Here is a 55,423-nt window from a genome sequence, read left to right on the forward strand (position 1 = left end):
CAGTAAGTCTAGCTTTCTTGACAGTACTTGGTTTTGGTGGATTTATCTCGTCTAGTGTGATAGGGCTTTCGAAGACAGGAGTTGGCCTTTGACTCGGCTTCTTGTAAGGTGTGATGCTACATAGACTACCACCAGGTAGGGACTTTCTGTCAAATGTTCTGCTGGTTGACTTTTCTAGTCGTGGACTTGGTATGCTTTCAACATTGGTACTAGATATAAGAATGCTGGTCATAGCATGTGTTGTTCTTTTCCCATCCACCGTTCTTTCGTTATGGTCCCAGTTATCTGCCACTGCAACAACAAGTTTCCCTCTTCTCTGTTTAGAAATAATGTTGTCTGGCACAATTCCTCCAGATTGACTGACCTTTTGTGAGTCGATGGCTCTCTGGGCTGCTGATGTTAGAAACATTCGGAGATCTGGATATGTTATTGTGTAACAAAGTGCAGACATATCCTCAATTATATGGCGACTGTTAAATTCTTGGTAAAGATGGACACCTAATCCAAGATGCTTTGGCGATGGCGTGGATGTAACTAGAGTCATTATGTCACTGGAAATTGCTAAACATTTTCTGTTTGTCGTTTCTGATGCAGCATTGAAACATTTTTTGTCTGACAGCCAACATACAGCTTTGTAAAGCAAGGGCTCGCAAAAATCCACTTGGGCAGACAAGTTCATCTCATCGGGTGAACAGTATTCAGCACTGTAGTTATCAAGTCTTGAATGATGGTCGATTATTCTTTTTCGTAATATTCCAATCGCTTTATGCACGACTGTTTCGTCTGAGTCTGGCTCTGTTTCAGTGATGTTATATGAGCATTCTGCATTTTCTTCAATAGCTTGTTCCAACTGTTTCGCTTCTCTAATGGCATCATTTATTGATTTAGTACACGAACACACTAGATCAGATTTTCCAGGATTGGGAATAAAGGCTATCTCAGGCCATATATCACTAAGAAGCTTCTTTAAATAAGAACTCTTATAACTATGTGGAGTTTCACATCCCTCCTCAGTGGCTAATTGAATGAAACGTTCTTTTAACGTAGACAAGTAATAGACCTTATTTTGGACTACAATAGACTGTTTATACTCTTGTTTCAGTTTCTCTGCTGCCCGTTTGTACACCTTACTATATTTGTCAGATGCACTAGGTACATTTTTGGGTGGAGTACGACCATCAGTTCGTGCATAACTCAGGTACGTTGCAAGACAGCCTTTTCTCCTATGATAACGTGCTCCAACTGCAACTAGATCACCATTTGCAACACTACTTAAACGATTAATAATTGTTGTATCTTATATCTCAAGAGCTGTTTTTAATACTTTGTGATATATGGTGTTATGTTCTGTAGAAATAGAACTTTCTAAGTAAGACCAATTTGGCGTATAGCCTTTTGATGTAGATTTACAGTTAGGGTCACATGTACAAGAACAAATAAAACATTGTTTTGTCCAGTCAAAATTATCACTACTGGATCTTGTTTTCAATGGTGTTTCAATGTTTTCCTTGTTTGCCATATTCAAAATCCAGCATAAATCGAGCCAGCGGGTCTGAAATGAAATATTATTGATCTGAGTTTTATGTACATTGTACTTGTGTGGACAAGCCAGAAGTTGGTGACTAATATAAAAAATCTTCATTTTGAAATATCAGAAAACACTAATAAAATCTGTAAACAGATCCTTTGAAAGCAAAGAATGCAACCAAGAAGAATAATAGCAGACTCGGTTTGATTGATTCTGTTCATGAGAACATGTTTACATGAGAACATGTTTACATTATGTTTCAGGAATTATAATAAGGCTTAATTTAAAAATATTTTTGTTTCCGGGTAGGAAGTTAGTTAGGTAGGTAGGTAAATTTTTGTCATGTAAACTGTAGTTATTTACACAGAGAAACAAAGTTAATATCAACATTTCACATTTGTTTGTATAGGCCAACATAAAGTTATCTTTTTGTTTCCCCTCTCGCAACCAGTAGTGTCATTATAAAGGATTGGTAGTTAGGGGAAATACTTTTATTTACTTATCAATACATTTATTAAGGTAACATTTTAATAAAAAAAACATTTGCAACATAATGTTTGTACAAAGTCAGTCTTTGGTCCATACCATTAGGCAAAAATTTGACCAGACATTGCCTAAGGAATTGAAATATGCTGATGCAAAATTAAGTGACATAAACTGTTCATTTATGTTTGATAAAATTTAAGATTTCACACCAAATTATAATTGTTATTACATGTTTGTAGCTATCCGTTCCTGCTCTGCTCTGGGCAAGTGGATTGAACTGCTATTAAGGTCATGACAATCGTGACATAAGCTCCAGTCTGTTGAAAAAAAAAACATATTTGTGTCAATTATGTATCAAATGAAAGATGCTTTTTACAATATTCTCTGGCCAGTCTTTGAGTCTAATTAGTGAACTACAGGACATATCTGGCAGGCATTACACAAATACAACAGATAAAAAAAAAGTAAAAATAAGTATTTAAAGTACTACTTTGAGAGAATATACCTTTATGAACAGGCATGTAAGTTTCTTCATCTTTGTCTCCTGTCTTGATTGGTAGGTCTAGTAATGTACATCAACAGTTCTGCAAGAATAATGGTTTGTGCTATTTTTACATAATATCTTCATGCATTTATTTTATTTTCCTATATACTCGGTTACTAGTTAACATCCGATTACTACTCAACTTTTCTTGGAAAACGATCGTGGGGGGTATGGAAAATAAGCAAAAAAAAAAAAAAAGAGTTCAGCTATATAAATTTCACCGCAGGCCTGACTATTTACTTAAATTTAATATTGGCAAGTTTTTTTTATAAATTAAACAACCCTAGTTGTAATAAATTCATGTTGTTGTTGTTGTTGTTCTAGTTCGCTATCGTGTAGCTGTTAACTCTAGTGCGAATGTGTTGCCACACCATTGTCATCCTTGGTACTTTTTAAACTCATGTGCTTAAACTCATTTGCTTATTTAATTATATGTCAATATTGGGAAGAAGTTTATTCCGATTCGCTGCTGAAGCGACCAGAATTTTGAATATATTTGAATATAAATTGCAGAAAGTGTATTTTTGTTTACATACCAGTGGCTAAATTATTAGCAAAGTAATCTTCTGGAGACACTAAATAAGTGACAAAACATTAAGAAAAACATTTTGTTAATTCATTAAAATATACCTACCATAACAATTACTTTTCCTCAGTAGTGGTAACAGTTTAACGGGTATAAACATCAGTAACCTTCAAGACTTGCAGACAACTTTTCATGGCTGAATTACATCGAAGGGGAGTAACTGTGCAAATGATAAACCTACACATTTGATTACCAGTAGTGGATTAGTCTATTACCAAACACTTAAATTCTTAAACTTTACATGATAATAATGTAAGGAGTTACAATTTGAAAAAGCAACACAGTATTATAAATGAAAGTCACTTTTTGTAAAATATTACATCAATTTATTTAATGATCATTCTATGCTGGATGTAACCTTTTATAAAAACAAACTTACCTTCAGTCATCTTTTAATATTAGTCACAAAATTGGATACTCCTTGTACAAACTTTACCTTGCTGTCATAAAACGTGTATATTTATATATCTATTGTAAGAGTCACCAAGAAAAAATGGACACCGGTATAATTGAAAATAAGGCATTTAATTTCCCCCACCCACTTTGTATGCACATAATGCATCATGAAAATCCATTAAATGTCAGTAACTATGCATGTACATAAATGTCCATACATTGAACATTATTTTCAAATGAAAATAACATATGTTTGCCTGTTCTCTTTAAATACAAACATGAAAATGCTAACCCAAATCCCTATTTTCAAGCTTAATTTAGCATATTTTATGTGAAAAAAAAATAATAATAAAAAAAAAAAGAAAAAAAAAAAGAAAGTACACTTGTATCGCATGAGTAATATCAATTCTTACTTATAAGGTGATGTATATATTTTATAACTAAAAATAGGCAAGGGAAATTAGCTTATATGAATATTCTCTAAATGATTTGTTTTGGCGGCCATTTTGGTGGCCATCTTGGATTTCTCAACCTTTGCATCCAGGTCAAACCAAAGGAATAGCAGTTCCAGAAACTACAGACTCTGACAAACATTTTGGTATATAAAACTTTCTGTTGCAACACGTAGACCAGTTCGGTGCTCCAAACCTCTATAGATTTGCAGCACTAGACGTCACGCATCAACACCTGTTTATCTGGTGGTGGGTAAAACAAAATACTTTTACATCGTTTGTGTATGGGATCGAAATCTTCTATTTTTAATAACTTCTTCGTTCATTTATGGATTTTAAAAATTCAAAAAGTTTTGAAATGCTTATGATTTTCATATTTTCTTACACAAATATCTTTTGAAAATGAATAACCGTTTTAAATGACATATGATTTTAATAGCGGCATAGCGATGCTCCAAACTTTTAGAAAAAACACTTTAAGTTAAGCGTTCATAATTAATTCATTTATTTCGAAATAATGATTAAAAGTTATCACTAAATTGCTTGTTTTCTATCCTTTCCATTGATCAAAAATTATTGATATTACTTTTTATTTTAAGAAAGTTTAAGCCGTTAGAAAAACATCACTGTTAACAAAAAAACATGGACGCTCGGCGTCTGCCCACCCGATCTTTGTCTTATCAGTTCTAAAAATAGAATATACAACGGATTTGTATCAAGCTTCCAAGCTGTTTATATAAAATCTTCGAAGAATTAGATAAAAACATACCGACTGATACTTACCAAAATCATAAATATGATTCCTTAAAAATATATATGTACAGAATAAATTGTGTAGAAACGTTTGTCTTCACTATTTGTTCCAGCGACAAGGATACCGACACAGCGAGAGACACAGGTTGCTGTGACAGTGAGACAGACACAGCTAACTGTAACAGTGAGACCGAGACAGCCGACAGACAGATAATATTGACTTACAGTGAGACAGACACAGTGACTGACGGTGAGACAGACACATGCTTCGATAACATTTGGTAGATATATATCTATATTTTATAATAAAATAAATAATTCATTCGAAAAAACATTAAAAAAAATAATTTAAAAAATAAAAAAGAAAACGAAAAGAAAAAAAACGTAAGAAAACAACATTTTTTTCCAAAACAAGCAAATCTTTCCAACTAAATTTTTTTTTTGGTACAATAAAAAATAAATAAATAGATATAACTCCAGTTTCGAACTAGCATCGCCTGCTTGACAAGCAGCCAACACATCCACTGGGCTATACCAAACTTGTAATGTCTCTTTTTATAAGGGCATATTTCTATCTATTTTAAGTAAACATACCAGGGCATGTGCAGGAGTTCGAATTCATTTCTAACCATTTTTTTTCCATATAATTCCGTGTGTTTGTATCTATTTTACATTACTAAGTATTTTATGAAATATTTCATTTTGTGTCGTTAACAACAGTTCTTTGAATTGTCCGTTGAATGAATGAATACTTGTCCGGTCCATTATGTACGTAGAAGAATGTTAATCAATAATAGAGTATTTCATTGATAAATCATGATAAGTGTGACAATGTTTTCGTCTGTTAATTTTACAGATAAAATAAAAAAACAAAAACAAATTGGTCAGATAGAGGACTCGGACACACAACCCTGAGGTTAGTGGCAAAACGCTTTGTCCGCACGACTATATCTGCACATGGAACATGATTGTATATAACTGGCTTTTCAATTATAGTTATATCGTTATTTAGGTTCGGACACCGAAGATTAATTTACGGAAACATACGGAATATTCATGAGTGCCCGGTCAATACTTACGGACAATGCCGTGTTGATGTACTTATAAAACAGACTTGCCCGGTTTATAGGTCGGTTAGGGCTGCGGATATGTATTGTATTGTGCTATTTTTTTAACCTGTCAAATGTGCATACATTACACGCTCTGTGCATTCGATATTATAATATTCGGCCCAACTTCGGTGTTATCCGTATATTTTACGGAAAGAAATTTTGGTTAGGTGTCCACATTTCATTATTAGTATTGTAAATGAAACACATACTCGTCGTTCGTATCTGTAGCTCAGTGGGTACATCACATGACTCTGATGCTGGAGATAGCTGGTTCGAGCTCAATAGGGGGAAACATTTTTATTTTTCATTTTTAATTGTTTATATGATTTATAAGACTCCGATGCCAGCAGTACCGACACCGCGAGCGAAACTGAATGATGAATTTTGTTAGTTGTAATTTATATGTATGAAATTTGTAATGTAGTAAAATGAACGGTGAATAAAAAAACATTAACATATATAAAAATAAAAGAGAAATTTAAAAAAAAACGAGATAAATATATTAAAAAATACTTGTGAAAATACAATGAAGTAAATATTGCATTAAAATGTACATGTACAGTGTTTCTTGAAATTTGTGGGGAAAAAAAGATCTGAACGGTTTCGATCTTAAGATCTCCAGGTTTCAAGCTATTGACGATGACCGCTGAGCTATCGTGACTTGCGTACATCCGTATGCACGTTTTCAATATAAACCATTTTAATTTCTGGTTACTTTCCGTATACTATACGGAATGTACCGAATATGAACCGAAGATTGAAATATTCTGTGCACCGCCCATGTAATCAATATGCATTTGACAGTTCAATAAAATAGTACAATAGTCCTAATATGGTTTTGTTTTATTTATATATTCAATAAAATGTGCAATATTTCTTGTTTTTGAAATTGACTGAAATTGAATTTCGCTTTGGAAAAAAATCCGATCTTTCATTAATATTTTCCCAGCGGATGCTCACACATTTTAAGTGAAAAGGCTTTCATGTCCAAGAAAGGTGTGCAAAGCGAAAAACTATGTTTACACATTGCGTTTATTCGTATACATGTATAATTATGTACACGACCATGCGGTAAATCAAATACCGAGCCTCAGTATCGCATGCAAAGCGTAAACAAGTAAAGCCGCTACGTGGCTAGGTGTTCACGCATTTCACGGGCTCAGGTTTGTATAAAGACGCACACCTCACTTCGGTCGGTATTTTTATAAGAGAATCACCGCCATATTAGAAAAAAAGGTTAAGATATTTTATCTTTAATTTCCCGCAAGATGAGTGTTAAAGAAACACGTCTGTTTTGTTTTAAATTGGTAATCTTAGTGATGGCAGTCTTGGCAATTATGAGATCAGGACGGATTAATCTGCTTAAGGAAACTTCGCATTGGGAAAATATAAATTATATAGACATAATGCCAAAACTGAATAGAGACAAGGTGGACTTTAACGATAGAACGTTGGTATCTATCGTGCAGAAATATTATGCACAACCTCCGTCAGTGCTGCCGTACAACCTTTCTAATCCTGAAATACGGAATCCGTCACCCGGGCAAACAAAGTTTATAGACGAGTATTTGAATCAAAAGGTAAGTTTTTACCGCTGATCTTTCAATAATATAGAAAAACAGAAAAATAAACTTACGAATAGACAATCCAATTAAAATAATTTAATTCTTACATGAGCCGCACCATGAGAACACCAACATAGTGGCTTTGCGACCAGCATTGATCAAGACCAGGATCCATGCTATCCGCTAACGGTTTCATTGCAATAGGCTTTGAAAGCGAACAACATGGATCCTGACCAGACTGCGCGAATGCGCAGGCTGGTCTGGATCCATGTTGGTCGCAAAGCAACTATATTGGTTTTCTCATGGCGCGGCTCATATAAAAAGAATATGTTAAGGCCACCAGGTGGGTGGGGTTTATGTCATTATTTCTGAGGAATTTCGAAGTCGCCGTAAAACAATCTTTATCAGTTGTTTATTCCAATGTGACAATACCACACTGGCCATAGCTTTCGCAGAAGCGTTGGTTCCAACGCAGCGGCGGTGCCGGTGGAGAATTCGTCGCGGAAGTGGTGGAGAAATATGGCCGACTGACTATAATCAGATAATACGGTAAGTTTTTTAATGAGTTTTCCCATATTCATTCACGTTTGACTGAAAACAACCAGCGAGACAGGAGACCGCATGTATACTCTTCCAGCCACAAACACTTGCTCAGTGCAATTCTTTGTTGTTAATGTAAACACTTCTGTACAGTTTGACGAGGGATTGCCGTTTTCGTAGAATTTCCATTAAAAAGGGTAAAATATTGCACAAAGCGACCCCTGAGCATCAAATCGTAAGTAGAACACTGACAAGCAAAAACTATTTTTGTGTAATCGGTGAATCTTTATTGCAGGCATTTAAGATAATCAACCAAACTGTGATTCCAACGCAGTGGCGGTGGTACAATTGCAACGCATTGCGATGGATCTTCTTTCCTTAATGTTCGTGATGGACTTCTAACTTAACTTAACAACACTTTTCCCGGGATTTTGAATGGGGTATATCCATGAAATCTCGTTGACATAAGACAGCAATAGAAACTGAATATTTAGAAATAGTATTCTATTGATTTGCACTTCCGTTTGGAATGAATACATACACGTAAAGTAAGTTTAATGTTTTGAACCATAATCTTCTGCAAAGAAATAATACCATGTTCTATCGTACCAAATGCACTTCAATTATGATTGTTTATATGAACGCATAAAATATTTCGTTAGCTTCATTTTCCCTAAATATAAACAAAATATCAACTGACAATATCGACTGTTTGATTAATTTGCTGACCACATGCGACTTTTACACTTGACTAATGTAAATAGAATAACTAATACGTAGCAAACCATTACAAAATGCCATTGAGCAGCTGCGTTATACAAGTTAAGAGTTTTTACAAGTAGGCTGAGTCATCTCTACCTCCATAATGTCATTTTCTTTTCTCAGATTTACCACAGGATTTTAAAAATTTAAGAGAAATGTTTTGTTTGTTTCAACAGTTAAAGATAAACAAACGACAAACAGAAAGCAATGATATAACAAATAATAGACAATAACTTTCAAGATTCAGCGAAAAAAAATGTCACATCGCCAATCAAACATAAGAGACACTTTACTCCTTGTCCTAGTGCCAAGAAGACTACAAAGAAACAACTGATTCATATGCCATCAGAATATAAAGAAAAATTGATAATTCAAGAGAATAAGAAATGGTTGACGATGTTTTATTTTATGAATAAAGAAGTTCCTAGAAAATCTTCTGAGGCGAGGATTCTTTATTTTTCACTTTGTTTTTAAACCTTATAAAAAACAAAAGACCTCTTAATAACATTGCTCTACTTTTCATCTCGTGTGAGGTAGAACAATTGTACCATTTTACCGTCTTCAACAAAAGAAGCAAAGCGATGTTAAGTTATGGCTTTTTGTATTTTTACATAGTTGTCTGTACTCTGTTTCTCCGTTTATTTTTCAGTGTTGAAACTAAAAAAGATCTAAACTTTTTTCTTGACATTTTGAAATCCTGTGAAAAGAAAAGAAAAGGATATTGTAAAAGTAGAGATACATCGGCCTACTTCAAAAAAGTAAAACGCCTACAACACAGCTGCTCAGTGACATGGTATGGTTGTTGTATTGTACATTTGTCAAGTTGGTATGTTATATAATGTAAAAGTCGCATGTGGTCAGCATTTAATTAAACAATCGACATTGTCAGTTGATATTTGCATATATTCAGGGAAAATGACTTTAAAGAAATTTCTGATGTGTTTATATCAACAATTATAATTGAAGTGTAATTGTTATGATAGAACATGGTGTTATTTCTTGGCAGAAGATCATAATTCAAATTATTATGTCTGCCCCCCTATGGGGGAGACATATTGTTTTTGCCCTGTCCGTCCGTCCGTCCTTCCGTCCGTCCGTCCGTACGTACGTCACATTTCATTTCCGAGCAATAACTGGAGAACCATTTGACCTAGAATCTTCAAACTTCATAGGATTGTAGGGCTGCTGGAGTAGATAACCCCTATTGGTTTTGGGGTCACCCCGTCAAAGGTCAAGGTCACAGGGGCCTGAAAATTGAAAACCATTTGCGATCAATAACTAGAGAACCACTTGACCCAGAATGTTGAAACTTCATAGGATGATTGGTCATGAAGAGTAGGTACCCCCTATTGAGTTTAGGATTACTCTGTCAAAGGTCAAGGTCGCAGGGGCCTGAACATTGAAAACAATTTCCGATCAATAACTAGAAAACCACTTGACCCAGAATGTTGAAACTTCATAGAATGATTGGTCACAAAAAGTAAGTGACCTCTATTGATTTTGGGGTTACTCCGTCAAAGGTCAAGGTCACAGGGGCCTGAACATTGAAAACCATTTCTGATCAATAACTAGAGAATCACTTGACTCAGAATGTTGAGACTTCATAGGATGATTGATCATGAAGAGTAGATGACCCTTATTGATTTTGGGGTTACTCCGTCAAAGGTCTAGGTCACAGGGGCCTGAATATTGAAAACCATTTCCGATCAATAACTAGAGAACCACTTGACCCAGAATGTTGAAACTTCATAGGATGATTGTACATTCAAACTAGATGACCCCTATTGATTTTGGGATCACTCCGTTAAAGGTCAAGGTCACAGGGGCCTGAACATTGAAAACCACTTCCGGTCAGTAACTTGAGAACCACTTGACCCAGAAAGTTGAAACTTAATAGGATGATTGGTCATGCAGAGTATATGACCCCTAACGATTTTGGGATCACTCTGTTAAAGGTCAAGGTCACAGGGGCCCAAACATTGAAAACAATTTCCGGTCAGTAACTTGAGAACCACTTGACCCAGAATGATGAAACTTCATAGGATGATTGGTCATGCAAAGTAGATGACCCCTAACGATTTTTGGGTCACTCTGTTAAAGGTCAAGGTCACAGGGGCCTGAACATGGAAAACCATTTCCAATAACTTGAGAACATCTCGACCCATAATGTTGAAACTTCATAGGAGGATTGTTCATGCAGAGTAAATGACCCCTATTGTTTTTGGGGTCACTCCGTTAAAGGTCAAGGTCACAGGGGCCTGAACAGTGATAACCAGTTCCGATCAATAACTTGAGAACCACTTGTCCCAGAATGTTGAAACTTCATAGGATGATTAAACATGCAGAGTAGATGACCCCTATTGATTTTGAGGTCACTTGATCAAAGGTCAAGGTCACAGGAGCCTGAAAAGTGACTTGAGAACCACTAGGCCAAGAGGTCAGTCTATTAAAGGTCAAGGCCACAGTGGCCTGTTCATGTAAAATCAATTTTTGGAAATAACTTGAGAACCACTTGACCTAGAATGTTGAAACTTAATAGGATGATTGGACATGCAGAGTAGATGACCCCTGTTTATTTTGAGGTCACTGGATCAAAGGTCAAGGTCACTGGAGCCTGAAAAGTGACTTGAGAACCACTAGGCCAAGAGTGTTGAAATTTAGCGGGATAACTGGACATGCCAAGTAGATGTTCCCTATTGCAGCCAACCATCAGTGTCTCTTTGACTTTCGCTCCTGACCCCTATTGACATCTTGCCTATAGGACTTTGCATTGGGGGAGACATGCGCTTTTTTACAAAAGCATTTTCTAGTTAAGCTTAATTTTCGCTTATGTATTCAAAAGAATGGAAGTGCAAATCAATAGAATACTATTTCTAAACATTCAGTTTCTATCGCTGTCTAATGTCAAAGTGATTTCATGTATCTACCCCAATCAAAATCTCGGGGAAAATGTTATTTAGTTAAATTTAAAGTCCATAACGAACATTAAAGAAACAAGATCCACCGCGATGCGTTGCAACTGTACCCACAGCCGCTGCGTTAGAATCACTTTTTGGTTGATTATCTTATATGCCTGCAATAAAGATTCATCGATTACTCAAAAATAGCTTTTGCTTGACAGTGTCATACTTACGATTTGATGCAAATGTGCTCATGGGTCGCTTTTTACAACATTTTACCCTTTTAAATGGAAATTCTACAAAGACGGCAGTTCCTCGTCAAACTGTACAGAAATGTTTACATTAACGATAATGATCTGGAAAATATGGGAAAACTCATTAGAAAACTTACCGTAATGTAGTCAGTCGGCCATATTTCTCCACCGCTTCTGCGACGAATTCTCCATCGCCGCTGCGTTGGAACCACCGCTTCTGCGAAAGCTATATGGCCAGTGCGAATACGTTAAATCCGTGAAGTACTGAACTCTCACTTTAATTAAAAGGCTAAAGTGAGAAAAGTTTTTAGTATTCTGGTGTCGAAGTTTTCGGTTCAAGTATTCGGTTACAGTATCATCAACATATAAAGTGCGGAAAACTTTAACACATATAAAAGCCCAACTATCTGTGTAAAATGAGCTGAGTCCTATTTTTCCATTTTCATTTGATATTCCTCTTAACTACACAGTGTTGGCAAAATTTGTCATTTTTGTGCACATGCTTTTACACATTAATGAAGTCCGAACTATAGGTATGGTGTGCGGGAAATCTGTAAACGCATAGTAATACGCAGAGCGCATTTACGCTGAACTTACTGCTCAGATAAATATAGTGTGCGTATTTGGTCAATAATGAATGTACCACTGGCACCAGAACAGAAAGAAAATGCCTCTGTACATGTTATACCCTACCCCTAGGTATTCTATAAGAACCATGGTCGTGAACGGGAAAATATACTAACCCATTTCAATCGCGTATTTCATACCTAAAACACACAGTTCGGTAAATGTGTACTATGGATATCAAACAAGTGGTAATTTATCTTCCATTGTGTACCGGTCATATTTGTTCGATACATCTTATCTTATAAAAACAACGCGTAGTTTAAAGTTATTCCAAAGTTACACAAAAATCTTGCTTGAACTTCCCTGGTGAAGTTCCGTTCTAGGTTACAAAACTATTCTGATTGGCTGTTGGGAAATTGTATGTCAATCGTCATTTTACTACACGTGTTCGCTAAAATGTGAAAATGCAGCAAAAATGTGCAAAATGAATAAAATAAACAGAACAGATGCAGACCAATGTACGATTTCAAATTAAAGACCATATACAAGATGAATTTCATTCATTATTTCTAGTTTTAGTGTAAAATTGTGATTTTTTAAATTCTGTTTTTGTTTGTTTACATTTCGCCAAACATGTGCACACTGCCGTGACCTCTAGACCGGATGTTCATTAGGGAAGGTCACGCAAGTTTTTTTCTGTAACGTTGACGAAAGCATGAAACATGTTGATAATCTCAGCATTATGAAATACTGAGACAATGTGACTGGTGCTCGTTGGAAGATAAATTATCGCTTGTTCAATATACTAGCTAGTATATTGAACAAGCGATACCCATTCACCGAACTGCGCGTTTAAATTGAGAAATGTACGATTGAAACGGGTTAGTATATTTTCCCCTTCATAACCATGGTTCTTATAGAATACCTAGGGATAGGGTATAACATGTACAGAGGCATTTTCTTTCTGGTCTGGCGCCAGTGGAATGTACAAACAACATTTTAAATTAAATTTAAATGCACGCTATGTACCCGGATAATATCAACTCTGTTCAGCGACCCTAACTCAGTGCCAACATGGCTGACAGAAAGACGATGTATGTAGTCTTTTTTCATGTTTTTATATTAGTATGCAATGTTTGTGTAAAACTTTTGATAGTCATAATATCCTGTATTGATAACATGTTTTGTGTACTAAATATTTCAATCGAAAAGGCTGGAATTCATTAAAATGTACTCAAAAAGTCTTCAAAATGAACATGTTTTATGTTTCTATCTGTTTTAATGTACCAGAAATTACAGTAAGACCTTACTTATCAAATGCATTGGTTCCATAAACATCTCTTTGACAATGTTTAACAGTATCAAAGTTTGAAATTGATTTTAATAGCTTAAAAATTGTATTGATTATGAGGTGGGTTTAAATTTGCGGATAATTCCTAACTGGTATAGGAAACAGTGCTGGATAAATACGAACTTAGAATGGATAAACACCTAACCAAACGAAAACGGCTGTTCGTCTGTGCTTTATTTATGGACTGTTGATGCTCAAAGTTCTTTGACCTACCCACCCCTGCAGGGAATGTGGGATTCCTATGTCCAACTTATCCGACTCATGATTTTTTGCCGGCGGACAAGTGCATTTTTCATTCTGTTTGTCCGCGAACAAGCATACTTTTTCAGGTATAAAATGAGAAAACATAAAATATCATTTAGATTGTGTGTTGATTCAAGTGTATGGCGGTGATAAAGATAATGGGTTTTTTGACTAAGTCTCGCGCACACTGTAACTCGGTGACTATGATAAAATATCAGGGAAGATTTAGATACAAGAAGATTTATTTAACGTCGGATAAGTATAAGAATAAAAAATAAAAATAAGAAGAGTCACATTTTACGACATGCATTTTTTAAAAAAAAAACATAAAAAAAGAAATCATATACATGCTAAAGGGAGCATAAGAACTATTTAAAGCAGCTGAAGAAAAACATTTGCATCATCAAAATGCTTATAGCATTCTGTAACTAAAACTAAAAAAGGAAAACAAGGGTTACACACACAGAACTAAAAGGACATTTAAAGACATCAGAAACGTAAACAACTTAAAAAAAGTATTATGACAAGTTTGTAAGTAGAATTCCAACAGCTGAGACAATAAGTCACTGTCACAGGAAATATTGGAGCCAGTATAGTCAGCCAAATTAAAATCAAAAGCACACAGAGATCGCAAGTATGACTAAAACAAGTCGGAACGTTTTAAGAGTCTTTCTCTGAATTCATCTGGCTTTGCACCATTGCGTGGGCAGTGTTTCGGGCATGACCTCAAAAGATCCCGAACCCTGCTTACGCGATTTCAGACTTTTATAAACGTTAAAAGGCAAATATTTCAACAGCTTATTTTTTTACCACAGCTACTGTGATATGCTTTTCTTTTCATTGTCCTAAATAAAGAACTCGATCTCCAGTCTATTTGCGCTTTCATGAAGGTTTAATATTACAAATCAGAGCAAGTGAAATTTGACTATGGACAAGTGGATTTTTAAGTGTCCGTGGACAAGTGAAAAATATAAGGATACCCACACCCCTGCCCCGTCAGTCCATGCATTACTCTCTCCCCCACCTCCCCCCCCCTCCCCCACTCCACCACACCACACACACACACACTTTTCTTCCCTATTTACCATCTGAAAATATCATATTTAATAATTAATCATAAATCTAATCCCATTTAAACAATATCAAAAATATTCCATTAGCACCTCTATAAAAATCTCTTACACTATACGATATACAAGATTTGAAACAAACACAATTCTTCTGAAACAGTGTGTGTGTGTGTGTGTGTGTGTGTGTGTGTGTGTGTGTGTGCGTGCGCGCGTGTGCGCGTATGTGCGCGCGTGTGTGTGTGTGTGTGTGTGTGTGTGTGTATGTGTGTGTGTGTGTGATGGAGGGAGAGAGGGTTGGGGGTTACAGAACTTTGAACATCGTTGGTATTAAATAATTTCTTATATAATAATATAATAATTTTGACTTTTATACTGAGTTATTTTTGAGGGTTTATCCACATTTTTGCAAACATTGCTATTTGCATAATATTAAAATTATGAAAACATATTTGACTGGAGTGGGCATACATATAACATCTTGTAAAATTAATGACAAAGTTTGAAGACAATACCGCTTATAAAGTAATGTTTACAATAATCAGACCATGTACATGTCAACTCATTCATTTCTATAGAATACTAGTCAGTTAGGTGTTTATCCGTCACGCAATTTCGTGTAAGTTAGGTTTTTATCCATTCCTCATGTAAACTGAGTTCGGTTTTTATCCCTTTTCTCGCTGTCAGTACATTTGAACATGCATTGTGTCAGCATGTAGTGGGTTAACAACATAGTGTAAACGGGCCTATAAAGCAGTATATCTTTGCTTTCAAACAACAAAATAGTCGAGGCATCAAAAGCATAGAAGTATTCTTAAAGATTTTTTGAAAAAGTTGCCTTGTTCGTCGTTTTTCCACCTGAAAGCACAAGGGTTGATATATTTAACATGATACAGTTTTAAATAAATATACACTTGATCAATGGAGATAGATATAACAACAGAAACATTCCTTTATACATCGTAATTACACAGAAAACAAAGTTGTACCGGCTTTACATCCGCCATGTTGGCACTGAGTTAGGGTCGCTGAACAGAGTTAAGATTATCCGGGTACATAGCGTGAACATATTTGTCCAGGTACTCCGGGAGTTGAAAATGTTACAAACCATGTACCTTTCAAAAATGCAAATATTGTAAAATGAAAGTGAAAGTAGAGCTGTCAAAATGACCCCCCCCCCCAAAAAAACTGCAGTATTAAATATATATATATATATATATATATATATATATATATATATATATATATATATATATATATATATATATATATATATATATAAGTAAAATAATTTTCATTTTCCCGGAGTACCTCTAGAGATAAATATGTAAGGTACACAATAAAAACACATTAAAAGAAAAAATATGTTTGAAAAAGAAGTTTGATATTTTCTACCAAATAGAATGTTGACAGTCGAATTATGTGTTTTGTAAGACAAAATACATATTACCAAACAAGGTAACCATTATAGAAAGTATTTTCTATTTCTTCTGAACAACTCCGTATATACATGTTTTGAATATTTACGGGTCCGTTAGGTATAGTATCATAAATGAAAATTATACAGGGTTTTTCTCAAACGAAAAACACACACACACACACACACACACACACACACACACACACACACACACAAAACGAGAACAATACAATATATTTTTTTTATTTTTGGGGGGATAGAGTAACACGGAAGCGACACATTTAACGAATTAACAGCATATGGCAAATGTCTCAGGTTTTAATTGGTAGGGAAAGATGCTCCTCCAGGTATTATTTTAGGTTTAGGCGAGAACATAGTTAGAACCGCCGACCTTAGATAAGCCACTAGATTCTCACGCTGATTTACAAATCTGCTAGTAATCAGTCTTAATGTACGAGTCCATCCCATGAAACCGCTTGTAGGTATACAAGATTGCAAAAATCTCATTGGCGAACAGATTCTCTAAAATTATGTTCTAGCAAATTTTAAAAGGTGAATGTTAAAGAAGTACTGGCTCAATGACATGAACTTATGTAAATTGATCAATTTTCTCTCCGTTTTAGCTCGACTTTTCGAAAAAAAAAATAGAGCTATTGTACTCGCCCCGGCTTCGGCATCGGCGTCGGCGTCGCCGTTGGTTAAAGTTTTTGATAAAGTCAAATATCTCTGTTACTATCAAAGCTATTGACTTGAAACTTAAAATAGTTTTTTACTATCAAATTCTACACCAGGAAAAATAATCCCTATAACTCTGATTTGAATTTTGACAGAACTATGCCCCTTTTAATTCAGATTTTTTTGTTAAAATTTTTGATAAAGTCAAATGTCTCTGTTACTATTAAAGCTTTTGACTTGAAACTCAAAATATTTATTTACTATCAAAATCTACACCAGGAGACACAACTCCAATAACTCTGATTTGAATTTTGACAGAATTGTGCCCCTTTTTAACTTAGAATTTTGGTTAGAGTTTTTGATAAAGTCAAACATCTCTGTTATTATCAAAGCTTTTGACTTGAAACTTAAAATACTTGTTTACCGTCAAAGTCTACACCAAGAGAAACAGTCACCATAAATCTGATTCGAATTTTGACAAAATTATGTCCCTTTTTAACTTAGTTTTTTTTTGGTTAAAATTTTTGATAAGGTCAAATATCTCTGTTACTATTAAAGCTTTTGACTTGAAACTCTAAATAGTTATTAACTATCAAAGTCTTCACCAGGAGACACAGTTTCCACACACTGGTTTGAATTTGGACAGAGTTATGCCTTTTTTTAGCTTTGATGTTTTTTACTGGCAAAGCTCTAATTCAGAGTCAAGCACAGAGAAAAGTCGAGCGCGCTGTCTTACGGACAGCTCTTGTTTCTTTTACAAGTACAAAATGTACATGTAATTATGTCTCCCACCACACAGTGGTAGGGGAGACATATTGATTTACTCTAGTCTGTGTGTGTGTCACAAAGCTTGTCCGCACTCTAAGTCAAACATTTCTCATCCGATTTTCACCAAACTTGAACAAAATGTGTTTGACCATAAGACCTCGGCCAAGTTCGATAACTAGCCAAATCGGTCCAGGCGTCTTGGAGTTATGGCCATTGAATTACCAAAAATCGGTCTTTTTACCCTTGTCCGCACTCTAGTTCGAATATTTCTCATCCAATCTTCACCAAACTTAAACAAAATGTGTTTGACCGTGAGACCTCGGCCAAGTTCGATAACTAGCCAAATCGGTCCAGGCATTTTGGAGTTACGGCCCTTGAAATATCGAAAAATTGGCCTTTTTACTCATGTCCGCACTCTTAATCAAACATTTCTCATCCGATCTTCACCAAACTTGAACAAAATATGTTTGACCAGGAGACCTCGGCCAAGTTCGATAACTAGCCAAATCGGTCCAGGCATTTAAGAGTTACGGCCCTTGAATTACCGAAAAAATCAATCCGTCTGTTTACTCTTGTCCGCTCTCTAAGTGGAACATTTCTCATCCGATCTTCACCAAACTTGAACAAAATGTGTTTGGCCATAAGACCTTACCTAAGTTCGATAACTAGCCAAATCCGCCCAGGCACTTTTGATTTATGGCCCTAGAATTACTGATTGGATCCACTCATCCAGACCATCTAATTGGATCCACTCGTCTAAAACATCTAGAGAAACTAACATTTTTCATAGGGGCAGTTGTGGGAGACATGCGCTTTTCTCAAAAGCATCTCTAGTTAACTTTAATATTCAATTCAATATTTGCAATTTGTTATCGTTAACATAAATAATATCTGCCATTAACAAGCTTAAACGATATTTACCGTCAGAAATTATAAATGGTTTATCCAATACACCATACTTTACATAACGAAAGTTTACACATCACGAGGTTCGGAATGCACGAAATTTGTGTTCTTGTATATATTTTTAGCAACATATAAATAAACAATCAGTACTTGGCAATCTCTTTAAAAATGTAAGATCAGCAGTTGGCTTGGTGGCGCAGTAGGTTGAGTGAACAGACAGGTGATCACTTTGTAGTTATAATTTTGATGGTTCAAACCTTGCATCCGTCATTTTTATTTTATTTTGCATTTAATTTATATAGTTTGTGTAATTTTGTTTTTCTCTGGTTTCTAATTTATTCACGAAAGCCTCAAAAACATTAGATCATATTAAAGATGAAGCGTATTTAAACATAATTACGTATTAACGGTGACATATATAAGTTAGTGAACAAGTTAGTACTATAGATTAACAAACTTGCATTGTTTTTGTTGAATCGTATTGAAAAAAAAAAAACAACAACAAAAAAAAACAACAACAGAGGAAAATAATTACAGTATTCAAAAATACTTTTTAAGGGTCCGGGAATCGAACTCCTAACGAAAAAGTGTAAGACGGATACTAATACTGCTATCATAAGAACATATTAGTATCATTTCTTTATACACATATATTTAGCATTTCAAGAAGCATAAATAATTGTCATAACTGTTTATGAATTTCAAGCAAATATTTATATTATCAAGTACCCCACCCATCTACAGTAACATGGTGCAAGAGCTATAAAAATAAATATATCGGCAACTTGAAAGGCATATAAAGCAAATCTCGTCCAAAAAAGGCGAAAGCTGAACGAGCACGCGCCATTTTGTATGCACGGTCAATTATTCATCGATAAAGTAATTATCACCGTATGACCACGCTCCTTTTGATGTATTTTGTGTCTTAAGACTATTTCACATTAAACTAATGTTGATTTAGAAGCTAATATGCATTTAGATGTAGTTTTAAAGGTACGAATTGTAACTCCATGCTCGCCGATGTTTGTTGTGACTAAGATAACGCCGATTCACGCTCTGACACCAGATCACGCGAGAGAGATTACAGCCAGTTGCCATTCTGTGTCCCCTATGAATGTTTTTTTTCTCTCTCTTGTTTCTGACTGTGAGATACACATGTCTTTAACTCAAATGCTGACGAATCTGTTTTAGAAATATGTATGTATAAATTGTGTTAGAAATTCTGTTCCGAATTTTGACACCCCAGCGCTTTATGAAAAAGATGGTAAAATACCTTTATTCGGCCAGTAAGTACTAGAAATCTTAAAATATCTTTATTTTACTGATATTCAAAGAACACATTTATGCTTTAGTCAACCAATAGAAGAACAATACAGCATATGGTTCACAGTAACGGTCTCAGAGTAAGAAGTAGATATAGACGTTACTTCGTAATACCAGAAGCAATATCTCAAAAATGTGCATTGATATTTTTGAGGACCTTTTTTCTATGTTTCATTTCCTTACATACTACCTACTTGGAATCAGTTCAACCCCAAAAGTTAAAATGGCCAGTCTATAAGCAGTTTTTTATTCATTGTATTAATTTTTAATGTTCTTAAAAGCTTTGGCACTAATTTCGAAAACAAGTCGAGTTTGTAAGACAAGTATACATGTTGTTGGGCTGGAAAAGATAGATCCAAAATTTATACTAAAAGCCAAATTGCATAAATTCTTTGTTATTTCTTTGCATACAGTTAGGTTGTGTAAAGTTCAAAGTAATATGAAATTAAAGAAAATAAAACATATCTTAGTAAATGACCAGATCTTTTATTATTTTTTTGTCGGCGCATGTTTATAAGTTTAAGGTTCTTGTAAAGCCTTTTGAAACCTTCCCTCGGGTGAAATTTTGTTTTAGATTTTTACTTCCCATAGGCCTTGGTTTGTCATAACGAATATATACCAAACTGTTCGAAATAAGTAGTAGAAACTTTCAAGACAGGTTATTCTCTATTTAACAATACATTTTATCCTATATCTCATGTACTTTGACTTTTTTGTTTTGTAAAAGATTTCAAGCTTCTTTTCCAAAAGTATTTTGTCAATACTTTTATGACTACTGTGTATCTAACATATTTCTCCAGGTACTCAGGGAGTTAGAAGTGTGACAAACCATAACCATATACATTTAAAGGTGTTTTTCACAATTATTTCTAGCGGACAGAATTTTTTGTAACTTTGCATATTTATAGATTGATGTATGACAAGTTAAAATAAAAAATGAAACTAATAGGTACCCGTGCTTCTTTTTTCAATATTCAAAGTTTATTAAGAACACCAAATCGGTATTTTTGTCTGAAGAAACAGTACATACATGTTATAATAAAACTACTGCAAACAATTATTTATTCGAAGTTTCATTCTGATGTTACTTTTTATGCATCCGAATTAATAACACCACTATAACTATGCATAAAATGTCAACATATAGATATATTAACTCAGAAAAATTACTCTTGACAGATGTCGAAAGTATCTGAAACTGAGAAAAACACGATGTATTTCTTAATGATATGAAAAATCTAGCGGACAGATTTTTTCAAAATTTTATATTATGTAAGCTAGAACTAAGACAAAAAAATCTAAACCAAAAAAATAATATCAACCCGTGCTTGTTTTCAAGAAAAATTAAAAAATATTCACTCCACCCACAAAAGTATTTTTTCATTACCCCACCCACCTAAAAATTATGAACATTTTTTGTTCTTACAAAACAAATTGCACAATGTTATTACCAGTTCCTTAACCAATATTCTTACTCACATGCGGAATAATGCTCCTTTAAGGTTGCAAGCCTCTAGATCAAATACTTTTTGAGATACGTGCTACACAAGCTTTCACATCCCATTTACGTATATATTTGACCACGTCAAGGGACATAAATCTGTTTTTATTGAGTGAAACCTCAAATAAAAACACTGGTGCACAATTTCGCATTCTGAATTTAATTCTTGTGTGGTTTCATGACTCTTGGCGCATATAATTTTGAGGTACATGCGACACAAATGTTTAGACCCTTTATGTACAATTTGACTATCAGGGGCCATAACTCTGGTCTTACTACGTGAAATTCGGGATGGGGCACAAAAAGTATAACAACATTTTTAGGAAGTCACATTTGAACTTGAAGGAGATATATCTACTTTAAGATTTTCTGGAATTTTATTTGACTTGGAGTCGGCTGCATCATTACTGGACGAAATAGTTTACTTTCAAATTGGCTGTCCACAATGTATTCGATTCGAGCACTTCCTACAACTACTCCTCCAATAAAACACCATCACTTTTAAAGGTAAAATATGGATGCATGACCTATATTGTCAGTACATACGATATATTTTGCGCGAGTGCCCTCATATCCGACAATTATGCACTTTCGGCGGCGAATTCTGAACTTTACAGTGGATATCGCTTGCTGCGCGATTGAGCTGCGCACAAAATATTGTGATGAACTCCTTTAAAAGCAATGCACAGTTTGAAAAATGAAAGTGAAAGTAGAATTGTCAAAACAACAAAAATCTGAGGTGTTACAAAAAATGCTAAAAATAATTAATTTTCATTTCCCGAAGTAACCATATAAGTATGTTAGACAAACATTAGAGAAAAATCTGTTTGGAAAAGTTTGATATCTTCTGCCAATAAGAACGTGGACAGATGAAGTAAATGTGTTAAAAGACCAAATACATATTACCAAATAAGGTAACTTTTATAGAAAGTATTTTCTACTTCTTCTGAACAATTCCAAATATATATATTATCATTATTACAGGCCTGTCAGTATAATTTCCAAAATGAAAATATACCCGAGGGGTGGTGTCAAAAGTTCTACATGATCCTTAATGTTAGAACGCCGTGATGTCAACAAATCCATGTAAAGGGATAATTTTGATGACGAGGTTTTATTATGCGCCGCTTTTTCCGTCCGTCCGTCCGTCCGTCCGTCCCGCATGTCTTCCCCGGGGTATTTCCCAGTGACTACAGGTTGGAATTTAGGAACTTTTACTATCGAGAGGGGATGCGCATATTGTTTTCGTGTTCCGATCGGATGATTTTTCACAAAGTAATTTCTCTTTGATTATTCAACAGTAGTGTACTGTATAGTACAATTCTTGTCCGTAGTATTTCTCAGGAACCACTGGTTGGAATTTAGCCATACTTCATAGGAAGCTTCACTATATAGAGGAGATGCGCATATTTTCTTCGTTATCCGTTGGAATGAGTGCAAATTTCGGTTTTACCGATATTTCTTTTTCACTAATTGTATACTATAGTCTAATTCTTGTCCGGAGTATTTCTCTGAAACCACTGGTTGGAATTTAGCGAATCTTCATAAGAAGCTTCACTCATAAGAGGATATGTGCGAATTATCTTCTTATTCCAGTTATTGCTATTTGATTAATTAACAGTAGTGTACTCTTGTACAATTCTTGTTCGAATTATTTCTCAGCAACCACTGGATGGAATTTAGTGATTCTTCATAAGAAGTTTTACTGTCAAGAGGATATGCGCATATTGTATTTCTATTCTGGTTAGATGATTTTTCATCCAGTTCTTGCCCTTGATTATTCAACAATAGTATACTATAATAGTAAAATTCTTGTCCGGAGTATTTCGCAGCAACCACTGATTGGAATTTAGCACAGGAGTCTGAAATTCTGTCAATAAGACCATAGAAGTCTATATTTATAAAAAAAAACCTGTTTATTTTTATATAGGGGGAGGGGGTACTTTTTTTATAAAGATAGACTTCTATGGTCTTAATGAGAGAATTTCAGACTCCTGTGAATTTAGCCATACTTCATAGAAAGCCATATCATCAAGGAGATGTGCATGTTAACTTTGTGTATCAGTTGATTGAGTTTTCATTTATTATCGCCCTTTTATCATTCAGCAATAATTAACAATAGCACCATCATTAGAGTATTTCTCAGCAACCACTGCCTGGAATTCATTAAAAATTCAAAGGATGTTTCAGTCTTAAGAGGAGGTGTTCATATTTCTTCATTGTCCATTGGATTGTTTTTTCAGTGATATATTGCCCTTTGACCATTCAACATCAGAAAACTAGATGTGCCCAGTAAGTAAATTCCATTTTTGTTCTTTTAAAATACAAATTTCGGGGAGCATCCATCGGTTTTACCGATATTTTCTTCTTTACTAAAAGAGATATCTTTTCAAGTTATTAATTTCCTTTTGATTCCCGCACATTTCTTGTGTTGTTGCGACGATCTCAGATTTTCATGGGAACTTTACATTGTCAAAATGATATAGTCCTTAAACTTTGGCTCTTTTAGACATCATATAATAGATATAAATCTGACGCAAATAAAAACAAAAGCGATATATGCAACGAATATTTTTAGAGAGGGAAGTCTGTCTGCTTCTTCCTGTGTATTGATTAAACTATTGTCTCGCCCACCTAGTGGAAGCGAGACAAAGTGATCCAAATTCCGGCGGCGGCGACGGCGTCAAAAAATTGGGAGTAAAGCAAAAACTATTATATATATTTCCTTTAAACCTTGTAGGAAGTTTAATAAACACATTTTACTTCCCCATGGTGAGTCCTGACTCCCTAGTGATCTTGATCTTGAAGAAATCAGCATTTTTAAAGATTTTTTTACGCGTTTGATGAAAATTCACAAAAATGACAATTTCTCAAAACCCGTTACTTATATCGTTAAATATATTGCTTTGAAACCTTATAGGATGGTTTGAAAGCTCATTTTACTTCCCCATGGTGAGTCCTGGCCTCCTACTGACCTTGAAGAAAATAGTATATTTTACTTCTTTGAAAATTCACAAAACGACAATTTCTCAAAAACCGTTACATATATCGTTACATATGTTGCTTTGAAACCTTGTAGGATGGTTCAAAAACTCATTTACACCCCTATGTTGAGTCCTGGCATCATAGTGACCTTGGCCTTGAAGAAATCAGCATTTTCTAGATTTTTTTGACGGGTCTTATGAAAATTCACAAAAACGAAAATTTTTCAAAAGCCGTTACGTATATTGCTTTGACACCTTACAGGATGATTCAAAAACTCGTGTAACATCTCCATGGTGAGCCTTGCCCCCCCCCCCCCCCCCCCCCCCACCCCCCGCAGTGGTCTTGATTTTGAAGAAAATAGCATTCTTGTGATTTTTGATGCCTTTGAAAATTCACAAAACGACAATTTCTCAAAAACCGTTACATATATTGCTTTGAAACCTTGTAGGATGGATCAAAAACTCATTTTACACCCCAGGGTGAGTCCTGGCACCCTAATGATAATGATTTTGAAGAAATCAGCCTTTGAAAATTAAAAAAAAAATGACAATTTGTTAAAAAATTGTTACAGATTTAGCTTTGAAACTTTGGAAGACTGGTTTGAAGACACTTTCAGGCGGCGGCCTTGTTATGTGTTATGAAATTTGACTATGGATATAACTCTTGTACTTCAGCGAAATGGATTTTATATCGACTGTGGAGCTTTCGATGGAGAACATTTATCAAACAGTTTGTTCCTTGAACGGTACCGCAACTGGACTGGGATTCTTATTGAGCCTAACCCGACAATCTACCGTCTGCTGCGACAGAAACACAGAAAAGCATATTCTCTCAACGCCTGTCTTTCTACAAAACAATATCCTTCACTTGTGAGTATCATGAAATTCAAATAATTTTAAAGATATAAAGGTAAACAGTTTAGTCTACTGCTCTATATCAATATAGGCGTTAAGCTTGTGGTTTGCAGTTTGCAGTTCGAATTGCAAACCGCAAACAGTTTTGCCGTTTGAATTGTAAACGCATTTTGCTCTTCGAATTGAAAGATGGATTTTTATTTTGCAATACAAGATGTATGTGATTCTTGATCCAGATGATCCATGATTTGCTTTCCAATCAAGAAATTAATGTGTCACATAGATGATGTCTGAATGATTCCTTTACAATAGTGCGATTTTAGTGAAAATATTGTTCCAACATAGTGGGTTTGCGACCAGCATGGATCCAGACCAGCCTGCGCATCCGCGCAGTCTGGTCAGGATCCATGCTGTTCGCTAAAGGTTTCTTTAATTGCAATAGGCTTTGAAAGCGAACAGCATGGATCCTGACCAGACTGCGCGGATGCGCAGGCTGGTCTGGATCCATGCTGGTCGCAAACCCACTATGTTGGTTTTCTCATTGCACGGCTCAATGAGCTATGAAAAGCGAACGTAAATTTGAAATACGAGCGTACACTAAGGTAAGTTGTTCATAAGAAATACATGTAAGACAGATACTCAGTTAGCTGCATTCTTATGTAGGGTATCTGCAGTATTAGAAAACTGTGTACGTAAATGTAAAAATGGTCAGGCAGTCTTGAAAGACACGGCTCATCCGACAGGTAGTGACGTCAAAGAACATTGATGAAGACACCATGTACACAGTGTCAGCGTCTTTTGGAAGCTTGACAATTGGAAAAAAATCATGATATTTTCACCAAGCACTTGAGTTTAAGAACGTTTGTTCCCGATGGGTGCCTCATATGTTAAACAAGGAGCAAGGGGCCAATAGGGTCAAATGTGCCTTAGATATGATTAAAGTTCTCAAATTTAGATGATAACATAATGTCACAGCGAGACCTGGCCCCGTGTTCACAAAACATTTTTCGGTCTCAGCTGAGTTTGAGTTTGAAATTTTAATATCAATTTTACTAAAACTTCAAGGTTAAATTCCAAGTAAGACTAACTATCAATACTGAATAGTCACTTGAAAATAGCTATTAATGTAAAATTTACTTTTAAACATGCTGTTTAGGTATAAATGACAAATACCGTTTCATTATCAAACTCAGCTGAGACTGAAAATGTTTTGTGAACACGGGGCCAGGATATAATGTTATAAGCCAAACATCGGACAGTTGCTGCGAAAAGGTGACTGTAGACCAGTTGTTTTTAAAGGAAATAAAAGTGTCAAAATTGGTTTGCATTCCATATACTTTAACTCAAAGGATACTGTTGTACAAATTGCTACACAGTCAGGACATTCAGTCACTGGGGGGAAAAAATCAAGGTCAGCCCTGATAATTGAAGGTCAGAGCTCATTTTCATGCAAAATTGTAAAAAATGTTACCTTTACTTTTTTCTAATCTGTTTAATATGTCTTCACATTATTATGTCTCCCCCAGGAGACATATTGTTTTTGCCCTGTCCGTCCGTCCGTCCGTACGTCACACTTCATTTCCGAGCAATAACTGGAGAAGCATTTGATCCAGAACTTTCAAACTTCATAGGGTTGTAGGGCTGCTGGAGTAGACGACCCCTATTGTTTTGGGGTCACTCAGTCCAAAATCAAGGTCACAGGGACCTGAACATTGAAAACCATTTCCGATCAATAACTAGAGAACCACTTGACCCAAAATGATGTTGAAACTTCATAGGATGATTGGTCATGCAGAGTAGATGACCCCTATTGAGGTTGGGGTCACTCTGTCAAAGGTCAAGGTCACAGGGGCCTGAACATTGAAAACAATTTCCGATCAATAACTAGAGAATCACTTAACCTAGAATACTGAAACTTCGTAGAATGATTAGTCATGAAGAGTAGATGATCCCTATTGATTTTGGGGCCTGAACATTGAAAACCATTTCCGATCAATAACTAGAGAACCACTTGACCCAGAATGTTGAAACTTCATAGGATGATTGGTCATGAAGAGTAGATAAACCCTATTTATTTTGGGGTCACTCCATCAAAGGTCAAGGTCACAGGGGCCTGAACATGGAAAACCATTTCCGATCAATAACTAGAGAACCACTTGATCCAGAATGTTGAAACTTCATAGGATGATTATACATGCAAAGTAGATGACCTCTATCGATTTTGGGGTCACTCCATTAAAGGTCAAGAACACAGGGGCCTGAACATTGAAAACCATTTCCGGTCAGTAACTTGAGAACCACTTGACCCAGACTGTTGAAACTTAATAGGATGATTGGTCATGCAGAGTAGATGACCCCTAATGATTTTGGGGTCACTCTATGAAAGGTCAAGGTCACAGGGGCCTGAACATTGAAAACCATTTCCGGTCAGTAACTTGAGAACCACTTGACTCAGAATGATGAAACTTCATAGGATGATTGGTCATGCAGAGTAGATGACCTCTAACAATTTTAGGGTCACTCTGTTAAAGGTCAAGGCCACAGGGGCCTGAACATGGAAAACCATTTCCAATCAATAACTTGAGAACCTCTCGACCCAGAATGTTTAAACTTCATAGGATGATTGTTCATGCAGAGTAAATGACTCCTATTGTTTTTTGAGTCACTCCGTTAAAGGTCAAGGTCACAGAGGCCTGAACATTGATTACCACTTCCGATCAGTAACTTGAGAACCACTTGACCCAGAATGTTGAAACTTCATAGGATGATTGAACATGCAGAGTAGATGACCCCTATTGATTTTGGGGTCAGTCTATTAAAGGTCAAGGTCACAGTGGCCTGTTTATGTAAAATCATTTTTTGGAAATAACTTGAGAACCACTTGACCTACTTTGTTGAAATTTAATAGGATGATTGGACATGCAGAGTAGATGACCCCTATTCATTTTTAGGTCACTTGATCAAAGGTCAAGGTCACAGGAGCCTGAACAGTTACTTGAGAACCACTAGGCCAAGAGTGTTGAAATTTAGCGGGATGACTGGATATGCCAAGTAGATGATCCCTGTTGCAGCCAACCATCAGTGTCTCTTTGTCTTTCGCTCCTGACCCCTATTGACTTCTTGCCTATAGGACTTTGCATTGGGGGAGACATGCGCTTTTTTACAAAAGCATTTTCTAGTTTGTTGCTGAAGTTAATTCGTTTTAATGTTTGTATGTCAGGCAAAGTCAGCAGTGCAGATGTAACCCCAAAATTTAAACCACCAAGGGTAAAGCTAATGTCGGAGGTCAAAGGTCAAATTTGTATGAAATATCGCAAAAATAGCATGTTTGCAATACTTTTCATTGTTTAAAGGTATTTTGTCATTATTTGTATCTTATAGTTATTCCCTGAAGTTATATATACTCGGTTCCAAAAGAAAGTGTGCACTTTTCAAGTTGAAATATTTCAAAAATTCCCCGACGTTTATGTTTCATTTTTTCATACACTAGCTCTCAGGTATAACTCAAAATCTAAAATGCACACCAATTTGTTTAAAGTCTGGTACCAAACATTATAAGTTTTCAAGAAAATAACCGAGAAAAAATAACAGAAAACTAAGTGCACACTTTCTTTTGGAACTGAGTGTGTATATATAATGGTCATTGTCAACAATGAAGATATCATCAGACATGAGTCTATAGATCAGCCCTGATGTTAAAGGCTAAAATTTATTTTCGGGTAAATTTTCAAAAGTTATCACTGTTATTTTATTTCTTTGTTCAAAAATATCTTGTCGTTATAACTTGATGTTAATTCATTTTAATGTTAACCTTTACTTACTTACTTGCTGCGTTTCATCTTCTTATGGTCGTTTAATATCTTAAGATAAGGTGCGGCAATGAATTGTACCGTATTCTGCAGGTCGCTGGCATCTCCCCAGAGCTTTGTCTCAAATGAGATGTCTGTGGGCCAGACTTTCTGGCGTGCTTCTTCCAGATAGGAACAGCTCTGCAGGATGTGAAATGGTGTTTTTTCCCTCTGATCCGCAGTGACATTTAACTGTCTCTGCAACACCCAGCTTCTTCACATGTTTTCTCAGGCCACAGTGTCCAGTGCGCAGACAGACGGAGGATAGTTGTTTGGCTGTGTCTGATTAGCTTGTGTGGACTGTCATGATTGGGCAGGTAGACTCCATTTATGTTCTTCCAGTCTGACGCAAAGCTGTTCTTCAGCAGAGTCTGAGCTTCTCTGTATGAAGTTGAAGGTTCGGGCTGTATTTACTTGGTTGCTTCCTTTGCAAGTTTGTCTGCAACTTCATTTCCGGCTATGCCCACATGTGCAGGAATCCATTGAAATGCTACATTGTTGCTCTCAAGCAGGATATTGACCTTTTTAAGCAGCTGTCTCGTTAAGATGTCCGATGGACCTGCTGAGGGAGCCTGAAGAGTTGACTTGGAGTTTGTTACGAAAACAATATTCTGTCCCTTTTTTATCGCTCATACAGTTGGAGTGTGGCCAATGTGAGGGCTTGCAGCTCGGCTCTGAAGTTGGAGCATCTCTTAGCATCTCTTGCCGACTAGATAATAGAGTGTGAGAGTGGCGCTGTCAGGAAATATGATGTAGGCACCACTCCCAGCATTCTGCTTTTTCCACTGATCCATTGGTATATGCTTGGATCCAAGAGTGTGCTGGATAGCGGTCACTGATCATTTCTAGCGTAAGAGATTGTTAGTGAGACTGATGCTGTTTTCCCTTTTCCTCTACTCCTGGCATCTTCAGTCTGATCTTCGAAGCAAAATGTCTAGGAACCTATTGATCGGGCACAAGCGGCTCTGCCTCTGCGTCCAGTGCTGATGGTTTCCCTTTTTGTAGTTCTTTGACGATATGGTCGAGACTATTCTTCGAATAGTCGAGCTAAACATCATTGCAAAAAATGCTGTGTTTGCGAATTTTTACACAAATTTGACCCTTGACCTTTGATAATAGGTTTGGCTTTGATTTATTGGGATAAGACCTACATTGCTGACCTTGCTTGCCATGTATACATTAAAATAAATATCTAACAGTGAATTAAAACAAGCTATTTTTTAATAAAGTAATGAGTAAGTATACTACATTTTGATCTTTTACGCAAAAATGACCCCTGACCTTTAATGCCAGGTTTGACCGTGACTTATTTTTCTTTCATGACATCGTCTGACATATATACAGTAAAATGAACAAACGATCAGTTGTTAAATTGACAAAACAAATACTTTTAAACAATAAAAATTATTACAAATAGGTAATATTATTGCAACATTTACCCACTTTTTTGACCTTTGACCTTTGATATTATGGTTGACCTTGAATGTTTTGAAATTGTATGAGCATACCAGACATTGCCTAACATTTATACATTAAAATAATCTGATATCATTGATTAATATCGACAAGATATCATCAACAAAGTGAAAAGTTAGAGCTATTTTTTTCATTCTTTTACTTGAAAATGACCTTTGAACCTTAATATCACATTTGAACTTGATTCATTTCAGACTATATTTTATTACTGACATTGTAGGACATATATACATTAAATTAAATCACGAGCAATTAATAATAATGAAAAAAGGTATCTGTTATTTTTTAAACAGGAAGCTATTCATGCAGTTTTTCACACAAATTTTACCTTTGACCTTCGATATTAGCTTTACCCTTGGTGGTTTTGGGGTTACATCTGCACTTCTGACTTTGCCTAACATATAAACATTAAAACGAATTAACTTCAGCGACAAATAATATGAAGACATATTAAAGTAAAGGTAACATTTTTCAATTTTTTGCATGAAAATGAAATTTGACCTCCAATTATCAGGGATGACTTTGATTTTTTTGCAGTAATATATTTCCGATTTTTGCTGATATATACATATTACATAGATAAAGATGAATGGCTTATGATAACAAACTATTTTCTAAGAATAAAAAAAAATCAAATATGCCAATTTTGGTGATTTTTACATGACTTTGACCTTTGACCTTGAATATCAAATTTGCCCTTCATTTCAGTTTGATGAATTTCTTATTGCTGTCATTGTTTGACATGTATACATTTACTGACAATCAAACAGTTACTGTAATTAAACAGTGTAAAAAAAGGTAGACGTAAACTTTACCCTACCCCTTGATATTTTTACAAGCTAGATTTACTTCCCATATCACAAACATAAGTGAACAAAATATAAATAGGCACGGCTTTGACACTTAATAGATAGATTTTCATGGAGGATATGAAATATTGTTTCCAAAAAAGTATAAACTTCTTTTGGCCTCAGTTGTTGCAATAAAAGTACGTGAGCTCTCGGACCATTTCATTTTAAAGCCTGCAAAGCACAAAGCACAAAACAATACCGTGCTTTTGAAAAACTACACGCATTCAATATAGATCTTGAATCGTAAAATAAAAATCATTTTGAAATTCGATTTGCAAAATGCAAAATATTTTACAGTTTGTAGTTCAAATTACAAAATGCAAATGAGACTAAAATGTAACATTTCAAGGCCTAAAAAGTCCATTGTTTGAAAAATTTCTCCCCTTCAATATATAGCTTGAATTGTAAAATAAAAATATCGTTTTGCAATTCGAACTGAAAAATGAAAATATTTTACAGTTTGCTTCCAAGTTACAAAACGCAAGTAAGATTGAAATATTAAATACCAAAGCCCGAAACCCCCCAAATTATACCATCTTTTGAGAAACTAAGCACGGTTCAAAGAATAAATAAAATATCATTTTTGCAGTTTACTCTGCAAAATGCAGTATATCACTTAGACCAACTATTTATTTATAGAAAGCAATTGAACGTATTCGGAACCACGCTCTAGTATTTCAACATATATAAAAACATGAAGTATTATCATATAAAAATACTAATGCCACCTGATTTGCTTTTTGTACTTTTGAGACCGACATTTTGCCGGAAATAGTATTGTCCGTTAGTATTGACCTGGCACTCATGAATATTGCGTATGTTTGCTTTAATAAAGTTACGCTGTGCAAACCTAAATGACGATATAACTATTGAAAACTTTTCTTATTATGTAAAGCGTTCAGTTACCGATTTCGAGGTTGTTGTCTGTTCATATTATATTTTATTTCACCTGTATTCGTAAAAGATAGGAATATCGTGTTAATCGTTCATCTATCTAAAGAAATACTGTACTATTTAACTCTGACGTACATGTCAATCGACCTCTTATCTCGAGCGCTCGACATGTTATCTCGTGCGCACGAAATTTTTTCTCGTGCGCACGACATCTTAACTCGATAACACGAAATCTTATCTCGTGAGCTCGACATCTCACCTCGAGCAAACGACATCCTATCTCGTGCGCACGACTTCTTATCTCGGGCGCTTGATATGTTATCTCGAGTGCAATACATCTTGTGCGCTTGACATCGTATCTCATGCGCTCGAGATATTTTTAAAAAATAAATGCACGTCCTAAAGATACACCGTAATTCTGCATGTTTGGATTGAAATTAATTCTGCAATGTAGGACTTTATTAAACTCTGATTTTTCAAAACTTCATGATATATCTAGAAAATTTAGCAAATAAAAAGGGTAGGGTCGTGTGCTGAGCTTTTCCTAGACTGATTCGGAAAATTTGGATCTTACGCCATTTTTCACAATGGGAGTCAATGGAAAAATCAACTTTCAAAAATATTTTCCCGACTAGAAATTTCTCTACAATGATGATTTTGATGAAACTTCTCACAATTTTAAATAAACATATTGTCTATAATGTGGTGAAACAAAATATATAGGTCCGAGCGCATATTTTTGAGGTATCTGACCATGATGAAAATGGACTGAATATTTTACGCTAAATTTAAGACATATTTGGAATTATTAAACGTCCCATATGTTTTAATATTATATTTAGACTTAAGGAGTGTAGTAACGGTGTCACTTTAATAAATCTACTCGAAAATTGTCATAAATTGATTTTCATTGTAATGCGCCGAATCCAGGCATTATTCTACACTTTCTACCGATTTATCAAACGTGCAGAACTAACTTAAAATATCATGAGAGTAATAGTACTATAGTAGGAAAACATTACATTCAAAAGAAATAGTGTAAACTTAATTCGAACCCATGGTATCGTGCATAAAAGTTAGTTTGTTTACCACTACGCCAACGTGCCATTGCTTAACTATATCGTCAGGGTTCAAATATCGCTTAAAATAATGAAAACGCCCCAAAATGTTGGCGAAGATTATGCTTAATGAGTGCAAGGTCAACATTTACGGACAGAGACCATCAATATCTACAATGTCATACATATTCATATTTGTTTCTGATTAATCCCCCGCCGTGGCGGAGGGTTTATAGGAATGGTCTGCGTCCGTCCTTCGTCCTTCCGTCCGTCCTTCCGTCCGTAACAAAATCGTGTCCGGTCAATATCTCCTAAACCCCTTGAAGGATTTTCATGAAACTTTGGGTCAAATGATCACCTCATCAAGACGATGTGCAGAACCCATGAGTCAGCCTTGTCGGTTCAAGGTCAAGGTCACAACTCAAGGTCAAAGGTTTGAGCCTGCCATTTTGTGTCCGCTCTATATCTCATAAACCCCTTGAAGGAATTTTATAAAACTTGGGTCAAATGATCACCTCATCAAGACGATGTGCAGAACCCATGAGTCAGCCGTGCAGGCTCAAGGTCAAGGTCACAACTTAGGGTCAAAGGTTTTGAGCCTTCCAGTTTGTGTCCGCTCTATATCTTCTAAACTCCTTGAAGAATTTTCATGAAACTTGGATCAAATGATCACCTCATCAAGACGATGTGCAGAACCCATAGGTCAGCCTTGTCGGCTCAAGGTCAAGGTCACAACTCAAGGTCAAAGGTTTGAGCCTTCCATTTTGTGTCCGCTCTATATCTCCTACACCCCTTGAAGGAACTTTATCAAACTTGGGTCAAATGATCACCTCATCTAGACGATGTGCAGAACCCATGAATCAGTCATGCCGGCTCAAGGTCAAGGTCACAACTTAGGGTCCAAGGTTTGAGCCTTCCATTTCGTGTCCGCTCTATATCTCCTAAACCCCTTGAAGGAATTTTATAAAACTTGGGTATAATGATTACCTCACCAAAACGATGTGCAGAAATTATGAGTCAACCATGCCAGCTCAAGGTCAAGGTCACAACTAAGGGTCGAAGGTTTGAGCCTTCCATTTTGTGTCCACTCTGTATCTCCTAAACCCCTTGAAGGATTTTCATCAAACTTGGGTCAGATGATCACCTCATCAAGAACTCATGAGTCAGCCATGTCAACTCAAGGTCAAGGTCACAACTGAAGGTCAAAGGTTTCAGCTCTGTATCTCCTAAACCCCTTGAAGGATTTTCATGAAACTTGGGTCAAATGATCACCTCATCAAGACGTTGTGCAGAATTCATGAGTCAGCCATGTCAGTTCAAGGTCAAGGTCACAGCTAAAATCAAAGGTTTACCCTTTCACTATCCATAGCAGTGGCGGGGGATTTAGCTGTCTCACAGACTGCCTTGTTCGCAACTGACATTCGGTGAGGCAAATGTCAAATTACGGTCAAATTACAGTCATTCATAATATTTTAGACAACCTCCTTCCCTATTGTTCTAAAATCTGCTGTATCGATTGAGACTTTTTATCATGGGACCTCGTACGCTTCCGTTTATTCTTCTCTTTGCTGGATATATTAAACTAAATTTACCTACTGACATTGATTGTGATCTGAGGTCAGTGTACTCAGCCCATATTCTTTTCCTAGTATCGCCAAAAAGACAACCTTTTCAAATCTTAATCAGAATAGGGGAAAAAAATGCATTTAAAATTGAAACTGCAATTTGCAAATTGACAAATATTTCGCGGTTCGCAGTTCAAATAATATGCGCAAACGTGACTGAAATGTTAAATTTTAAAGCCTGAAAATTGTTTTCTCGGAATGCTTATGGCAGTACCACAAAATAAAAATCTAGCAAAAAAGCTGCTGTTCTTGACACGTTTCAGGGATGTTTTAACAGGAGAGTAATCGTGTTTTAACAGATTCTCGCGCTTACATGCTGTTAAAACAGCCTGATATATATGCGCATCCATTGGCTAAGCGTAAGTGTATTACTGCCCCATAATGGATAATTCAAAAGAAAATGACGTCAACGTGAACACCCTTGACATTCCCGTGCATTTCATAGACATTTAATGACGTTGATGGGTCATGTTTTTATTTTTACACTTTTTATGCCCCCGAAGGGAGGCATATAGTTTTTGAACTGTCTGTCGGTCTGTCAGTCTGTCCGCAATTTTCGTGTCCGGTCCATATCTTTGTCATCGATGGATGGATTTTCAAATAACTTGGCATGAATGTGTACCACAGTAAGAAGACGTATCGCGCGCAAGACCCAGGTCCGTAGCTCAAAGGTCAAAGTCACACTTAGACGTTAAAGGATAGTGCATTGATGGGCGTGTCCGGTCCATATCTTTGTCATCGATGGATGGATTTTCAAATAACTTGACATGAATGTGTACCACAGTAAGATGACGTGTCGCGCGCAAGACCCAGGTCCGTAGCTCAAAGGTCAAGGTCACACTTAGACGTTAAAGGATAGTGCATTGATGGGCGTGTCCGGACCATATCTTTGTCATCGATGGATGGATTTTCAAATAACTTGACATGAATGTGTACCACAGTAAGACGACGTGTCGCGCGCAAGACCCAGGTCCGTAGCTCAAAGGTCAAGGTCACACTTAGACGTTAAAGGATAGTGCATTGATGGGCGTATCCGGTCCATATCTTTGTCATCGATGGATGGATTTTCAAATAACTTGGCATGAATGTGTACCACAGTAAGACGACGTGTCGCACGCAAGACCCAGGTCCGTAGCTCAAAGGTCAAGGTCACACTTAGACATTAAAGGTCATTTTTCATGATAGTGCATTGATGGGCGTGTCCGGTCCATATCATTGTCATTCATCCATGGATTTTAAAATAACTACGCATGAATGTGTGACACAGTAAGACGACGTGTCGTGCGCAAGACCCAGCTCCATAGGTCAAAGGTCCTAAACTCTAACATCGGCCATAACTATTCATTCAAAGTGCCATCAGGGGCATGTGTCATCCTATGGAGACAGCTCTTGTTGTGGTAGGAAAGAGTTCATTTCAAGTTATAACATCTTCAGAATACCTAGGATACATTGGTAGACTTGTCCTATCGGGCTCGAGCACAAACCGATCACTCGGGATTCTGCAAATGTTATAAAAAACAACATGCGTTATCCATATATTCATTGCAAACTGCAAAATGCGTAGCGGAAATGAGAACGAAATGTTTAATTCTAAATTCTGAAAGGCTCAAAACTTTAACATCTTTCTCGGAAAACAAATCTCGATTAATGTGTATCTTGAACGCCGAAACAAAATCATTTTAGCTATCCTACTCATTACGGCGTCACACCTTGTTTAAGTTTCTCGTACCAGTCCACATTTTGACAAAACCTTGAGAGATAAAGCTTTGAAACTTTCAACACTGTGCACCAACACCATGTTTAATTTTAGGCAAGAGTACATAACTCCATCAAGGATTTTGGCTGAATTATAGCCCCTTTTAACTTACAAATAATGGTTAAGTTTTTCGTACTACTTCATATTTTGTGTAAACTGTTTGTCCTATGGCTTCGAAACTTTTATCACTTGTTTATTATAACAGCCTATCTGTAGGCAAGAGTACATAACTCTGTCAAATGTTTAGCTCACCTGAGCACAGAGTGTACTATTGTGATCGCTCACCGTCCGGCGTTCGTCCGTCCACACTTTCCTTTAAACAACATCTTCTCCTAAACCTCTAGGCTAATTTTATGAAACGTCACAGGGATGTTCCTTGGATGGTCTTCTTTAAAATCTTTTCAAAGAATTGAATGCCATACAGAAGTCTGGTTGCCATGGCAACCGAAAGGAAAAAGTTTAAAAATCTTCTTGTCCAAAACCATAGTTCATTGGGCTTTTAAATGTGGTTTGTAGCATCATCTAATGGTCCTCTACCAAGATTGTTCAAATTATCCCCCGAGAGTCAGAAATGGCCCCGGCCTTGGGGTCACATGGTTTACATAGACTTTGAAAACTTTTAAAACCTTCTTGTCCAAAACTACAGGGCCTAGGGCTTTGATATTTAGTATTTGACATCATCTAGTGGTCCTCTACCAAGTTTGTTCAAATTATGCCCCTGAATTGAAAAGAGACCCCGCCCCGGGAGTCCCAAGTTTTATATAGACTTACATAGAAGTAAAACTTTTAAAATCTTCTTGTCTTAAACCGCAAGACCTATGCCTTTGATATTTAGTATTGCCTGGTGGTTCTCAACCAATATTGTTCAAATTATTACCCTGGGGTGAAAAGAGGCCCCGCCCCGGGGTCCCAGTTTTACATAGACTTACATATGAGAAAAACAACTTTAAAATTCTTCTTGTCTGAAACCACAAGACCTAGGCCTTTGATATTTGGTATGTAGCATTGCCTTATGGTCCTCTACCAAGATTGTTCAAATTATTACCCATTGATGAAAAGTGGCCCCACGCCGGGGGTCCCAAATTTTACATTAACTTATATAGGAATTTGTTTTCAAAAATCTTCTTGTCTGAAAGTTCAAGGCCAAGGCCTTTGATACTTAGTATGTAGCATTGCCTACTGGTTCTGTAATAAGAGTGTTCAAATTATACCCCTAGGGTGAAAAGAGGCCCTGCACCGGGGGTCCTTGTTATATGAGATATAAAGGAAAAATACTTCAAAAAAATTTCTGATCATATTTCCTAGACTGTTTTATTATATTATCGGATGACCTCAAGTAATTAGGGTCACTTGTCTTTGACCTACTGACCGACTTTTTTAAGAGCTTTAAATTTGGATGACAAATATAGTTTTGCAAACCGATCTTAAAACTGACTTTCAGTGACCATGAATGTGACCTACTGACCTACTTTCTTAATATTTTAGTATCAGTTTGACATTTGAAACATGTAGCTCATATTACTCAGGTAAGCGATCCATGGTCATCATGGCCCTCTTGTTTGCTGAATTATAGTCCTTTTTTGGACTTGAAAATTGTTACAGTTTACTACCCACTGCAAAACTTTTTGTTAAAACTATTTGACATGTGGCTTTGAAGATTCGAACATTTGTTTATCATCATGATTTCTATCTTTAACTGTACTTAAACATAACTCCTTGGTTGGATTATGGTCGTTTACGGACTTGGAAATTGGTTCAGTCTTCGCACAAGTCTACGTTTTGTCAAAACTATTTGACATGTGGCTTTGAAACGTCAAACACTTGCTTATCATTATAATTTTCATTCGTAGGCAAGAGTGCATAACTCTATCAACTATTTTGGCTGAATTATGATCCTTTTTGGATATAGAAATTGGTACAGTTTTCGTACAGGTAAACGTTTTGTCAAAATTTGACATGTGGCTTTGAAACTTTGAACACTTGTTTATCGTCATGATCTCCAGCTATAGGAAAGAGTACATAACTGTGTCAGCTAGTTTGGCTAAATTATAGCCTTTTTAGCTCCACTATTCGGAGAATAGGGGACTATTCTATTCGCCCCAGTGTCGGCGTCGGCCTCTGCGTCAGCGTGAGCTATCTCTGTTAACGTTTTTTCGGCTATCTTTGTTTTTCTGTCATATCTTTGTTACTATGGCTTACATCTTACGTTAACTTCACAAAAACATTTCAAACATACAAACAAAGTATGTACAGGGGTTGGGCCCATTATACATATGGTCAAGGTCACCAAGGTGTTATACTTATGTTATTTTTAAGGTAAAAATTGTTCGGCAACCTTTGTTTTTCTGTCATGTCTTTGTTACTTTTGCTTATATCTTACTGTAAGTTCATATAAACATCGACTAGCATACAAAGTATGTGCAGGGGCTGGGCTCATTGTACCAAGGTCAAGCTCACCAAGGTGTTATACTTAGGTTATTTTTAAGGTTAAAGATTTTCGGCAATCATTGTTGTTTGGTCATATCTTTGTTACTATTGCTTATATCTTACTGTTAGCTCAAATAAACATTGTCAAGCATGCAAACAAAGTATGTGCAAGGGCTGGGCCAATTAACTTAAGGTCAACGTCACCAAGTTGTTATACTTGGAATCATTTTCATGTTAAATTTGTTCGAAAGTTCCGTTTATAGACATATTTTTGGTACTTTAAAAGATAATGACTTGAAATTAAAAACGTCTCTTTATAATCATCATTTGCATGTATGTTTAAAATCCCCATAACTCTATTTGTAATTTTGACAGATTTATGCCACTTTCATGCTTAAAGTGGTTTTTTTTTGGCAATCTTCGCTTTCTGGATACCGGTATAACTTTAGTACAATATAAGATAATGACTTGAATCTAAAATGTATCTTTATCATCATCATCTGCATGTGTTGGAACAATCACCATAACTCTTATTTGTATTTTTGACCAAGTAATGCCCCTTTCATTTTTGACCAAATAATGTCCCTTTAATGTTTTTGACCAGTTTCCTTTCCAGGACATAACTTTGGTACTATACAGATATAGACTTGAAACTCAAAATATATCTTTACCATCATCATCTGCATGTGTGGTAACAATCCCAATAATTCTGATTTGTGTTCATGACAGAATGCATGTATCTGATCTGTCAATCAAACCAAAGGTATTGGCCAATAAGATTAAGCGTTATCCGTCATTCCGTAGACTTTGTTGCTCAGGCGCCATTGTGTCTCACAAGCTTACAGTACCTAAGTACATACAGACTGTAAAGTTTTAAATAAAAAAGTACATTTTTACGTTCTCGACACGACCATGTGTGATAAAAAGAGATGCTTTACATATAAAATGTAAATATGACATCTAGAAATAAGAAAAGAAGTGCGAAAACCCATGTAGCATGTTCATTTATCCAGTGTATCATTTCAAGAAGGTACAGCTATTTTTTAATTGATTCTCAAACAAGTGTCACAGGATTTTCATTCGATGTTGCACTCGAGAAAACGAAATTCTTTAAGGCAAATAAAAAATGCATATGTGAACGGCGATCTCCAAATTTCGGCCACACTCTACACTTTTAGTATAAGAAATTTAATGCTAGTTATCCGTGAACTGATTGTTTTACTTTTCTCCTAAGAATATCAGAAGTAATGTCGAATGCATTATCATTATTAGTTTCAGGCACACTCAACAGATTTTGTGTCAGAAATATTATATTTAAATGCTAGATATTCCGTGAATGGATTTTTTTGTTTTTCTCCTTAAGAATATCAGAAGTAATTTTGAAATGCGTTATTCATGTTTCTTGACTTACTTAAGGTTGCTGATAGTGCGTGAACCAACTGAAACGGAGACATATTGTTATGAAAATGAAGTTTTGTTGCGTTACAACAATTAGAAAAAACAACATTGTAGCCAGTAACAAGGGTAGCCATGTAACAATAACGTTTAACTAACATAAGTTGATGTTCTGGTTCTGATACATGACTTATCTATTTTTATAGATGGAATAATAACATCTGTCATGTGTTTACGAATCGGATAGAAATATCCGTCCCGAGGGCACCTGCACATTGGGCGGTAATGAGGCTTGCAATTCAAATTACAAAGTGCGAATTAGATTGACATGTTTAATTTTAAAGCCTGAAAGGTAAAACCAGTATTTATTTATTTATTTATCTATTTATTTAAAGTCTCGCCATTTACAAACATATAAAATACAAATATAAAATACACAGACATAGAAGTATGTATAAACAGTAAAACATGCAAATGGACAAAATAAAACTGTTTCTGTAAAAAATATATGATCCTATTGCCCTGTCACATATTAGATCATAACATTAAAGTTTACTTATTACGACTCAATGCCAATTTAATCTACAGGGGCTGCACTTCCAGCGGATCAAACCCACAGCAAACAACCCCAACAACCAGGCAAGTAGCCGCGGCCTAAGAATAAACATTTCAAGTTTTAAATCAATAGCTTTGGTAGCTACAGAGATATCTGACCCTAAAGAAAAAGGAAAACAAACATTCTAAGTTACAAACTCTGTCAAAACATAAATCCGCTATTATGGGGGTTGTTTTCCGTGGTGATGACTCTAATTGTAAATAATTACCTTAAGTTTTAAGTCTATAGTAGGGACATCTGACTTTATCGAACACTTTGAATATTAAACAAAAATAAAATAATACGACGTTGAAAAAGGGCATAAATCTGTCCAAAAAAAAGTTTGAAGTGCGAATTAGATTGAAATGTTTAAGAAATAATATATCTCATTCAGTGACTTGTCGTTAAATAAAATCACTGTTTGGTTGGTGTCTTTTTTAACGCCCCGCTATTCCGTTTAAATAATACTCTATGACGTAATAAATATGACGATAGAACAGTGAATTTTTGTGAAATAACACACACATTTCAGCCTTTTTGTTGAATAGGAAGATGAATCAAGTCGTGTTAGAATAAGTAATAAAGACAAACACATCTTTTTTAGACAGCGAATCGACGTTCATATATATATATACTCAAACTTGGTGGATTAAAGGGCTCTCATAAAGTCTCTATATACAATTTTGACCCACCTATCGGTAAAAAATCAAAGAGACCCACTTATCAGTTCCTACCACAGTTTAAGGCTAGTTTAATAAGGGTAAGTGGTAAAAAATTGTTGTGTGCCAAGGACCCAATAACCCACTTTTCGGCCCAACAATTGACTTCCGACCCAATTTTTGACTCTTAGATATACAAAGACCCTCTAACTTACAACGCGGAATAAAAATTCGTTTTGCTATTCGAACTGCAAAATGTGAAATGTTTTTCAATTTCAAATACGTGTTACGATGTGCAAATTGGATTGAAATATTATAAAGGATATTTGTTTGTTTCAGTATAAGATTGAAAGATATTTCACAGAGTGAATACTATAATGCAATGTTTTCACTAGTGGCGCAGCAACGAGTGAAACTGTTAATTATGGTATTCACGAGTGAAATATTGATTGATCTTTCTTTGAAACAAACAATTTTTCCATATATTATTCCCCACAAAACGAAGTTTGTTGGGTGGGTGGGAGGGGTATATAGGAGCGAGCTTGTTTGTCGGTTGGTCGGTCGGTCGGTCGGTCAGTCCGTTGGTTTTGCATGGTTTCCGGATGATAACTCAAGAAAGGCTTGACCAATTTAAATAATTTTTGGTACACAGGTGTAACATCAGAAAATACAGGTCAAGTTCGAATTTGGGTTCAGTAGGTCAAAGGTCAAGGTCACAGTGACCCTGAACAGTTAAACGGTTTCCGGATGATAACTTCAGAACGTTTTGGCCTAAGATCATAAATTTTGGTACACAGGTGTATCATAATGAAATGCAGGTCAAGTTTGACTTGGATGTTTGTAGGTCAAAGGTCAAGGTCACAGGGACTCGGAACAGTTAAATGGTTTCCGGAAGATAACTTGAGAACACTTGGGCCTAGGATCATAAAGTTTGGTATACAGATTTAACATCATAAAATGCAGGTCAAGTTTAAATTTGAGATCTGTAGGTCAAAGGTCAAGGTCGCAGTGACTCGGAACAGTTAAATGGTTTCCGAATGATAACTTGAGAACGCTTGGGCCTAGGATCATAAATTTTGGTACACAGGTGTATCATCAAGAAATACAGGTCAAGTTCTACTTTGAGGTCAGTAGGTCAAAGGTCAAGGTCCCAGTGACTCGGAACAGTTAAACGGTTTCCGGATGATAACTTGAGAATGCTTGGGTTTAGGATCATGAAAATTGATAGGGAGGTTGGTTATGACTAGCAGATGACCCTAATGATTTTGACATCAGTAGGTCACAGGTCAAGGTCACAGTGACCCGGAACATTTACACAGTTTTCGGACAATAACTTGAGAATGCTTGGGACTAGGATCAGGAAACTTAATCTGGAGATTGGTCATGTCAAGCAGACGACCCATATTGATTTTGAGTTCCAAAGGTCAAAGGTCATTTAAACATTTTACTGACAATAACTTGAGATCGCTTGGGCGGAGGATCATGAAACTTCATAGGGAGGTTGATCATGACTAGCAGATGACCTCTATTGATTTTGTAGTCAGTAGGGCAAAGGTCAAGCAAGTTCGGCTTTGACATTGGCTTAGTTCTGTGACAAGGCCATATTGTGGGGGTATAATTTGTCACTCCTGTGACAACTCTAGTTTTATTTAAACTTGAACTGTCAAAATGATGTGAAGGTTTTCTTATACAGTTCTGGTTTACCTAATATCAGCGGCTATCTGTTGTTATTTAAATGAAACACATATCTGGGTTGATGTCTCTTTAAGGCGATGATAGTTACTTTGATCTTTCTCTTTCTCAGATACAGCATAATAGTATTTGAGCCGTGCCATGAGAAAACCAACATGGGTTTGTGACCAGCATGGATCTGCGCAGTCTGGTCAGGATCCGTGCTGTTCGCTTTCCAAGCCTATTGTAATTAGTGAAACTGTTAGCGAACAGCATGGATCCCGACCAGACTGCACGGATACGCAGGCTGGTCTGGATCCATGCTGGTCGCAAACCCACTATGTTGGTTTTCTCATGGCGCGGCTCATATAATTGTAATGATGCATGTGCAGCAGATTGATAACTTGTGTTTTAGTGTATATCTAACCATAAATTCTTTGAAAATGGTTTAAATAAACTTTTTGGTCTTAATTGTTAAAGTGAATGCAACTTATTTACAATAATTTCTTTTTATTCAGGAAACATTTTACACCGGAAGGGTGCCTGTTCTAGGAAAGGTTGTTGACGATCGATATAAAAAGAAAAACAGTGCAGAAAAACTGATCGAGGTGCAATGTTTCCCCCTTTATACAATATTGCTAGCAATTGGCCAGACGGACATAGATTATTTCAGCCTGGATGTTGAAGGCGCAGAGCGTGGTGTACTTGATACAATACCATGGGATAAACTTAATATTAAAATGTTCTCAATAGAGTACAACAAATGGGATGGAGGAAAACCGGATTTGAAACGTTACATGGAAACAAAAGGATACGATTTTGTGAAAGAAATTGTGGGAGTAAGCACTGCTCCTGATTTCATATTTGAGAAAAGGAAACTCTAATAATTAACACAATTTAAACCTAAAACTGAAATGCCAGTAATGTAATTCACTGTAATTAGGTAGTGTAGGTCCACGCTTCCGTAGTACTGATACAACTTTAACCTACAAGTGAAAGGTCAGTAATGTTATACATTGTAAACAGGAACCGTAATAGGTCAACACTTCACTGGCACCAGACCAGAAAGAATGCCTCAGAGTCTGTACATGTGATATCCTGCCCCTAGGTATTCTATAAGAACTATGATCATGAACGGGAAAGTGCACTTACCCATTTCAATCGTACATTTCTCGCCTAAAACGCGCAGTTCGGTGAATGGGTACATAGCATATTGCACAAGTGATAATTTATCTGCCATCGTGCACCAGTCACATTGTCTCAATATTTCATATTGCAGAGATACTCCACTTGTTTTATCCTTTCGTCAACGTCACAGAAATGTTTGCGTGAACTTCCCTAATGAACAGCCAGCCTAGTATTGTGCACATGTTAGGCGAAATGTAAACAAACAAAAACGCAATTCAAATATTCACAGTTTAACAATAAAACTCGAAATGATGAATGAAATTCATCTTAGATATGATTTTGAATTTGAAGTAAGACATTGGTATACATCTGTTCTGTTTATTTAATTCATTTTGCACATTTATGGTGCATATAGATCTACATATTTTAACGTACACGTGAAGTTAAACGATGACTGGCATACATTTTCCCACCGGCCAGTCAGAATGGTTTTATAATCTAGATCGGAACTTCACCAGGAAAGTTCAACATTGAAAAAGTATAAACTACGCGTTGTTTCTCTAAGATAAGAAATATTGAAGAATTGTGACCGATACACAATGAAAGATAAATTACCACTTGTTCAATATCCATTATACACATTTACCTAAATGTGTGTTTTTGATATGAAATGCACGATTGAAATGGGTTAGTATATTTCCCGTTCATGACCATATGGTACCTAGGGATAGGGTATAACATGTACAGAGGAGTTTACCTTATGGTCTGGTGCTAGTGCCAGGCTTGAAACCGCAGTACTTATTCAATTTCTGTGAGAAGAAACTCTAATAATTAACACAACTTAAACCTAAAAGTGATAGTAAAAGTGTCAGTAATGTTATACATTATAAATAGGAAGCGTAATAGGTCCTCGCTTCCGGTAGTTATTTTTGAAAACTCTGTTACACAACTAAATGCTAATCTACTTATATAAAAGTGATGGTCAAACATGTAATGGGAACGTATAGTCTCGTTTCGTAGTACGATTATTTTTGTGAGAAACCTGTAACACAACTAAAAGTGATAGGTCAGTAATCTACATTATAAATATAAAAGTGATTGGTCAGAAATCTACATTGTAAATAGGAAGCGTAATAGGTCCTCGCTTCCGTAGTACTGATTTTATTTTTGTGAGAAGAAACTCTAATAATTAACACAACTGAAACCTAAAGTGATAGGTCAATAATGTTATACATTGAAAACAGGAAGCGTAATACGTCCACGCTTCCGTACTACTGATTTCTGTTTTCTAGAAGTAACTTGAATTTTAAAAATTTTCTCCGAAATTGAGAGGAAAACAAACGTGGCAATAGTTGCAGTATTTTTGAAAATTGTATAAACATAATTCAAAGGCAATATATTTACATTTAAATAAAACAAAACTTTAATAAGCTTTTTGACAAATAAAATTATTTTTATGTATATATATTATGGCTTAGGCATGTATTAATACTGTCCTGGTAATTATACTAGGGGAGTGGGGTGCGGGGGAGGGGGGGGGGGCGCGGGGGAGGGGGGGAGGTGTATATAGGAGTCAGTTTTGTCGCGTCATGTCCCGTCGCGTCCCGTCTCGCCCCGAAATCTATATCTCAGTTATTACTTAAAATAGATGTTCAAAACTTATCACACACATCATGTGACACAAGGTGCATAACTCTTACACCAATTTTTCATGATTTATGCCCCTTTTACTTAGAACTTAAGGTTAATTTTAATGCATTTTCACTATATCTCAGTTATTACTAAATAGATTTGATTCAAACTTAACATAGACGTTCCACCTTATCACCCACATCATGTGACACAAGGTGCATAACTCTGACACCAATTTTTCATGAATTATGCCCCCTTGTACTTAGAACTTAAGGTTAATTCTGATGCATTTTCACCATATCTCAGTTATTACGAAATGCATTTGTTTCAAACTTGAAGTAGTTGATTCACATCATCACCCACATTATATGATACAAGATGCATAATTTTTGCACCAATATTTCCTGAATTATGCCCCCTTTTTGCTTAGAATAACACTTATATAGTGTTTTGATACACTTTTTCTGTACCTCTCTTATTTGATATTTTTTAACACAGACTCAAGCTATTGTGCAATATTCATCCACCATTGGAGTCATTAAACACTCCAGTGACAGTTTTTGACAGATTTAAATGTTTTGATACAAAGGTGTAACATCATTAGATACAAGTAAAGTTTGGCTTTGGCTACAAAACACCAATTTTATATGTAGTTATGGCCCCTTCCCTTCTTAAAATCTGTCAAACTCATGGTTGTCAGACAATAACTCACAAAAGGCTTGACAGATTTAGATAAATTTTTGTACATATGTTTAACATCATAAAACACAGGTCAAACTTATCGATTTAAATTGCACCTTCTTGTGGCCATGTCTTTCTTATGGTTGTCATTCTTCTGTGACAAGATTGTATTGTGGGGTTATTCGTCACTCCTGTAAAAGTTCTAGTTTCATTGAACATCAAACTTTCTTAAATGTCAGCTGTATACCAGTCAGTAAAATGCGTGTACATTATAGAATAGAACAAAACAGAACAATGTCATTAGATCTATTTGAAGTTTGTCGTTAAAATACGAACAAAATAAATTACACTGTAATGAATTGTTAACTTGTGATTTTGTTGTGATTTTGGTGTCTCGTTTCAGTATGAAATTGCCGAAGTTTTGATTACTTTATCAGCTTGTCAACTGCTATCAAAGGTCACAGAAAAATGATACTCAATAGTTATTACATCCCATTTACATAGCGTTACATATCATTTATGAAATCATGCACCCCGAGGAGGAAGCATATAGTCGCCGCTTCGTCCTTCCGTCTGTCCGAGCTTACATTTGCATATTTAGGTGGGTGGTTGTAGGAACAATAGTTAACTGTACTTTTTCTTTGATGTCGTTTGTTCCGTAAGCTTTTATGTGGCTTATTTTAGCTCACCTGTCGCGTAATGACAAGGTGAGCTTTTTTTACCGCTCGATGTCCGTCCGTCGTGCGTCGTGCGTCGTGTGTCAGCAATTTGTAAAAAATCTTCTTCTTCAGAACCACCGGGCAGATTTACATCAAACTTAACAGGAATGATCCTTGCTTGGCCCCATTTTAAAATTGCCCAAAGAATTTAATTCCATGCAGAACTCTGGTTGCCATGGCAACCGAAAAGAAAAACTTTGAAAATCTTCTTGTCAAAATATTTTTGCCAGATTTCAAAAATATTTCTTCTTTATTCTGTTTCAGTAAAAAAACAATGCCGCCAGGGGGCGGGGCTTATTTTCAATATATGGCTATATTGTAAATTTCAAAAATCTTCTTCTTGAAAACCACTGGGCAGATTTACACTAAACTTCACAGAAATGATCCTTGGGTGCCCCCCATCATAATTGCCCAATGAATTGAAATCCACGCAGAACTCTAGTTGCCATAGTATGTGGTATCACCTAATGGTCCTCTAACAAGTTAGTTCAAACAATCCCCCCTAGGATCAAATATGGCCCCTCGGGGTCATATTGTTTACATAGACTTATATAGGAAAATCTTTGAAAATCTTCTTGTCCAAAACCACAGGGCTTTGATATTTTTATGAAACATCATCTAGTGGTCCTCTACTGAGATTGTTCATATTATCTCCCTAGGGTTAAATATGGCCCGCCCCGGGGTCAAATTAATGGTTTATTTAGACTTATATAGGAAAAAAAATGAAAATCTTCTTGTCCAAAGCTATAGGGCCTAGGGCTTTGATATTTGGTATGTAACATCATCAAATAGTTCTCTACCAAGTTTGTTCAAAGCATCCACAAGGATCAAATATGGCCCCGCCCTAGGGGTTACATGGTTAATATAGACTTACATAGGGATAAACTTTGAAAATCTTCTTGTCCAAAACCGCATGACTTTGATGTTTGATATGTAGCCTCATCTATTATTCCTTTACAAAGTTTGTTCAGTTTATCCCCCTAGGGTCAATTATTGCCCCGCCCAGGCCGGCGTCACTTGGTTTAAATAGACTTGTTTAGGAAAAGTTTAAAAATTTTCTTGTCTGAAACCACAAGACCTAGGCCTTTGATGTTTTGTATGTAGCATTGCCTTATGGTCCTGTACCAAGATTGCTCAAATTGTTACCCTGGGATGAAAAGAGGCCCTTCCCTGGGGGTCCATAGATTTACATTATATTTTTTTAGGAACAACTTTAAAAGTCTTCTTATATGAAACTGGAAGGCCTAGGCTTTTGATATTTGGTATGTTGCATTGCCTAGTTGTCCTCTATACCAAAAATATTCAAATTATGCCCCTTAGTTGAAAAGAGGTCCCACACAGGGTGTCCCAAGTTTTACATAAACTTAAATAGGAAATAAATTAAAAATTCTAAGCCGAAGACCTTTGATATTTGGTATGTATCATTGCCTAGTTGATTTCTAACAAGATTGTTTGAATTATGCCCCTTGGGTGAAAAGAGGCCCTGCCCCGACCTACTTTCTTGTTTTTTAAGATACAGCCTTGAAATTTGGTTGACATGTACAGTTTTGCACACTGATCTTAAAACTGACTTTCAGTGACCATGAATGTGACCTACTGACATACTTTCTTAATATTTTAGCGTCAGTTTGACATTTGATATATGTAGCTCATATTACTCAGCTGAGCGATCCAGGGTCATAATGACCCTCTTGTTCTTTGACGTGGCTAAATGAACAGTAGAGAGAACAAAAGCAAGAAGCCACATATATGCCCATATGTAGAAACGTCCGTTTGTCCGTCCGTCCGTCCGTCCTTACAACCACTGGTTCGAATTTAGCGAAACTTCATGGGAAGCTTCACTATCAAGAGGAAATGCTCATATCATATTTGTGTTCTGGTCGTATGATTTTTTTTCACAGAATTATCAGCCTTTGATTATTCAACAGAGGTATACTATAGTATAATTATTGTCAGGGTATTTCTCAGCAACAACAGGTTTGAATTTAGTGAAACTTCATATGAGCCGTGCCATGAGAAAACCAATATAATGGCTTTGCGACCAGCATGGATCCAGACCAGCCTGCGCATCCGCGCAGTCTGGTCAGGATCCATGCTGTTCGCTTTTAAAGCCTATTGCAATTGGTGAAACTGTTAGCGAACAGCATGGATCCTGACCAGACTGCGCGGATGGGCAGGCTGGTCTGGGTCCATGCTGGTCGCAAAGCCACTATGTTGATTTTCCCATGGCACGGCTCATGTGAATCTTTTCTATCAAGAGGAGATGTTCATATTGTCTTCGTGTTCAGGTCGGATGATTTTTCATCGAGTTTTTGCCCTTTGATAACTCAGCAATAGTTTATTATAGAACAGTTCTTGTCCTGGATAATTCTCTGCAACCACTGGTTGGAATTCAGCGGCTATGCACAGGAAGCTTCACTATCAAGAGTAGATGCGCTTGTTGTCTTCATGTTCCAGTCGGATGATTTTTCACCGAGTTTTTGCCCTTTGATTAATCAACAGTTGCATACTGTAGTACAATTCATGTCCGGAGTTATTTCCCTTTTATTATTCAAAAGTAGTATATTATTGTACAATTCTTGTCCGGAGTATGTTATAACTGTGTGATATATGTCTCAAGTAGAGACTATTTTCATTGTTTATAGTAGTTAGTACATAACTCCTATCCCGACAGATATGGTTGAAGGGGGAATCAGTTTCGACTACTGTGTACAATTAATTGATCGCTTGTTGAAAGTTGATTCTTACATAAACTAAAAACGCTCAAATAATACGTTTACACAGGATACGTTTACAACACATTGAGGCATGATCACGTTTACAACCAAGAATGTTAGTGAGAATATAATTCAATTGATATGCTGTATGTTTCGACATTTTTTATTACCTTACTCATTCTTTAACAAGACATTAACCTTTAGTCAAAACGTGTGCTATAAGACAAGAGTACAAACAATGTGTTTCTTGAAACTTTGCTAATATATTTTTGTTATATTTTTATTTAATCAATATAAATATTTCGTTTCATGTCGTAAACAAAAAAATATTACTTACTGGTTTGGTGTAAGATTTAGCGACACATTGTAATTTAATGTTTAAGTTTCTTTATTTCTTGAAATGAATTAAATGCGCAGCTTGGTCAGTTTCTCTAAACAACAATTTTCTTTCAAAACAGAATAGAAGCCTAGGAGGTCTTTAAAAATAAATACTAAGTAAATACTAAGTACTGGTTTACTTTGGGGACCGCTGTGGCCGAGTGTTTAAGGACCCTGACTTCGAATCCTTTGCTCCTCACTGGTGTGGGTTCGAGTCTTACTCGGGGTTTTGAATTCTTCATGTGATAAATCCATCTAGTTGTCCTACCGAAGATCGGTGTTCTATGGTTCTACATAGGTGTCCGCCGTTAATGAAATAATGCCCAGGGGGACACCTTAGGTCTTCCTCCGCCATCAATGTTGGAAAATCACCATTTAGCTTATAACTGTGTCGGTGTGTCGTAAACCCCCTCCCCTCTCCAAAAAAAACAAAAAAAAAGAAAAAAAAAAAAAAAAAAAAAAAAACAACAAAGATATAGTCCGTGTGTTTTTGACCGTTAGGTGTCGTGATAACCACAGATGTTTCCCTACTTATCCAAATCCCCGCAGTTGTTTTCGTAGCTACCTCACAGGTGCTAGGTACCAATAGGAAATTTTGCTTCCCACTACTATTCCGCACATTTACCAGTCGTCGATCGCATAGCCGGACCTGAAAAGCCACAAAAGCTCTTTCGAAACAACGTGGTATTCATCTTTTTGTTTGTCGGTTGGAATCCTCAGGTCTTATCCAACTGAACAGATCTATTTGACCAGTTGAATGGACTTGAATTAAAACTTTGGTAATGAAAATAAAAAGATCGTTTCGTTTAGTACGTTTAACTTCAAATATTTCTTGGCTATACAGAATGTTAGTCCTTTGTTTTATTAATTCAAATACAATGTAGGGATAATACACGTCTTTTTTTTGTGTGTATTAACGTCTGCAGAAGCCCGCGGGATTGTTTGTGACTGAGACCGAAGGTCGAGGTCACAAACATATTCCAAGGGCTTCTGCAGACGTTAATACATAAAACAAACGTGTATTGTCGCTATTCTTGCATAAAAAACATTACTCGACGACTTTATGCATTGTTTTCATATGTGATGACTTTACAGGTACATTTTTAGTTATCATTCGGTTGTTCTTGGAAACGGTAAACATGTTTTAAATATCCATAACCAGGGCACACATATCAACAACACTACCAAAAGCGTGATTTGAAGGGTTTTGAGCATCTTATTTTTATTTCTAGTTATTACAAACGTTATATTACCCATAATTTTGCGTATAACTTAACAATTTGATTAACAGGAACACAATTTTAAGAATAATAAATTTACATCCGGATTATTTTGAATACAAACACATTTAGAGTACGGATGAGTACGAGTGTGCGCAAAAATACATACATATGTCCCTGGCAAAGCATTTCAAAAATAAAAATCATGTATTAACAGCACGCGAATTGCCTTGTTTGCACACGATTTTTCTCCCGTTGGGGAATCCAGTGGAAAAAAAGTAGTTATTATGCAAGAATAAATGTTCCTATGATCGTTGCTCTTCTCTTTGTATTATTTATTTTTATTTTGTCTCACCGATACAATTATAGGTCATATGGCGACTTTCCAGCTTTGTTGGTGGAGGAAGACCCCAGGTACCACTCCGTGCATTATTTCATCACGAGCGGGCACCTTGGTAAAACAACCGACATATCCAGCTGGATAGCTTCCTTACATGACGAATTCAACGCCCTGAATGAGGCTCGAACCCACATCGATGGTGGGGCGGGGGGTTCAAGTGATTAGAATTCAGCGACCTTAACCACTCGGCCACGGAGGCCCCTTCTCTACCGTTTTGAAATGTTAACGAAATTATATGTAATTGAAAACTGAATAAAATATTTGTTTTGAGTTTAGATGCATGCGTCTGAGCGATAGAGAATGATTTTATTAGCTCGACTATTCGAAGAATAAGTAGAGCTATCCTACTCCTCACGACGTCGGTGTCAGCGTCGGCGTCACACCTTGGTTAAGTTTTTCGTACCAGTCCAAATTTGACAAAGTCTTTTGAGATAAAGCTTTGAAACTTTCAACACTTGTGTACGATCACCGTGTCCAGTTTTAGGCAAGAGTACATAACTCAATATAGGATTTTGGCTAAATTATGGCCCCTTTTAAGTTAGAAATCTTGGTTCAGTTTTTCGTACCAGTTCACATTTTGTGTAAAGTATTTTGACAGATGGCTTTGAAACTTTTAACACGTGTTTATTATAACAGTCTCTATCTGTAGGCAAGAATACGTAACTCTGTCAACTATTTTGGTTGAATCATGGCCCTTTTTGAACTTTGAAATGCTACATTTTTTGTACAAGTCCCATGTTTTGTCAAAATTATTTTACATGTGGATTTGAAACTTTGAACAAATGTCTATCATCATGATTTCTACCTGTAGGCCAGAGTACATAACTCTGTCAAGTATTTTGGTTGAATTATGGCCCTTTTTTGACTTAGAAATAGGTTAAGTGTTCGTACAAGTCCGTGTCTTGTCAAAACAATTTGACATGTGGCTTTGCAACTTTGAACACTTTGTTATCATAATGATTTTCATCTGTAGGCAAGAGAACTTAACTCTGTCACGTATTTTGGCTGAATTATGGTCCTTTATGGACATAGAAATTTGTTCAGTTTTCGTACAAGTGAAGCTTTTGTCAAAACTATTTGAAATATGGCTTTGACATTTTGAACACTTGTTTATCGTCATGATTTCCATCTGTAGGCAAGAATACATAACTCTGTCAACTATTTTTGGCTGAATTATGGCACTTTTTGGACTTGGAAATCAGTAAAGTTTTTCATACCAGTCCATATTTTGCCTAATCTGTCTGTCATATGACTTTGAAACTTTGACCACTTGTTAACCACCATAGTCTACATATTTAGGCAAGACGACATAACTAGGACAAGGACTTTAGCTCAGCTATTGCTTTTTTTGACATAGAAATTAGTTACGTTTCGCATACTATTCTATATTTTGTCTAAACTGTTTGAAACATGGCTTTGAAACTTTTAACACTTGCTTGATATTATGGTTACACATTTCCATATAGTGCAAGACCTATTCAAATCCACAAATGCAGGTACATTGTTCGTCTTATCTGTTTTTCTTTTTCTTCTTTTGTCTGAAAATCTCTGGTAATATTTTGACCCCATACTTCAATCAATGCTTCAAATAGTCGAGCGCGCTGTCAACAGACATCTCTTGTTCAAGAGCTAATCAATGTTTGAGATGTACATCAATTTATTTCGAGTAGTAACTGTTGCCTGTTTAGGTGGTTTTCTTTTCCATTGTTTGACGCTTTGACGTTATAATTGTAACGGACAGAGAATGAGTTGCATAATTACACACACTTTCAGTTTTCCTTTTGTAATGGAGAAATAAATCAGGTCGTGTGACAATTGTAATAATAAACCCCTATTCATATTGATATTTTTATGTTTTGTCATTCTTAAAGGAAATACGTACCTGAAGAATAATACGAAATATATATATATATGTGTGTTAACCTTGTTCGGGTCACTGGCACCAGACTCGAAAGAATCTGCCACTGTACATGTTATACCCTACCCCTGGGTATACTATAAGAACCCTGGTCATGAACGGGAAAATATGCTAACCCATTTCAATCGTGCACACGCAGTTCGGTAAATGTACACTATCGATATTGAACAAGTGGTAATTTATCTTCCATTGTGTACTGGTCACATTCCTTCAACATTTCTTCTCCGAGAAACAACGCTTAGTTTATAGTTTCAAAGATACAAAGACTTATTTGATCCCAAGGCCCGAGAGGGCACATAAAATAACAAAAATAACAAAACGTGCCAAGAACATTGTACAAATGAGATTCTGACACGACCCACACATTCGCGCAGTCTGGTCAAGATCCATACTGTTCGCTTTCAAAGCCTATTGCAATTAGCTAAACTGCGACCAACATGAATCCTGACCAGACTGCGATGATGCGCAGGCTGGTCTGGATCCATACTGGTCGCAAATGCACCATGTTGGTTTTCTCATGGCACAGCTCATTTAATTTTCAAAGAGAACAAAGAATCATACTCGTTTCTTAACAGTCGTTAATACACGGGTTTTAAGTTAGCCTGCTGTTCAATTCATCTTCCCTCAATAAGAAAATCATCAACGTTACAGAATAAAACTTGGCTGAACTTCCCTAATTAAGTTCATGTCCAGATTACAAAATTATTTTGATTGTCTGCCGTAAAAATGTATTTTGTCGTCGTTTAATTACACGCATGCGCTAAAAAGTATATAACTTAAATAAGAAATACAAATGTGTACCAATATATGACTTCAAATTCAAAATCATTTCTAAGA

The 55,423-nt window shown here is 36.0% G+C and overlaps 1 protein-coding gene across 1 annotated transcript; it reads left to right on the top strand.

Moving 5' to 3' along the window:
* Window positions 1-7,013: 7,013 nt before the first annotated feature.
* Window positions 7,014-46,156, top strand: LOC123565811 (protein Star-like). Its single transcript, XM_053549609.1, has 4 exons — window positions 7,014-7,437; window positions 25,359-25,553; window positions 44,312-45,827; window positions 46,059-46,156. Exons 1-3 carry the CDS (start codon window positions 7,126-7,128, stop codon window positions 44,675-44,677), a joined length of 873 nt encoding a protein of 290 aa, XP_053405584.1. The 5' UTR covers window positions 7,014-7,125; the 3' UTR covers window positions 44,678-45,827; window positions 46,059-46,156.
* Window positions 46,157-55,423: the final 9,267 nt, after the last annotated feature.

Source organism: Mercenaria mercenaria, chromosome 8, assembly GCF_021730395.1.
Source record: "Mercenaria mercenaria strain notata chromosome 8, MADL_Memer_1, whole genome shotgun sequence".
NCBI lineage: Eukaryota > Metazoa > Mollusca > Bivalvia > Venerida > Veneridae > Mercenaria > Mercenaria mercenaria.

Excerpts from the sequence above, each read along its gene's own strand:
- LOC123565811 (XM_053549609.1), top strand. The coding sequence starts at position 7,126 with ATGAGTGTTAAAGAAACACGTCTGTTTTGTTTTAAATTGGTAATCTTA. Across the intron at positions 7,438-25,358 it reads ACGAGTATTTGAATCAAAAG|CGAAATGGATTTTATATCGA; the intron begins GTAAGTTTTTAC and ends CTTGTACTTCAG. Across the intron at positions 25,554-44,311 it reads CAAAACAATATCCTTCACTT|GAAACATTTTACACCGGAAG; the intron begins GTGAGTATCATG and ends CTTTTTATTCAG.